We start from the raw sequence: 72,089 nt of genomic DNA on the forward strand, positions 1-72,089 counted from the left end.
TAATCTAGATTGCATAGCAAATTTCAATGACATGAATCCTTGATTTGAGAATTGCTTTAATTGATTGAATTTCATTGTGATTTTCCTTCTTAGACATTCATAGTGAACCCTAGCTTGGCTTATAGGAGATAGCTTTTGGATTCTATTAGTTGCAACTATTGTTTGTCCTTTGCAATGTTTGAATCAATCGAGTCATCCATCGATTAGCATAATAATTGAGCTTGCATGTGGAACCTATATCCCTAGTGTTTTGTATTTTGAATTTCTTTGATTTGTTTAGCTATTTGATACCTTAGTTACAATCCAATTCATCTTACAATCATCGAAGTAGCTTGACCTAGGATATAGCTTTCTCCTACTCATTCCTTTGGGTTCGACCCTTGACTTACCTTATACTCGTATTAGGTTTATTAAGTGAATATAAATTTGTTTGGCTCTAGGGGAGATTAGAAAACGACCTACATTTTCCCTAAGTCAGGACCTAACAGCTCTTCCACTTCAGGAAAAGAGAGAGTAATATCCCTACCAAGTGGAACAGTAGTCGAACAAAATTCCAATCCGGTGATAAAAGAGATGTCGAGGAGAGTGACGGTCATCTCACCCCAAGGAAAATGGAAAGTGTTGGTGGTGTCCCAAAAGAACTCCACCAAAGCCCGCACTAAGAAGCTATTTGAGTCTAGAGATTGAAGCGCCTGCGTAGTCTGAAGCAGAGGAGTCAAACCACATGAATTCCAAAGCGTGCGCAGCTCCGCGTTGTGGCAAAAGTAGGTGTCATAGAGATGCTCAATGTCGCTGTTGCCCAAGCCATGGCAATGAATGTGATCACCAATGATACCACACAGAACGCGCTCCAAAATATGAAAGGTGGGAACAAAGTACAGAGTATGCCTATCTCACTCAGGGAACTCCCCAAGACTAGTGGACGTACCCTCGCCTGCGTCGACAGGCTCGTCCTCTTGGCGAGCCCGGTGAGAGCTTGAGCTGGAACCACAACGTTGAGCCATACTAATTATATTCCAACATAAAGGATGTAAATTAAAAGGTTTTACAGTCTCTAAGGTTCATCTAGTCGCATGATACTGTGTTCGTTAAAAAAACAGAGTACATAATACTAAAATAGAGCATGTTTTCTTATTCAAGCAATAACAGCATTTCAGAGCAAATATTGTGACATATTAAGCACAAAGAGTAAGCAAAAACATTAAGAACAAGCCACATTTTGCTCATGAACTCAGGAAGCCCAACAATGGCAAAACATTCGTTTGTTCACCAAATTGAGCCAAAAAAGTCTCAAAACACTCATAAGGTGATATACAAACATAAACAAGCAATTTTAAGGCAAGAAATTTGATAAACAAAGCAAAACAAGCAAAGACATTTTCGGATTTTTCGAAAATTTGCAAATAAAACACATGAAATTCTTCCAAACTAAGAGAAGTTTGAGCAAAACTTACATTGATCGGCAAACTCAAGATCGAGAACTTTGATTTTCAAAAAGTTTGAGTGAATTTGGTTGAGAAACGAGCAAGAACGACCAAGGTAAAGTTTCGAGCGATTTTCGTTCGAAAATGAGCAGCCGAAACGAGGAAGAAGAAGGAGTTTTATTTCGGAAAACGCGAGAGCTGTGGTGCTGTGACAGAGCTGTCGCGCCGCGATGTACACGTGGCAGCGCGCGTTGGCTCTCCTTCCTTCAGCGATACAACTCTTGGGCCCCATAATTGGCTTATGTGGACTTAAATTAGCATTTTGGGTTCCTTGGTACGCCAGTTAGCCCCTATAAGCGAATTGACATGATTAGTGGTTAGCTCGATTATAATTGCGATAAGTGGTCGGCCTGGTGACGATCATCTCACTTTACTTAAGCTCCTAAGTATAGGCTCATCACAAGCACCGAGGTATTGGTTCACAAGCAAATGCAAGCACCGAAGTACTGGCTCATTAAATCCACAAGTGCACCGAGGTACTGACATAGCAAATTTACAGCAAGCATTCAAGCAAAGTATCAATCACAGTAAACGTTCAAGCAAAGCATTGACAAATTGAAGATCATTACAAGCAATGGTTTTTTTGACGACTTTCACTTAAGTGTAAAAGTTGTCAATAAAAAAATCAAGTCAAGGTATATATGAGATTTTGGAGACAGCTACAAGCAGCGGTCTTCTACGATGACGAGGTATTGCCGTGGTGAGGTAATGCCACAAAATTGGAGAACGCTATAAGTAGAGATCTTTGACGATATCCCAAGGTACAAAGGAGATTATCTATAGCGGTGAGGTACTGCCGTGGCAAGGTATTGCAACAACAACAGAAGATAGCTACAAGCAGCAATCTTCAATGATGTTCTCTAGCTTGTGGAGGATTGTCACAAACAAACTGAAGATGGCTACAAGCAGTCACCTTCGACGGTGTTCCCTAGCTTGTGGAGGGTCATCACAACAAAATGCAACGACAAATCAATTACTCTAGAGACGTGTGCTTGACGGTGCTACAAGGACATGATTGTCGTAAATCATTTGCATAGGTATTGGTTTAGAACCATAATGGATCGACCTATGAAAATACTTTAAGAGATTTAAAAATCGTCATAAGTCCTAACAATAGGGAACATGTCTTTGTTGTTTACAAGGCCTCTCGAAGAGCAAGACTATAAAATGCATGGCCGTGCTCAGATGGATTTTAAGAAATCATCTGCTTAATGAAAGTCGGACTCGGATTTCGAGAAACACTTGTCTGGAAGGAAATAGCCTGACATAGGAAAATCGCACTTGTCCGGAAGGAAATAGCCTGACATAGGAAATTGGCTATACACAAAAATCGCACTTGTCCGGAAGGACAAGTGGGAGATTGATAGGAATGATGTCCTTCGAACAAGTGTATTATTCCGATAGAGGGTTCGGAATTATGAGAAAGCTAATTATTCAGTGAGGTCAAGTGATCGGATGCCTAGTTGGAGGCCGCATGAAATTAGTAATATTAATGTATAATTAATAATACAGCTTAGTCTTGACTGAACCCTTCAGGTCACACCCAAGAAAACTAACGATCTGTCACAATGAATTAATCCGAAAGGAATTAATGAGTCACTGGAGTATTATGAACAAAGAGCGTCGGATTCCGAGCTTAGAGCGTCGAAGCCGAACGTCGAATGTCGAATGTCGAATTGAATTCTAAGAATTAACGAGACGTAACAAATAAGTCAAACAACATATAATAAAGTCAAAATGTGTAGACCTAAACTCGTATCGGCCAAGCCGTATGAGGGCTAGGCTAGTGCTTCCTATCGCAAGCACTAGCCGCAAGCTCAGCAAGCCGCAAGCATGGGCGTGCTGGCCGAGTGCGGGCATCGCTGGCACAAAACTAGCAAGGCCAGCAGCTAGCGCAGCATGCTAGGCCTCGCTAGCAAGTTCTGTGCCCAGCAAGCATGGCTTGTGAAGCCTGCTAGCATGCTCGGCATGGCAGCCAAGCAACGCACAATAACCTAACAACTCGCGTGGGCTTGCGGTGCTTGCTGGCAGGCCAAGGCCGAGCAGCGTGCAAGCTGCTGTGTGGGTTTACGTGTAGCTGTGAGGCCAAACCAAGTCAATGAAGGCCTTCAACGGTTTTCCTTGGTGCCCAAGGATGTTAACAGATCATGCCTCCTTTTAATTGGTGGGTTTGGTGGCTTGGGAACAAGGAGGCCATGTGGTCCTCCTTGTGGTCTTCACCTAACCACTCCCATGTGTGTCCCAAGTGTAGTTTGATTATTTGTCTAGCCATTTAATTTAATTTAGAATTAAATTAATTGCTTATTTTTCTCACACTATCATTTTCTCCCACATGGAAAGATGATTGGAATTTTTTAGAGCCTTTGCCTACAAATACCAAACCTTAGGTGCTGGGATTATTCACTTGAGTTGAACTCAATAACGCATCTCCAAAAGAGAGAAAACCTTTAATTTCATAAAAACGCGAGTAAGTCTATTTTTGGTCTAGCTCGGCTAAACTCCGAGTAGAGACTAGACGGGTCGTGTTACGCGTGGAAATCCATTGGAGGTCTACGCATGTGCGGGACTCGAAGCTTTCCAAGTAAGAGCTCGTCAAGCGAGCGAAGCGTGCATCAAGGGTAAAAAATTTCTTTCTCCTTATCTAGTTAATTATGCTTGTTAGTTATATTAATTGTGAACGGGTCTTGGGGTCGAGTTTTGTTTCCGCGGAAAGTCGGACTTTTTGAAACCCAACAGCGGTATTGGAGCCTTGTTCATTTATATATTTTTGTAACTAATTTTTTAAGGTGTTTAAAATGGATTTAATTTCTGGTTATGGCTGCTAATTTGATTAGTAGCTCGATTTTATTAATTTTAATCTTGTTTTAGTTAGAATTTTGGCTCCCGATCCCATATTTTCACCCAAGCCTATTGAATTTTTGGTGGAAACGACATTCTGGAAAAGATTCAACCTTTTTAGAACTGTGGAAAACGCCAAATTCTGCCCAGAAATACCTGTTTTAAAGGAATTTTCGTTTTGACGAAAATTTTTAAATCTTTTAAACCTTGAATCTTAATGGCATATTAATTGTGATTAAGTGTTTGGTTCTTTCCTTTATGCTTCTGCAATTTTAGACCACTTTTGAGCATGATTACTATGTAGTAATTGGTGCTTAATGGTTGGCTCAAATTTTCACATAATTGCAAATAAATTGCTTTAAGTGTGGAATGTTTGTGTTTTGAGGGTATTAAGTACTAAAGATCTAACCTTTAATTATTTTAGTTGGTTGGAACTTTGTGTTACTAAATTCCATAATTGTTTATTGAACTTTCTTGATTTAATCATTTATTAATTTAATTAGAATCATAAAGTTTCAAACTTGTGATTGAATTTTAATTAATCTTCATATTGGAAGATGTAATTTTTCAAAGATTCACAAGTTAAAGTTGGAATTTTTCATTGAATATTTATGTTCATTATTCCAACTCACTTTTAATTTAATCAAATCTCATGATTAATTTATGTTTGTTAAATTAATAGTGAGAGTAGCCCTTCATTTTGTTGCATTAAGTTGAACCAAATTTTATTTAAAGAATAGTTCTTGGATTAATTTGGTTTATGCACTTGAATGAATTTTATTTAGTTAGACTTGTTTTTAAATTTTCATTTTGCTCAAAATAATAATTCTAAAATTATTTCAGAATTGATTTTAAAATGTCACACGAAAAATCGAGAAATAATCCTGAGGCACTTGCACGCAAACCAAGGCACAATAGCACAAGCATCTCTCGGCCAGCTAAGCTGCTCGAGCAGCCTGCATGTGGCGGCCGAGGATGCATGCTGTGTGCATCGGTGCGTGCAATGCTGCGATGGTGTGTGCATGGAGGTAGCAACTTGGTGTGGTAATGGGTGCTCTTTGTGTGTGGTGTGTTGCTGGGAGGCAGCATGGGGCCCGCACAGCATCAAGCCCGAGTGGCCTTCATGGCCATGACGTCACGAGCACGCCCCGTAGGCAACATTTACGCGCTTTGCGGTGCTGTAGGCTACGGGGTGACGCTTGGCGCAAGCCATGGTATTGCGCGCGAGCCCTCATAAGGCAACCATGCCCTCGGTGTCTAGCACACCAAGCCGAGAGGCTTAATGCTAGGGACTTTGGGGTTTCAGGGCTATGTAATTTTTTTGCATTTTGCCGATTTAATTATTTAATTTATGTTTATTTAATTTAATTAAATTTTTGAGGCTAGGCCTCGATTTTGAGCGGCACTTGCAAATTTTAATTTGGCAAAATTTTAGGTTAACCGGTTTAATTAATCGGATTAATTAATTTGGATGCGGAATTTAGTGGGAGCTTCATAATTTATTTGAACTACTTTGATAGCGCTTAATCACATAATCGGTTAACAACTTTGACTAGTTTTGATTAGGCGCGTTAATCGGATTAACCACCTAAGTTAGTTACTAGTTTACGCATGTTGATGCATTGTTACTTGTTTTTCGTTGTAAAATGCATGGGCCATTCACATATAGAGAATGGATAAATGGAATGTATATTCTGTCACAAGTTTTATGAAATGGCAACTAGTGGGGCCCGATTAGGATAGAAAATACGGACTGCGTTCCGTCATGTATTTTGTAAATCTAAATACGGTATGCGAACCGTTATGTATTTTTGTACCTTAATATTTAGAGTAGTCCTAATATTAGATACTAGTAGTTGCATAATTTTGGCTATGTCTTGAAGACGGAGTTTCTTGGAAGACAAAGCCATGAAGTTGTAAATCAAGACCCTTGAAGACTCAAGGGGTCATGCTAGTTGTCAAATGCATCATTTACTTATGTTTTTTATAGATATTTATGCTTATATATATGAATGATATGTTAGATGCATGTTTAGTATTTTGAATGTTGCGATGATTAATTAAGTTCACTTAAATCAACCAACATAGAAACCCTAGATCCCTAAAGTATTGAGTAAAACTTGCCATTCCAAAATAACACTTACCGAACTTATGTGCATAGTGGTGGGCTATGCCAAAGCTAGGCATCACTATCTCCCTAGGAACATAAGGTATGATGATGGGTTTAAGAAAGAAAGCATCACATACATGTTTATTTTGCTTAGACTCAACGATATGAGTGATGGAGTCCTAACATGTCGTGGCAAAAGAGATAAATTGTCACGAGAGCATTAGATGCAACGATTTATCTAAAAAAGAGTGGCTTGGAGCCATTAGCAAAGAGTTGCTTACCTTAGAGTAATAAGTTTTAAGACAAGGCAAAGCATGCTTAATCACTCATTGATTCTTTGGATCTTGGAATCGCCTGATTCTCGCCATATGGGGACAAATTAAATGCGTGGATAAGACGCCTAATAAGATTGAAAGTTTGCATGTATGCTTTAAATTTCGAACTTATTATGTTATTATCGTAATAAATGGTTATACTTTGCACTTATATTTGAAGAATTCTAAATCAATTTTATTGTTTTTAATGATTGGTAAAGGAAATCTTTGAGAATAGTTCTCAAAGAAAGGAAAGGCAAATCTAAAATACAATTCTCATCAATGACTTTTATGAACTAAGTCCATAAGGACGGTTGGACATCATGCATTTAAAAACTAGGTAGTTTTTATAAACATGAAGTATTGAGTTGTAAACTCAAATTGTCAATCTTGACAACCAACATATCTTTTCGCATCATACACTAATGAGTACAACTCATTGATGTAGTAATTCTAGTACGAATTAAAAGAAAAGATGGAACTTTGTTTTATGGCGCACTAGATGCTTAAATATTCCTAACAAAGTATAAAAGACAAAACACTTAAACAAACGGTTCTTAAAGATTATGACACGAAGTATAATAAGAAATATAGGAAATAAGGAACAAAGAAAAGGAATAAGATTCCATTTCTACTAAAGAGTTCATGTTATTATAGGGTTAACTTTGTAACTCATTATCTTCACAAGTATCGGATACTGCTTGAGTGTTCCACTTTAAAAGTGACCTCAAACCATGGAAGTTAAGCTAAGTTATTGACTTACAAGCTTAGAATGAAGCAAGTGGTGTTTTGGGTGTTTTTTTGGTTCCTCAGCAGAGCTACGTCACCAAGACTGGTCCCACGCGGTCTGTGCCTGCAAAACAGGGGGACTTCGGTTGGTTGGAGCTCTACCTCCGACGATTAAGTAGTTTTGTTCGAAGGGTATAAAAAGTGTAGAAAGGTAAAAGTGAGATCTTCTCGGATTTCGAGATCAGGTGAATTTTCTGATGTAAGAGATGTAGGTAAGATGTAATAAATAAACGTGCCCCTAAAAAAGGGGGCAATCTCCTTATTTATAAGGTCATCGGGAATTGTGCCTCTGCCTAGGTCACAGGAAACCTAGGAATGATGGACTGCGCCGTATTACGACTTTTTCGGGCCGTAAAGGCAGTCTTTTTCCCAACATTCTAGGAGGGACACGTGTCTAAAGATGATTGGTCCATTCTGGACCACTCTGAAGGTGACACGTGTCATCTTCAAATTAGGCCACTTGGCATGGGTATTTTTACCCAAAACATTTTTCCCTTCACAGATGTGAAGTGGCAGGCCATGTGGCATCTTTAACATTTTTCACTCTGTTACTGATTAGGGTAATTTTAGGTTTAACTATTCACATTCTGGGGAAATTGCAAAGATGCCCCTGAATTTTACCCCTCTATAAATATGACCTCTACCCCCCCTATTTTGGACGTTTCTAAAAATTCTAGATAGAGAAAGTCAAGCTTGTCTAGAGAGAGAGAGTGTCCAAGACCTGTATGTGTTATTCACAAACAGTTCCTTTCTTGTCTGTATGCCCAGCCGGTTAACGTGTGCTTGTGCTATATATAAGCAAAATGCTTGATGCCCGCCTGTTACAGCCAGTCAACGCTTGACCCCCTTTAGAGTTCAAATCTTAAGGTACCATCTCTACCCCTTTCAGCTCATTCTTGTTTTTTTCGTTTGCACATTTATATTCAATAATTGGATTCATCACCAACACACACGGCACAACATAGGTCAGTAGTCAGCCGGTCTCCTGGTACGGCTGAGTCTAGGATTGGGGGTGCCGACTCTGGGTGTTTGGAGCAGCCTTGTACCTCCCCAAAACTAACCGTCTCTGTTTCGGTGCAGGACACAATGGCTCGAACTAAACAAATGGCCACCAGACGGCGAAGGAGAGACGATACATTGGAAGTACCGTCTGAAGAAATCATACCGATTGAGGAGGAGGATATGCCGGTTGATATAGAAGATGAATTCCTTTCTGGGATCCTTAGTACTCCAAGAAGCTGATTTTGATGGGAGATATGGGGAAGAGGCCGTCTCCAATGCTGGCTCCCAAGAGGTGGAGCCCGAAGATGTAGACGTGGAAGAGGCCGCCTCTGCCTCTGATAATGAGGCTTCCCAGGAAAGGGACAGGGGTAACACCGCCTTCGAGTCTAACTCTGAGGATAGCAGCAATGACGACCTTCCCCCGCTTGAGGAGAACGAGGAGGAAGAGGGCAAAAAATGGAAAGATATAAACAACCCGGTTGAGATCCACGTTTCAGCTAAAGATAGAGCTGCGATGGAGAAGGGTTTGGACAACTTTAAACTTAAGTGCCCTCTTGGTGGAGGATTCAACATCCGGGTGCCGCCTGAATTTGGCACCATCGCCTGGGAGGATGAACAAAGAAATGTCGACTGCTATTTTGGCTGCTATGAGGCGGCATCCTTAGCCAGTCTTTGATTCCTTCTCCATTACACAATAAAGGCCATCCTGAGAGGAGATGTCCTTGGCGTGTGGTAGTTGACCCCAAACTCCTGGGTTAACATTTTGGGCTACATTGCCACCTGCGAATGGCAAGGGCTTCACCCCGGCTAGGAGGCCTTTGCACATATGCATTATCTCAATTGCAGCCCAAGCGGCTGGAGAGCGTGGTATACTCTGATCACATACCCCAAGTACCAAATGACCTTAGACAAAATGTCTAAGTGGGATAATCGGAAGGAGCGGTTTTATTTGGTGTCTGCCCCCAAACAGCGAGAGAACCACAAATACTGCTGGTACAACAGGAAACTCGACCTGTTGGGTTAAAAGTGTTCCCTCCCCGGACTCCAGATGAGGACTTTAGGAAATCATTGAGCCAGGTTTCTTTGAACTGGTCAATGAACCCCTTTCAACCGAGGAGCTCATATCCGTGCCGAAGAACTGGATACCCAAGCACGAATGGTTGAGAGATGAGGCATTCTTGTCCGCCTGTGGTCTAAGTATTATGTTTGATAGACATACGTTCTACATGCTCTCGGCAATTTTATGCCATCTGTACTGCTTTGGCGTCATTTTGTTTTCCTTTTTATTGCACTAACAGACAGTTTATTTGAAGAAACGGGTAGAAACATGGTTTCTGAGGATAAGACCCCCAAACAGTCCGCAGCACAAATTCGTAAGGATAAGGCGGAAAAACAAAGGGCTGAGATGGTAGCCAAGGGAAGGGCCGCTTGACCATCGGGGGAAAGGTATCAGCTTGAAGGGCTTTGGCCTAGGTCTAGACTTGAGCAAGAAGTTGGGCATTGAGGCGGTGCCTAAGGGAGGCGAGAAACCCAAGGCGGCTCGCAGTTCTGTAGTGGCTGTAGATTACAGCAGCCTGCAGATTGTTGAAGGTATGGCTAGGCCTTTCAAATCCCCATTTAAGCCTCCGTGGCCCATGTGGGTGAAATCGCACTCGCAATAAATGGCTGAAGGTTCATCAGGCAGCTGTTAGCTGATAGGTGCCGCCTATACAACTTACTCACCAAATCTTGCTTAGAATGCAGATTCCCCGCGGTGACAGGATGTGTAACAGTATGCTAGAATAATGCCTGAGGCCATCTCCAAAAAGGAGAAGGACACCGTGTCAGGCATAGAGACATTCAACGTTGAATGGATTCTGGCCCTCCTGTCTGAGGTATGATGGTTCAATTAAATTTCTTTAAATACATTTTCTCTTGCGTCTCTAACACATCGTATGTGTCGTACAGGCTATGCTAAGAGTTGACGGGTTAAAAAGGCCATGGACCCGAAAGAAAAATGAGGTAAAGCGAACTAATAAAGCGGCGAGAGATTCCACAGACGTCGCTCAATACCAAACTACAATAAATGAACTTGAGACTAAAGCGTTCGAACTGATGTAGGTGGATAACATCAAGCGTTTGACGATTGAGCTGGAGACCGCCAAGAAGAAAGCCTCGGACTTTGAGGCTGCGCTAAAAAATGCTCAGGCGGACCTCTAGACTCTTGAGGGGGTTGACAAGGAGAACACTGATCTTCGGGAAGACGTCAAACGCCTCAAGAATGAGATGGCCCAGGCCCAAGCGAACTTCAAAGTAACGCTGGAAGCCTAGCAGAATCAGATTGTTGAAGAGAACCGCGTCTGGGCCTTGGCTTATCAGTATGTTGATGAAGTCATTACTGCAAAAGAGGAGGGCAAGCCGGGTCCTGGATCTTTCGACGCTTGGGCCAACAAAGAGTTCGAGGAACAGCAAGCGCAAGAGGTAGGCGGAGGAGAGAAAGAGCGTGAACAAGAGGGAGAAGCCCAGGTGAACTCTGCTCTACCACCGCTTGAAGAGAAAAGAGGGTATGATCCGACTGTGCCTCATTTATTTAAGCTTGTATTTTTCAATTCGGCTTCTAGCCGTCTGCTTTTACGGCCTCTGTGTCGAGTATTTGAATGTAGTCTCGATAATTTTCGTTTTTGCCCGGATGGTAATCCGGTTAACATTATCTCTCCCGGCCGTTTTGGTCGGATTTTATGAAGTTGCCGACTGAGTTGATCAATTTTGCTTTAATTTTTTCATTTTCAGTTTTTGCGTTTACACTTGAATTTTCGCCTAACTCGTTAATAGCATGCGACAATAGTAAAGCCGGCTGTATTGTGTTCCTGGGCGGCTGTGTGGTTGGTTTCAAAACTTGATTGATTGGATTGGGAACTTTTGCTACTTTAAAGAGTATGAGATGTTTCTAAGTCAATCAATCACTGTAATGATTGCCCCAAATCAAGTACACAGCCATCCAATCTCACATGCGGATAAACCGTTAACATGGGCGGTTTGGATAACTATTTTTCCACCGCCTGAGGTATTTGCAATGCAATTATACTCTATGTCCATTTGCCCTATTGGGGGGACCTGTATAACTTCAGTAAATAATTTAAGTTAGAACTACGCTTGTTACCGGTTGATTTCTTTAAACATCCGGTTCTTGTTAAACTTGGTTGTTCTTTAGATTATTTTGGTCAGACGGCCATGAGTTGGCCAATTAGGTCGTTCAATTTTGGCAGTCTATATGCGTTTATAGAGCAATGTGCCACCCAAATTGGAGATGCTCTCTACGACAATTTCACCCAGATGGGTGTCGCCAGACGCCGTACTCATGTTGGAGCAGACGGATTTATATATTAAATATTATCCGGCCTTTGGCCTCATGTCTCTGCAAGACGTTTGTTTGGCCACTAAGTTTTTTATATTGAGTGCGTTAAAGTGGGCCATCTGTATTTTTCCCAAAAGACACTTCAGATATTCCGTTTCTACATAAAGCAATAAACAAAAGAACTGAAAACTAAAAGCAAATTTCATTAATAGGCTTTTCATTTACAAAAAATTTACAACACTCAGAAGTAATATTTTTGAGGTTTTCTACATTCCAAGTTCTAGACAGCCGCCTACCGTATGGAGTTTCTAGGCGGTAGGTGCCATCTCTTACTTCTTCTTAGATTCGGTAGGGACCTTCCCAATTGGGGGTTAGCTTTCCCTACTCATTGGCCCTACCGGTTGCTTCCATTTTATGTAACACAAAGTCACCCATTTTAAGGGGCCGTTTGTGCACTTTCTTGTTGTAGGCCCGGATCATTCTTAGACGGTAAATCTCAGGATACAAAGCGGCATTGCCCCTGCGTTCCGGGAGTGAGTCCAATGCTAACCGCATGGCCTCCCAGTTTGCCTCTTCATCGTATAGCATGACTCGTAGAGTCAGCTCATAATGCTCAATGGGCAAGACAACTTCAGCACCATAGACCATGAGAAACGAGGTTTCACCATTTCCCCTTTTTCAGTTGTCCGGATGGCCCATAGGACATGAATAAGTTCTTCTACCCATAAACCACCGGCCTTTTCAATTTTCTTTTTAATGTCGTCTGAGATGAGTTTGTTGAAGGCTTCAACTTGGCCATTTGCTTAGGGTCGGCCGATTGATGAAAACAATGTGAGGCCCCTTCATCTCCCAACCAATTCTGGAGCTGAGGCGTCACAAACTGAGGACCGTTGTCAAAAACCATACACATAGGTACCCCAAACCGGGTGATGATGTTCTTCCAAATGAAAGAGATTACATCCTTTGACTTGATGTTTTTGACCGCCTCCACCCACTTGGTGAAGTAATCCATAGCCACGAGAATGTACCGTTTTCCACTTGGTGCAGGTGTATACGGACCCAGGACGTCCATGCCTCATTTAGCAAACGGGACTGTTCTGTGGATTACCGTTAGGTGAGTGGTCGGTTGATGGATGAGCTTGCCAAACCTTTGGCACTTGTCACATTTTTTTAACCATCTCCATGGCGTGTAAATTAAGAGTTGGCCAGAAATAACCTTGCTGCCTGGCCCTGACAGCCAGGGATCTGCCACCTATATGGGAGGCCTAATATCCCGCATGCAATTCTTCGAGAACCTCCTGCCCCTTTTCTGGGGTAACACACTTCAATAGAGGATTTAAGAAGCCTACTTTGAAAAGTTCTCCGTTTTCTCATCTCGAAGTTTGCAGCACGTTTTTTTCATGACATCAACTTCCTGTGGTGAGTCAAGCAGTGTGTCGTCTTGCAAGTATGCCCGGATGCCATCTATCTTAGTAGAGCTTCGGTCAAGTACTCTAATGGGATCATCTTCAATGATTCTTCGTTTTTCCATAACTTCCCAAAAGACCGACCGAGGCGGATCACAGGAGGTGGATGATGCTAGTTTTGAGAATGCATCCGCCTGATTGTTTCCAGAATGAGCACTTGACTCAGATGGAATTCTTCAAGTATCTTAGCTTCCGTTTTGACCTCCTAAAGGTATTTGATTATAGCCGGATGGGTGGCCTCATAGTCACCATGGTATTGACTAACGACCAACTGTGAATCAGGACATGCGTCAATTTTGGTTGCCCCTGCCGCCTTATACATGCGGATATCGGCTAGCAAGGCTTCGTACTCTGCATTGTTATTTGTAGCCTAGAACTTAAACCGTAGTGCATACTCGTACTTGTCCCCCTTAGGAGACTAACAGATTACGCTTGCACCACAACCGTTCATGGTAGATCTCCCGTCTGCATAAACTGTCCAAACTTGATCAGTATTGTTCAGTGCAACCGGGCGTGTCATTTCGATAATGAAGTCGGCGAACGCCTGACCCTTCACTGCCTTTCTTGGTTCAAAAGTGATTTCAAGACTTTGCATTTTAATAGTCCATTTCAGCATTCTACCGGATGACTCCAAGGTTTTCATTGGCCACTTGAGAGGTTGGTCTATATAGACCACAACCGGAAGTAGCCAGGAAGTAAGGTTTCAACTTCTTGACAGCCATGTAAAGAGCATGGAAAAATTTTTCAACCATGGGGTACCGTAGTTCAGCATTTCTCAACACATGGCTAATGAAATAGACAGGGAGCTGAATGTTGTCTCTCTCAGCAAGGAGAACAACACTGAGGGCATGATCTGAGACGGTTAAGTACATGTAAAGTGTTTCTTTGGGCAGAGGGCTAACAAGCCTTGGCAAAGAGTGTAGATGTTCTTTCAATTTCTTAAACGCTGCCTCAACATCACCCCCCCCCATTCAAACTTTGTCTTCTTTCTGATCGCTTGGAAGAAATAGAGGCACTTGTCACCTGACCGGCTGAGGAATCTCCCCAATGCTGCTAGGCAACCGATATGTTTCTAAACTTCCTTTACAGTGAGGGGTGACTTCATGTTAATCACTGCCTGTATCTTCTCCGGGTTGGCCTCTATCCCCCTTTGATTAATTAAAAATCCGAGAAACTTCCCAAAATCAACACCAAATACACACTTTTTGGGATTGAGCATGACCTTGTGCCGCCTGAGTGTGGTGAAAGTTTCTTTGAGAATAGCAAGATGATCCATCTGTTGCTTGGATTCGACTATCAAGTCATCAATGTACGCCTCTACATTCCTCCCAATCTGATTAATGAAGACAATATTAATCATTCGTTGGAAAGTAGCAGGCGGATTCTTTAAGCCAAACGGCATCACAGTATAACAGAATAACTCCTGATCACTGACGAAAGTTGTCCTCTCTTGATCTTTTATCCATAGGGGGATCTGGTGGAAACCTGAGTAGGCATCCTAAAACTCATCAAGGCATGCCCGGCTGTAGAGTTGACCAGGCTGTCGATTTTGGAAATGGGTAATTGTCCTTTGGACATGCCTTGTTCAAGTTAGTGTAATCTACTCACATGCGCCAGGTACTATTCGGCTTCTTTACAAGCACAACGTTTGCAACCCAATCTAGGAAGTTGACCTCGGCAGCTTCGCCTAACTTCTCTCCTCGCCGTGATTTCTTTTCTTTTGCAGGATAGGCTTCTTTTTAGAATCAATGGTGAGTTTGTGGACAGCGAGATCCGGGCTGATGTTAGACATCTCTTCCATTTCAAAGGAAAAAATATCTTTAAATTCCTTCAGTATAAGGTTCAAGTCTGCACCTAACTTTGCAAAAGCAACCTTCCCCACCTTAAGAGTTTACTCAGGACGGCTGTCATCCAAAAGAATATCAATGTGATCACCAGCCGCCTGGGAACGGAGTTCATCAGATCGTTTCCCGATCAGTGATTGATATTTCTTCTCTCTCTTCACCTCCACCAGCTTTTCAGGTTTTCTTTTCTTAGCGGCTGATGGGGCTATATTAGGGTTATTGACATCGTCAAGGTCTATTGGGTCCTTCCCCTGCCCGGCTGCTGCTTCCTTGGGTTTGATGTCTGAGAGATAACACTCCCTAATTGTCTTTTGATCCCCGTTCAGGGAGCCAACAAAGCCATCATCCCTTTCATACTTGATCATCATGAGTGTTGGGATGATGACGACCTTGCACTCGTTTAAAGTGGGACGACCAAGAAGAAGGTTGTAGATGGTCAGCTCTTCAACCACCAAAAATCGGACGACCATATGCAGCTATTTTCCCTTCTCACCCAGCCGAATGGGCAAGTCAATTTGTCCAACTGGGTACACGACTCCTCCCCCAAAACCAACAAGAGGGTGGGACACATCGCGCAGGCTGTCCAGCTTGTACCTTAGCTTGGATAAACACTTGTAACTGATGATATCATAGGAGCTACCCGTGTTTATAAGGATCCGACCAACCAGTTGGTTGGCAACCTTACATTCAATTACAACCGGGTCGTCATGCGGCCGGCGGACCTTACCCCAGTCCCGCTCAGTAATGACGACCTCTGGGAAGGTGCTGCTGGCAGACGCCTACCCCTCATCAACAACACTAACCATCTTTTTCAGATAATCTTTGGTACCTCGAATGGTCGGGCCACCTCCAACGAACCCGCCTACTATGGTGTAGATCAGCTCTTTGTTAGTGTTCGAGCTACTAAAAGGCTGGGCAGTCTTTGAAGACTATCTAGGATTTATCTTGAGAGTCACTTTGGACTTCAAGATGTGTGATTTCAGTACCCCCTTGTCAGCCAGACGGTCCAACATCCGCTTAAGGCTATAGCAGTCGTTGGTGTCATGTCCAACATCCTCATGGAAGTGACAGTATTTATTTTTGTTCCGTGACAGGACAGAACTCTTCATTGGATTTGGATTCTCAATGGTCAACCGGTCCTTTATCTCTATGAGAATGGAGTAGAAGTGTTTACTTTACTCATACCTTGGGACGTACGGTTTAGATTCCTTCTTTTTATTCTAGGTCGGTTGATAAGATTCATCAACCGCCAAAATATCTTTTCTTTTTTTTCTCTCTTCACCGTTTTGAGCCGACTGAGCAGACTGGCTCTCCTTTTGTTTGTCACACTTTTTAGAGTCCGACTGATTGTAGGACCAGGGGTTTGTGGCTTATATAAAGCTCTCCGCCTCCATCAGTGCCTCTTGGAGTGTGAAAACCCTATTCATGACGAGGTCAAACTTAAAGGTTGACCCGTCCTTTAAACCCTTAATGGGTAGGCTACCTCGTCAGACAGTCCTTGAATCTGGATTCTCACCAGATTGAACTGCCTGACGTAGGAGCGAAGGCCTTCTCTCTCTCCCTGTCGGATGGTGCTCAAGTCGAGACTTGTTTTCTTGGTAGGGATATTCATAGAGAAGTTTGAAGCAAACAAGAAGGCAACCCTCTTGAAGCTGTCAATACATCCAGCTGGCAGGTTGCTTAACCATTGCTAGGCTATGCCATTTAAGGTAGCCGAGAAGCATCTGTACCACATGGAATCATCCAACCCCCTGCATGTGCATAAGGTTGGTGTAGGCCATAAGGTGATCCTCTAGGTTGGTGGTACCGTCGTATCCACTAACCAAGACATTTTTAACCTTGGCCGGTTGTGCCGCCTCTGTTATTTCCCTAGTGAACGCAGAGGTTCGTTCACCAAGTCTAAGCAGCCGGAGCTACCAGTCCAAGAGCTGGACATTTTATGCCACCTGTCGTCTAAACAGGGTCGACTGCATGAATGGTGGGACATATTGCCCGTATGGCATCTGAGGCGCATACGGGGCTGACCCGATCATTTGAGGGCCAGAGTGGACAGTCTTTGAAGCTATTTGGGAAGCTCGACGTAGAAGCCGACTCAGACTGCTGCTGGTTTCTCTAATTCTCGATGATATGTCGAGCGTTAGAGAATGATTTTTTGCTGCCATCTGGCTGAACTTGCCGGATGACCTTTCTTGTGCCCTTCTGGGGCAATAGAACTTCGACCAGTCAATTGCAGGCGTGGCCTTCTCCTTTGGTGTGGAGTAGGCTGCTTATCTCTAACTGACTTTCTCCTCTCAGCTTGAGGAGTCTTCTTGGCCGATTGACCGTTGTTAGAGCCAGCCGTCCTTTTGTTGATCAGGTCCTTGATTTCACCCTTGAAACTTGTCATGAATTTCACGAGTTCTTCTCTGGTGACTGGAGCTTGACCCCTTGCCGTCTGGGTTTCCCCAGGCAGTGGTCTTGTAGATTTACTAGGACCAGCTTCATTGTTGCTCCTTTCCAGTTTATCCCTAGGGCAGATGCGCTTAGAGATGAGTGACCCATCAGGGGCAACATGGGTTTTGACTTCACAGTCGTTTTCTGTATCTTTGTTTGAATAGACCTCTTCGTCGACTCTAGGCCGACTAGGTTCAGGTAGCGGTACAGACTCTTGAACCATCTTAGAGGTACTCTCCCCAAAGATGGCGCCAAATGTTTTGGGTGTTTTTTTATCCTTTGTGAGAGTTACGTCACCAAGACTGGTCCCACGCGGTCTGTACCTACAAAACACGAAGACTCCGGTTGGTTGGAGCTCTGCCTCCAAAGATCAAGTTAGTATTGTTCGAAGGGAGTAAAAAGTGCAAAACGGTAAAAGTGAAATCTTCTCGAATTTTGAGATCAGGTGAATTCTCTAAATTAAGAGATGTAGGTAAGATGTAATAAATGAACGTGCCCCTAAAAAAGGGGGGAATCTCCCTATTTATAGGGTCATCGAGAATTGTGCCCCTACCTAGGTTATAGGAAACCTAAGATTGATGGGCTGCGCAGTATTGCGGCTTTCTCGGGTCGTAAAGGCAGTCTTTTTCCCAACATTCTAGGAGGGACATGTGTCGAAAGATGATTGATCTATTCTGTACCTCTCTGAAGCTGACACGTGTCACGTTCTAATTGGGCCACTTGGTATAGGTATTTTTACGCAAAACAAGTGGTGCTTCATCATTTGCAAGGTCGTATTCTTTGTTTAAAGACCTTTTGAAGCTAAGGCTGGAATAAATAATTGTTATTATTATGTTCCATAATTAGTAAGCTATCCGTTTACACATGGAAAGACTCACATTCAAAGTAAAGAGTAATAGTTGCGAATTTATTTGAATGGCATGGTTTTCTAAGTCATGAGTCAAGAATGCTTGATTATACACAAACATTTCCCTAAACATGAAAACTCAGCTCACAAAGTTCAAGTGATGGGCATGATTTTGTGTTACGAACATCTTTAGCAATGTCCCATTGACAAGAACGTACTCAAGGCTATATATAGGCTCTTAATAGTTAATTAATTCGGAATCGTTCTAAGGCAAGAAAGTCTTACTTGTTAAAACCGACAAAGTAAAGAGCTATTATTCTTGATATAGACGATTAACCTCAAAAAGCTAAAGAGGATTTAATTACTTCAACGTTTCACAAGAATTTGAAAGAATATGACTATATTCATCAAATATGAACAAACATGACCTTGGGAAGCTCCAAAGTTCAATGAAGTATAGAATCGACTTGGCAAGATATCAAAAACGTCTAAATTAAATTAAGCGATGTTGCTTGAGCCAAGTGTGACCATCTCAAAGTTATGAATGGAAATTTTCATAAAAGACTCCACAAAGAACATAGTGTGTCTTCATGGACTCGATGCCATTAGAAAATGACTCGAACGATGATGGATTACATCCCTTCCTATAAAACTCTTAAAGATTTGCGCAAATGACTAATGTTACACTAAACAAAATGTCGAAACTAAGAAAGGACACCTTATTCAGTTACGGATAGAAATAACATCTAAACATCTTTTCAAGTATATGTCTAGGGCTCTTAGCCTCAGTGGGAGCTCACTGGCTTATTGGGAGTTAAGTGGCTTAGTGGGAGCTAGGTAGCTCAGTGGGAGCATAATGGCTTAATACAGGCTAAGATAGCTCAAATGAGAGCTAACTGTTTGTTTCACAACAAACTTTTACCCAAAGACAATATACATGTCTCTTTAAGACTACGGGCATCACTTCCACAACAGAATTGAGGACATAGTATGTGTTGCTCTAAGTGATGTCTTTCTGAAAAGTAACACATTTCCAAAACGACAAGTGGGAGGAAAATGAACTCGATGACCATCGAGCTTACCAACAAACTAGAACTGGAATCTCGGAAGACTCAAAAGGGCTTCATGAGAATGATTGATCAAGAATACTCAAAAAGACTTTACAAGTGCCTTAAAAGAGAATTCATTACTCACAAAACATCAGAAATGATAGAGTAAAATCAACAAAATCAAAGGGCTTTAAAAGCACCTTGAAACTCAGTGTTTGATGCAATTACCCCGTATAGGTATAGAATTCACCCAAGGTTTGGATTGAATCCTATAAATTTCTATTAAGTTAGAAATAAACCTAAGACTTACATGCATACTATTTACTATTAGATGGTAAGGGAATAGTGTCTCGTAAATTAGCTACGACAAATCTAAATTCCGAATAATGGTTAGAGGCCATAAAATCCGAAATAGACTCCATGTTTGAAAATCATGTGTAAAACTTGGTTAATTTGCATGAAGTATGAAAGACCCATCGATCGCAAAAGAAGTTTTCAAGGAGAAAACTGACAAATGTGGAAATGTTTATGTATACATAGCTAGATTGGTTGAAAAGGATACAATTAAATACAGGGCGTTGATTTTAATAAAAATCCTGTTCATCAATCGGAATGCTCAAGTCTTTTCGTGATCATTCTAGCAAAATCGCACATATGAAATATGGCAAAATAGATACCAAAACCGCCTTCCTAAAATAGGATTTTGGAAGTGACTATGAAAATAGTCTAAGGGTTTTTAAAATCTAAATAATGCTAGATTTGAAAACAAGCTTAAGAAATCCATTGTGGGATTGAAGGAAGCATTACATAATGGAATTGGAACGTGTTGACTTATGGAGAAACATAGAAATTCTTATAGATAAGAAGTTTAGTAGGAGCAAGAGTCAATATTGTAAGGTCAAACAAGAAGTTTACGAAATCAGTTGAAGCTTACGGAATCTATTGTAAATCAACTATCAAATGCTAAATGCTTAAATTTGAAAGTATTTTCGACAATGGCCTAAGCTAAAGTTGACACTTAGTACATATTGGGAATTAAGATCTATTGTATAGACTTAATAAAATGTTTGAACGAGTAAAGGAATTTACCATGTCAAACATGAATTGAAGGACTTTGAAAGACTTTCGACCCATATGTATATAACTAAGTAACTGTTTGAACTAACTATGAGCTAGGCTAAATACTAAGTCAAACAAGAAAGACTCTAGTAGAGACTTTCAACCGTATCACATAGTAAATAGTTTAGCAAGACTCGGTGAAACTGGATGAGCTAAAAGGTCACATGAATGAAATAAAATTGAGAATGATTATTCAATTTAAACCATCATGTATGCTATGGAGTCGTCACACAATTTACATGTTTAGAGCATGAGAAGAATAAAGTACCAATCAAAATAAATCTAAGTAATGGATCATTACAGTATGATCAAGAACATCCAAAGTACTTGGATAAGTAAAAGGGATGGGCTCTTGACGCATGGAAACACATGTAATTTGAGAATTGATGTCGCAAGCATATCCTTAGGAAGGATCAAGATCCTTAACATGGAAGTCATTTATAAGCACGAGCTAAAATTCGTCGTGGCTTGAGAATGGTAACATGGAAGTGCATCCATGTGTAATGTGCGAAAATTTAAGGTAAATTTCCATGATCACAAGTGACTAGGGTATCCCAAATCACTGTAACCCGTTTGGAATAAAATCCAAGCAAAGCACCATTAGGAAGTCTACTGAAATATATGTTGAGAATATTGTTGTTGCCTTAAAGTCAATAATACGAAAGTTGTTCAATGGAAAGTTTGTTGTTGAACGTTAATGATTGTAGGTTGTCAAGTTGAAGATCCCAGATCATGAAAATGAGTGGGAGACATCACTTGGACAATAAAATCCTAAATCACATATAATCCATAACACTCTCACATTTTATCATCTTATTATGAAAGTGATTGATAATGAAGATGCTAGGATTTGCAAAGTAATCGTAACTAAACTTATGCAATAAGTGAATGACAACATTCACAATTGCATTAAAGAAATAAAGCATATTAAATATGGGTGTGATTTCTATAAATGTTTTATGAAGAGTATTACTCTCAAAACATTTGGAAAAACCATTTATCATAAGATGAAACGTTGAAAAGTTTCATAGTGGAATAAAAATTTTACTAATTAAATTTTGAGAATATTCAAAATAGGGTATCAAGACTAGTCTTGGATAAAGAAACACCTATTAATTGAACATTGAATATTGTAATCGAAAATTATCCCTAATCGAGGTCAATTAAATGATGGATGATTAATGACCACTTGAGATTATTGTGTAGTTTGATTATTGCACCGGTACCTATGCTACAAGGACATGATTGTCATAAATCATTTGCACAAGTATTGGTTTAGAACCACACCAGATCGACCTATGATAATACTTTAAGAGATTTAAAAATCGTCATAAGTAAACCTCTCATTATGGCTATCGAAACCTATTTCCTCGACCATGAGTATTGTGAGTTCTCTTATTTTAGTACTAGTCCGTTTTGATGTTCGTTAAACGTCTGTCGTACATGGGGACTATAACGGCAGCACTTAGTAAGAGAAGCTGACATTACAAGATTGGGAATGTTTCCCTATTAAATATGGAACATGTCTTTGTTGTTTACAAGGCTTCTCGAAGAACGAGACTATGAAATTGCATGCCCGTGCTCAGATAAATTTTTTAGAAATCATCTGCTTATTAACAGTCGAACTCGGTTTTCGAGAAACACTTCTGGACGTAATAAGGATGACGAATAATCTTACCTTATAGTTCATGAATAGACATTAAGTGATATAGGAAATTAGCTATACACAAAAGGCGCACTTTTCCAGAACGACAAGTGGGAGTTTGATAGGAATGATGTCCTTCAAAAAAGTGTATTATTCCGATAGAGGGTTCGGAATTATTAGAAAACTAATTATTCAGTGAGGTCAAGTGATCGGAATGCCTAGTTGGAGGCCGCTTCCGATCAGTAATATTATTGTATAATTAATATTACAGCTTAATCTTGAGTGAACCCTTCGAGTCACACCCAAGAAAACTAACGATCCGTCACGATAAATTAATCCGAAAGGAATAAATGAGTCACTCGAGTATTATGAGCAAAAACGTCAGATTCCAAGCTTAAAGCGTCGAAGCCGAACGTCGAATGTTGAGTTGAATTCTAGGAATTAACGAGACGTAACAAATAAGTCAAACAACATAAAATAAAGTCAAAATGCGTAGCCCTAGACTCGTATCGGCCTAGCCGTACGAGAGCTAGGCTAGTGCGTGTTATCGCAAGCCTAGCGAGCTGCAAGCATGGGCGTGCTGGCAGAGTGCGGGCATCGTTGGCATAAAGCTAGCAAGGCCAGTAGCTAGAGCAGCGTGCTAGGCCTCTCAAGCAAGGTGCCACGCCCAGCAAGCATCGCTTGCGAAGCCTGCTAGCAAGCTCGACATGGCATCCGAGCAACACACAACAACCCAGCAGCTCGCGTGGGCTTGCGGTGTGTGCTGGCAGGCCAAGGTCGAGCAGCGCGCAAGCTGCTGCGTGGGCTTGCGGGTAGTTGTGAGGCCCAACCAAGTTAAGGTGGGCCTTGTCGGTTTTCCTTGGTGCCTAAGGATGTTGACCGGTCATGCCTCCTTATAATTGGTGGGTTTGGTGGCTTAGGGAACAAGGAGACCATGTGGTCCTCCTCGTGGTCCTCACTTAACCACTCCCATGTGTGTGTCAAGTGTAGTTTGATTAATTGCTTATTGTAGACACCTGATTGTGTCTCCTTAAAAACCAAACCTAGTGATGAGTACTTTTCACGTCATTATTTATCGAACGAGGTGAAATGTTAAGGAGTCTCGTGATTCCCCATGTTTTTAATAAAATAGTTCTTTTTGTTTTTGAAAATCTTTCTTTTCATACCTTATTTACAAAAATTGTCCAATCCAGTTTAGTATTGGGCTCGAAAAGAGCTTTCCAACAATATATTATAAGCGCAATTCAGATGAATAATGAGGAAGCTATGGCCAATACTAAAATGGATCTTAAAATGAGTTTTATGGGCGACCCAATGATCAAGTGGAGGGTCTAATAAATATTATTCCTAAAGTCATTAGGATTTACTTTAATTTTCTAGAAGAATCTAGAAGGTTATTTTAAGTTCTAAAGAGATTAGGATTAATAATTATATTTTTATTGGATTTAGAAAAGATAAAGGATTTTAATGAAATAAAACAAGTGTTTTAAGGGATTAAATCAGATTTTAATAAATACGAACTCTAATACCCAATTATATTGGAAAAAGGACTCCGTATAACAATTTTTATCGTACAGCGCTATCGCGTGGTGACAAGCCTATCGCATCGCGACAAACCTATCGCTGTGCAACAGAGCGATCGCGTCGCGATAGCCCTGTCGCGTCACGATGGGAGCAGTTTTACTCCGATTGAAATTCGATCTTTTATGATCGTATACGGTTGTTTTTCTCTATAAATAGGGGCGTTTTTCCCCATTTTCAATCATCAACAATCATCTATATTCTATTCTCTCTCTTTCTAAGCTAGAAGCTTATTCTTTCTCCCTCTTCCTAAGCCTTGCCTTTTCAATCACCATACTTCATCCAGGAGACTTAGACACACCTAGCTAAGCTCGAAGTTGCCTTTGCCCGAGACGTGCAAATCCCTATTTCAATTATTTAAATTAATTGTTTGATTTAATACTTTTATTGAAGTTACTAACGTGTGTATTGTATTGATAGAAAGAGATACGAGGAAACAAAGTAAGTTGTTTTATTGCTATATATCTTTAGAAAGCATGCTTTGATTATCTTAATTCCTAGTATCATGTTAGGATGCTTTTAATGCTTTCTAGTATCATGATTAGTTTGCTTCCTATTTCTTATATCATGTATGTCTCTAGTATCATGATAGGGCTAAAGCTTTGATCTTTATTGTTTAGTGACATGCTAGGATTTATTATTAATCTTGTTAGTATCATGCCTAGGATCTTGCTAATATTATTATGCTTTATTGAGATTATTATTATGATGATGAAGATTTGTTGTATCATAATTATTATGTTGCTTGATATATTACTGTTATTGCTTGATCACGCCCTCTCTTGCATGTTTAAAGGGAATTTGTACTTGAAATCACGCTTAATAATATAATTAATAATTTTATTTAGGCTAATATGATTTTAAATCAAGTGATCGCCAATAATAGATTTGTTTGTGCATTAATATTCAACCAACATAGACTAAACATGTTTAGGATTAATATATTATTGTATGTTATTTAGAAAGCGCACATGAATATGAGAAGAATAAAGTAGAGGCCTATTTAGGGCAGGTTCAATCTCTTTTAGGTTGGATTTGTACCTTCATCCCCGAATATTCAATCATGGTTTAGGACCACTATGGAGTTAAAGATCTCATGCATGGATCGTGAAGGGATGTAACCTTCACCCTGTGAACAATTTACAAATTCCTAAAACTTGTTGGCGACTCTTTTGCTCTAGCTTCCTTCCCTTTGGACGCCACCATGCTTAAGTGTATGATCACAGTGGGGCTCAAGTGTGGGATTCTTGAAATATTCCCTACACTTATTTTTCTCACACTATCATTTTCTCCCATATGGAAAGATGATTGGAATTTTTGGGAGCCTTTGCCTATAAATACCAAACCTTATGAGTTAGGATTATTAACTTGAGTTGAACTCAATAAGGCATATCCAAAACAGAGAAAACCTTTAAGTTCATAAAAACTCGAGTAAGTTTATTTTTGGTCTAGCTCGGCTAAACTCCGAGTAGAGACCGGACGGGTCGTGTTGCGGGTGGATTTCCGTTGGAGGTCTACGCACGTGCGGGACTCGAAGCTTTCCAAGTAAGAGCTTGTCAAGCGAGCGAAGTGTGCATCAAGGGTAATATTGTCTTTCTCCTTATCTTGTTAAATATGCTTGTTAGTTATATTAATTGTGAGCAGGTCTTGGGATTTGGTTTTGTTTCCGCGGAAAGTCGAACTTTCCGAAACCCAACAGAAAAGGAGGTTGGACGGTGGCAGTGAGGGTTGCTGAAGATGGAGCGGTGGTTGGAAGGTGCGTGGCAGTGAGGTGGCTACGGATAAATGGGTGGTTGGACGGTGGTTGGGCCCTACTAACAGAAATAGTAACAGTATAAGCCATCTGGTACTAAAATATATATTTTTGGGATTTGGGTGGGAGTAAAGTAAAATAAAATATTAAATAGGTAGCAAATGTAACATAAGGTTCTTTTGCTAGTAGCAAATGTCAAATTTTTCACATTATTATAGAATGTGTTTTTGTTTACTGATGATATAGTTTAGTTAAATTATCACAACTTAACTTGGATAAAATGAGTAAGTTTTACTTGATAAGGATTTTATAGAAGAAAAATGTTATATATATATTAAGAAAAATAAGAACTAGGAACTAACCTAGGCCCTTAGATCATGTTAATCGGATGGCTCACATGCTTCCCGTGTCATCAATGGCGTTTTTGTAATATTTTAACTTTATAAAGTAGTTTCTAGTTTCATTTCTCAAAAGTAAATGAAAATTTAGTAAAGGTAAACGAAATCAGTCTTAAAGTAAATGAAATTGCCTTAAAAGTTAAAAAAACTAGAAAAAAGTTTGAAAACAGCGAAATTACGAGAATGTCATTAATGAGAGCGGATGTAATGTGAGCCATTAGATGGTGTGCGATCAATGGCTGAGATTAGTTCCTAGTTCCTATTATTCACCTTGGTTCTTACATGCTCATATATATATATATATATATATATATATATATATATATATATATATATATATATATATATATATATATATATATAAGATAAAAAAAATAACATATTTTGCAAGGAAAATATATAATATTAGTTATACTGATTTGCACGTGAATTTGTCGTGCATTTCTAAATTAATACCAAAAGATATATTTTTTTTGGGTGTTTAGAGAGGCACAACCACAAGGGAGAATGATGAGAATTGATCCTAAAATCGCTTGGAACCGGATGAAGAGCTCTAACCACTTGAGCTATCTTTCAGTCCCTCATTAAATTCTCATAGATTATAATTATTGGCTCGAAATATGCATAAAAAAATGTCAATCATGTCCAGAGATTGTTACTACTAAGAACAAAATTTTTATTTTAATGTTTTTATTTTTCTTGATTTTTATTTTCTCTGAAAATTGTATCATTTTTTTTTTCAATTTATAGTATTAAATTTTTATCACTTTAGAAATTTCATTTTTTAAAAAGTGATTGATTGAATATCTTGTTTTTTTTTTTTCTCTAATTTTCCTATTATAAATTGATTGAAATCTATAATTGAAATAATATAAACATAAACATTAATTGACTCTAAGGGGGTAATTTAGGTACTTCAATCCACCTACAGTCCCTCCCTCCATTAAAAAACCAAATAACTTCGTCGCTTGAGCCACATAATCATTTATATGGATGCTTTTACAGCAACCATCTGAAAAATGACTATTGGTGCACATATTAAACTACGTGTCTTGTTGTGATTGCCTTATTTCTTTTTGAATTAATTTGTAATTTCAAAAATAATTCTAATTCGTTTTTCTTAATTTTTATAGACCTTTCATAATTTCAAAAATGTTCTAAAATATTTGTGGATGCCCATTGTATTCTTGTAATCTTTGAAATATTTTAGGTTTAGGGTTCAGTGTTTTTTAAGAAAACTTAGTTATTGTATATGTATGTATATATACTCAATTGAATAATATACTGATTTATTCTCTTCCCAATTTCTTTCCTATTTTATTTATTTCACAACACTTTATCATTACTATAGCTTTATTTGTACTATATCAATATATCATAATCAAGTAGCGCGGTCAATGGTTCACCACGCGGTAATTGTCAGTTTAGTCTACGCAACATGCATTGAGATAAGTATTTATAGTTTTATTTGCTTATTTACTAACAATCTAAAAGATGATTTATTGATTTCAATATTTTTGATATGTCAAATTTAGAATGCTTTTATTTGGAGCAAATTCATGTTGTGTATATGATTGATGTTGTTAAAATTAGTGATATTTATTTGGTTGTACTTGACAATCCAAGTTGATTGATAATAAATCGTTAGGTGGGTTTATTGCTGGGCCTTTATATTTAGCTTATTCAATAGCACATGATTTTTTATTTCTATAACTGATACGTTCATATTCAATGATTTGTTAAGTCAGGGGATTGTGATATTACTAAAAAAGAATGGAGGTTGTGTCCTTTAGACGCCGAGTACTCTAATTCTTTATGATTATTCCGAGTAGTTAATGTTTACTCATTTGTGGATATGCGACATTGCTTAGACGGGCTATTTTTCATGCTCTATATAGTATATACTATTCTAATTTAAATTGGTAATGGAAAATATGTTATTATATATGCACTCTTGCAAGTATAGTAATAGTTTGCAATCTTATACGTAATATGATGGAATGTTTAAAATCCTTTAATTATTTCTTCATTGTTATTGTATTGTAACATTTATTTGGATTTTTCTTATTTTTGGTGATCGTTTGTCTTATAGACTTTGCTTTATTTGCACATGATTTTGTCTAACATATTTGATCTTCCTCCGATCCCTAATTAGTGGATAATTAATAAGAGATAAAGGCATCCTATAAGTGTTTAAAGAAGGATGAGGATTATATAGTGAGTTCTTGAAGACTTAGCCTTTTATATTTCTCAAAAATGGAACGTCGAGTTGAAATTGTTATTTTTCATAGTGCTTGACTTCTTGAATTATTTACCTATCAAGGATCAACATTCGGTTTTTATTTTAATTTTATTTATATATATCTATTAAATAATCCTCCTATACTAGTGAGTTTGTGTCAGTTCATGCTCCACTTTTAGCTAAACTCTTTTGTCTTTGGGTTAGTTATTCCTAATAATGCTACTTTGTTAGGCAACCTTTGGATCCTCCACTATTCTCAAATTAGTTTTCTTAAAAATTTTGAATCAAAGTTGTTAAGGAAATATAATTTTTGAAGAGTTCTTTAACAATCCGCATTTTAATCTCAAATATGATCCCCGATGAAAGGTCATTTTTGGTTAGTTTTGGCTTAATTTTTTATAGCATTCTCAGGACATAAGAGGCATTTTTTGATAAGTGTCGTTTATGGTACTCATTTGATTAGTATTTAGGTAGTTTTTACCTTCTTTTCATAACTTTCTTTCTTAATAAATGCTTAGTTTTATGCATTTTCTCCTTAGTTTCCCTTTCTCTCTTATTTAGTGTTTTTATGGTTTTTTTTAGTGTTTTCTCCATTATTTCTCCTCTTTTTGTGGTTGTTGGTATTGTACGAGGTTCGGGTCTTCATATTGGTGGCTTACTAAGTTGGAAGATACCTTTGGAGCAAGCTTATAGCATTAGGAAAGCTCAAGATTATGAAAGTGGAATGCTCCAAGTTCTACCTCTTCCGCTCTCAAGCCGCGCTCTCATGAAACTATGGTGCTGAACCCACCGTGAAGTCCATTAGAATCTGTCATGCTTAGTGACTATCATGAAGATATTTCGTGCACACACGAAGAATCATTTGCGAGCGCATGAGGCTACGAAGAAGTAAAAAAAACCTGGAAGAACCCGGGCGCGCAACTCCGTGACGAGGGGAAAAATAGGTTGTTGACTAATCCTTCCTAAGCCAAACAAAATTTAAAATACTTAACAAACCTAAATACAAGTATAGAGTTAAGTCAAGGGTCGAACCCAAAGGAAAAGTTATGTTCAAGTGTTTCCAATTAACGCCTAAGCTAAGTGTCGAAGTCAAGAGTAAAGAGATAACACCAACAACCACTAAAGCAAAGTATCAAACAAATAAAACATTAGGAAATGGGGATCAACAAGTAACCATGAAAATTGCAACAACTTGGGAAAACCATGCTAATCAATGGTATTGAAGACTAAAGATAAGAGCTATCAATTGGAATCAAAGATCTATCTCCTAATCGTTAAGCTAGGTGCCCCTACGAATAGTAAATTAGAAGAATCACAATCCAAACCAATCGACAATTGCTATTCCTAAATCAATGGGTCGTATAAATAGAAATCACAATGCAATCTAGCATAATTCTCAAGGCCTAATCAAATTACACACATGAAAACTTACATTAATCACTTTAATCTCAACAATCAATCAACATAATTCACAAATCAATCACAATCAATCAATCATAGAATTTTCACCCAATCCATAGCCAAACAACTACTGAAGCATCATCATCTAATCAAAAAATAACTAAGAAATCAAGAATCAACAAAATATCAAGAGCAACTACACTAATCAAGAATCAAACATCAAAATCAAACCAAACAAACATGAAGATGAGATAGGGTTAGGAATGCTCATTTATAATAGAGAAGATCTTCAACACAATTGTCACCCTTGTATTATCAATCTCCCAAATCACCATTGAAATCTCTCACTTTCTCTCTCTAAATCTACTCCTAAACTAACCCTAAAACTAGAGAGAGAAACTCTTAACTAAGCTAAAATTATGATCAAAATTATGTCTAAAACTTCTCACAAAAATCGGTTGTCAAACAGGATTTATAAGAGGCGTGGAAACGAAATCGAGCGAAGCCAGAAAATAGGGTGGAGCACCTGCGCGGGCAAGGGTGTGCGCCCACGCATGCACCATGCGCGCTTGCGCACAGGGGCTGCGCGCTCGCGCTCTTCTAGGTTTCTTCGACTTCTTCGCCGCTTCGTGCGCTCACAAATGGGTCTCGTGGGAACCAATTGATATTAGTTAGGGATTGCAGTTTCTAAGGGCCTCCACAGTGGGTTCAACACCATCTTTCATGAGAGCACGGCTTGAGAGCGCAAGAGCTAGAACTTGGAGCATCCACTTCCTTGCATATTGAGGTTTCCAAATGCTATGAGCTTACTCCAAAAGTATTTTCTAACTTAGAAAACCACAAATATCTAGACACGAACCTCGTACAATAACTACAACCACAAAAAGAGGAGAAATAAAGGAGAAAACACAAGAAAAACCATAAAAACACAAAACAAGAGAGAAAAGAGAAATAAAGAGAAAAATGCATTAAACTAAGCATTTATTAAGAAAGAAAGCTATGAAAAGAAGGTAAAAATAACCTAAATACTCATCAAATGAGTGCCATAATTGGCACTCATCAAATTCCCCCAAGCAAAACCAAAACAGGTAAGGGAAAAATGATGAGCTTATTCAAACAAACAAAAGAAAAAGAGAAGAGACAAGAATATACACTAATTCACTTTCGTAGGAATCACGATTGTTTTTAGCTACAACAAGCCCTTATAATCCCAAAGTCGCCAATGAGGACGAGTGAGATCTCGTGAGGGTTTCCTAAGAGGTTAACCCACAACTCTCTCAAACCAAGCAAACAAGGCAAAGAACGAAAAAGAAACCAAAAGAAAAGAAAGGAAAATAAATTTTCATGAATGGACTTCTATAAATGAACAAGCATGAATGACTGCAATTCTTTCTAAACAAATAAAGGAGTGCACGTTTCAAGATATCCAAGGTTAATTGAAACATAATATATGCTAAGCATAGAGAACTAACAGGAGACAATTCACCTTCATCTCAAACAATCTTACCGCATTCTCCCAACTAGTTTCAAATCCACCTTTAATGAGCATCTCAATGATTCCTCGAAGGAACCAGAAAAGAAAAGATTTTTAGGCTACTCGACATCTTGACTATGCAAACCGCTCCATAGGCTTAACTCACATCTCCCTCCACCGACTTGTGACTCAACCAAAAAGGCCAAAAGGTCTTGTAAAGGGTTGTAATTTAAGGCGAAAAGGGTGAAGGTAGGCTTAAATTTGAAATTTGGTGGTATACCTATATTGTGAAGCAAATATTGGCCAAATCTTAACACCAAAGCCAAGTAATCACCAAACAAAACCACCAACAGCCCCAAGCTTATTCAAAGCCAAAATCACACACATATATACAAATAGCGTAATAACGCTTCCCCCCAAGCTTGAACAAAGCATTGTCCTCAATGCTTAAAATAGGGAGAAAGACACTTAAATCAAAATATTTTTGAGCTTTTCATTTTTCTCGTTTTTTTTTTCACTTTTGCCAATTTGAATTTGGTTTGAATTTTCTCATTTTTTTCATTTTTCTATTTTTCACATTATTGCATTGTCTTCGCCTCTTTTAGCTATGGACGACTTTTTTCAACTAGGCATTTGCCTTTATTTACCAAATATACACAAAACAAACTTGCTTACATTATAAGAACCAATATTCAAGCTCATCCACCACAATCTCCAACAATAATGATCAATTGCTTCACAAAAACAAAGAATGGAAACAAGAATGAAACAAAAGGCTCAAAAGCTAAATATATGGCTTGAAAAGAAGGTTTATGGCTCAAATGGTTAGAAAGTACGCAAATGGAAACCCAAAATAAAGAAAAGAAAACTATCCTAGAAAAGTAAAAATCACCACCCTGAAGAGATGCCTTTGTCCTTCCTAAATGGTTCGGTCGCGATCTCGAGAGATAAGAGTCAAGTTCTAGATAAAGCATGCAATAGTCAAGGATCCATGTGCCGCTCATGCAAGATGTGTAAAAGGCTAGAAAAGAATGAAACCTCACATGGTTGTAGCAATAACTCACTATTAGTTTCAAATTCACCAAAGGGAGCAACATCTTCTTACCACAAACAAGTAGATTCTGGCTTCAAGGTCCCAAAAGTTCTAAAAACACTACCTTAGCATACTCTGTCCTAGAATTAACCAAACATACTCTCAAACTGTGCACACCATTACCATTTAAGAAGAAAAGCATTCAACTATACAAGTACAAAAGTATTATGTCTAAAGCAAGAACAAAACAAAACACAATGCAAATTTTCCTTAAAATAAACAAAACTCTTTTTGGAGTTTTTCAAAATAAAAGAACATTGAAATGTATATACAAATGTGCATAGAATATATGAATCAAAACCCTACCAAACATGATAGAATACCCTCCCCCAAGCTTGAATGAGACAACGTGCTCAAACATAAATCAAGTAATCCATGGGAGGGGAAGAGAAAGAGATTAATCCAACAAACCAACACATGTCTAACAAGTAACCAACCATTAGAGGAAGAGCAAGGAAAGATATTACCGGATTTAGTTGGGTGTAAATACCCACAAATGACCCAATTTAGCTTTCCAAAGCTATGCCTTGTATGCCACATGCTAGGAAAGAGGAGTCAAACTTCCATGATTCTTGATTCAAACCAATGCACCAAAGTATATCAAGTTATGTGCCTAGCTAAAGGCACACAAACATTTCCATGAGAGAAAATCTATTCTAAAAAGTAAAGAAAATGAAAGCAATAAAACACAGGTTATTTCCCAAGAAAGGCTTGCTTAAGGGCCAAGCTTGACCGCTCTAGTAAATTTTTTTGCAACAAACGCAAGAGCTTGTCAAATGCACTACTACACATTTCATATGAAATTAGGTAGGCAAATGATAGAAGAAGGGCATGCAACAAGATTAGTGCAAGCAAAACAAATTGAAGAAGGAGTTCCCATGAAGGAGAAGAATCAAAAGAAAATTCAAGAAAATAAGAAAAAGAAGAAGAAGAATAGAAAGGAAAACTTTCTTCACAAAAATCTTTTTGGGTGGAAAAATCACCCTTTTCCTCAATAATCAAAGAGTGCGAAGCTTGAATATCACAAATAGAAGACGGGTCCCTAATTGGCTCTTTAACAAAGGAAGAGAGGGACATAGGAATGTAGGGGATATGGTTAAATCTCCTTGAAAAAGGGACATGCAAAGAGGGAATAGGGGCTATGGTCTTACAAATGAACTCTTTTTCACTACCATGCCTCGAATCACCAATAAGAGCATGGAAATCAATCATAGAATCCTCAAAAGAAGAACACTCATAATATCCATCTCCCTCAACCATCCAACTTCCAAGAGGAACTACATAATCCCCTCCATCACAACAATGAAAAACAACTCCCTCAACATCCTTAAAGCCCAAAGTCTCAAAACAATGCATGAAAAACAACTCCCTCAACATCCTTGAAAAAGTCACCCTTGTATTATCAATATCTCAAATCACCATTGAAATCTCTCACTTTCTCTCTCTAAATCTACTTCTAAACTAACCCTAAAACTAGAGAAGAAACTCTCAACTAAGCTAAAATTATGATCAAAATTATGTCTAAAACTTCTCACAAAAATCGGTTGTCAAAAGGTATTTATAAGAGGCACAAAAACGAAATCGAGCGAAGTCGGAAAACAGGGAAGAGGGCCCGCGTAGACAAGGGTGCGCGCCCGCGCACGCACCATGCACGCCTGTGCACAGGGGCTGCGCGCCCGCGCTCTTCTGGGTTTCTTCGACTTATTCGCCGCTTTGTGCGCTCGCAAATGGGTCTCGTGAGCACTAATTGTTACATGTTGGGGATGGCTGTTTCTAAGGGTCTCCACAGTGGGTTCAACACCATCTTTCATGAGAGCACGGCTTGAGAGTGCAAGAGCTATAACTTGGAGCATCCACTTCCTTGCATCTTAAGGTTTCCCAATGTTATGAGCTTACTCCAAAAGCATCTTCCAACTTAGAAAACCACAAATATCGAGACCCAAACCTTGTACAATACCTACAACCACAAAAAGAGGAGAAATAAATGAGAAAACACAAGAAAAACCGTAAAAACACAAAATAAGAGAGAAAAGGGAAATAAAGAGAAAAACTCATAAAACTAAGCATTTATTAAGAAATAAATCTATGAAAAGAAGGTAAAAACAACCTAAATACTCTGCACTCCATGCGAGGGCGCGCCACCTCTAGTTTTCGGATTCTCTCGGTTTCGTTTTCACTCCTCTTATAAATTCCTATTCAACCGATTTTTGTAAAGAGTTTTTTACACATTATTTTCATCAGAATTTTAGCTTAGTTGAGAGTTTCTATCTCTAGTTTTAGGGTTAGTTTAGGAGTAGATTTAGAGAGAGAAAGTGAGAGATTTCAATGGTGATTTGAGAGATTCAAGATTTAAAGTAACAATTGTATTGAAGATCTCCATGATTTATCAATGAGGATTTCTTAATCTATCTCATTTTATTACTTTGTTTAATTCCATGTTTGTTTGATTTGATTTGATGTTTGATTCTTGATTAGTGTAATTGTTCTTCATATTTTGTTGATTCTTGATTTCTTTAGTTGCTTGTTGATTAGATGATGATTCTAGAGTAGTTGTTTTGGTAGGGATTGGGTGAAACTTGTATGATTGATTAATTGTGATAAATTTGTGAATTATGTTGATTGATTGTTGAGATTAAAGTGATAAATGTAAGTTTACATGTGCATAGTGTGATTAGGCTTTGAGAATTATGCTAGATTTCATTGTCATTTCTAATGATACGGACCATTGATTTAGGAATTGCAATTATTGATTGGTTTAGAATTTGTTTCTCCTAGTTTGTTATTCATAAATACCAGTAGCTTAAAGATTAGGAGATAGCTCTTTGATTCCAATTGATTGCTTTTATCATTAGTCTTCACAACCAATGATTGGCATGTTCTTCCTAAGTTGTTGTAATTGTCGTGATTACTTGTTGATCCCCATTCCCTAGTGTTTTATTTTTTCGGTTCTTTGATTTGGTTGTTGGTAGTGTTTCCTCTTCACCTTTGACTTCGACTTAATTGGTAGGGATTGGGTGAAACTTGTATGACTTAAATGGTAGTGTTATTAGTTGAAGCTAATAACATGTATAGTTGAATGCTTTTCTTCTTAATTGGTAACGGTATGCATGGTTTGAGAATATGCCTGGTTGACTCTAGGATAGAGTATGCTAAGGTAGTTGTTTAGAAATTTTGGCACCTTGAAGCCCTAGTCTACTTGTTTGTGGTAAGAAGGTGTTGCTTCCTATAGTGGATTTGAAGCTAATAGTGAGTTTTTGCTACAACCATGTGAGGTTTCATTCTTCTATCCTTCTACATATTTTGCATGAGCGGCACATGGATCCCTGACTATTGCTTACTTTATCTAGAACTTGACTTTTATCTCCCGAGATCGCGATTGAACCATTTAGGAAAGACAAAGGCATCTTTTCAGGGTGGTAATTTTTCTTTTTCTAGGATAGATTTTATCTCTTTGATTTTGGGTTTACATTTTCCTCCTTGCTAACCATTGAGCCTTATATTTTCTTTTCAAGCCATATTATTTTCTTTTGAGCCATTTGTTTCACTTTTTATCATTCTTTGTTTTTGTGAAGCAATTGGTCCTTATATTGTATGAGAATATGGTGTATGAGTTTAATATTTGGTTCTTATGATGAAAGCAACTTTGTGTTGTGAATTTTGTGTGAATAAAGGAAAATGCTCCGTTTAAGCTTGGGGGGGAAGCGTTCTTACGCTTTTTGTATATATGTTTCTGATTTTGGCTTTGAATAAGCTTGGGGGTGTTGGTGTTTTTGTTTGGTGATTGCTTGATTATGGTGTTGAGGATTGATCACCTTTTGCTTCACAAATTAGGTATACCACCAAATTTCAAATTTTAGCCTACCTTTACCCTTTTTGCCCATACAATACAACCCTTTTCAAGACGTTTTGACCTTTTTGGTTGAGTCACAAGTCGAGGGAGGGAGATGTGAGTCAAGATTATGAAGCGGTTTGCATATTCAAAATGTCGAGTAGCCTTAATATCTCTTCTATTCCAATTCCTTCGAGGAATCATTGAGATGCTCACTAGAGGTGGATTTGAAACTAGTGGGGAGAACACGGTAAGATTGATTGGGATGAAGGTGAATTGTGTCTTATTTGTTTTCTATGCTTAGCATATTTTACGTTTCAATCAACCTTGGATATCTTGAAACGTGCTCTCCCTTATTTGCTTAGAATGAATTGCATTCATTTGTGCTTGTTTATTTGCAAAAGTCCGTTCATGAACATATGTTTTCTTTTCTTTTGTTTTCTTTTTCATGCTTTGCCCTGTTTGTTTGGTTTGAGAGATTGAGGGTTAACCTCTTAGGAAACCCTTACGAGACCTCACTTGTCCTCATTGGAGACCTTAGGGTTTTAACGACTTATTGTAGCTAAACACAACCGTGATTCCTACAAAAGTGAGTTAGTGTATATTATCGTCTCCTCTCTTCTCTTGTTTGTTTGAGTAAGCTCATCATTTCCCTTTGCTCCTTTTTTGTTTTTCTCGAGGACGAGCAAAAGTTAAGCTTGGGGGTATTTGATGAGTGCCATTTATGGCACTCATTTGATGAGTATTTAAGTTGTTTTTAACTTCTTTTCATAGCTTTTTTTCTTAATAAATGCTTAGTTTTATGCATTTTCTCCTTACTTTCCCTTTTCTCTCTTATTTTGTGTTTTTATGGTTTTTCTAGTGTTTTCTCCTTTATTTCTCCTCCTTTTATGGTTGTAGGTATTGTACGAGGTTTGAGTCTTGATATTGGTGGCTTACTAAGTTTGAAGATACCTGTGGAGCAAGCTTATGGAAAGCTCAAGATGTAAGAAAGTGGCATGTTACAAGTTCTACCTCTTGAGTTCTCAAGCCGCGCTCTCATGAAACCGCGGTGTTGAACCCACCGTCAAGTCCATTTGAATCTGCTATAAAAAAATTACACACAAAGACTCATTTGCGAGCTCACGAGGCTATGAAGAAGTCGAACAAACCCGAAAGTGCGCGGGCGCACAGCTCCGTGCGAAGGTTTGCCACCTTAGGTTTCCGAATTCTCTCGGTTTTATTTTTTAGCCTCTTATAAATTCCTATTCAACCGATTTTTATAAAGAGTTTTTTAGGCATTATTTTCATCAGAATGTTAGCTTAGTTGAGAGTTTCTCTCTCTAGTTTTAGGGTTAGTTTAGGTGTAGATTTAGAGAGAAAAAGGGAGAGATTTCAATGGATATTTGAGAGATTGAAGATTCAAAGTGACAATTGTATTGAAGATCTTCATGATCAATCAATGAGGATTCTTAACTCTATCTCATTTTATTACTATGTTTAATTTCATGTTTTTTTGATTTGATTTTGATGTTTGATTCTTGATTAGTGTAATTGTTCTTCATATTTTGTTGATTCTGGATTTCTTTAGTTATTTGTTGATTAGATAATGATTCTTGAGTGGTTACTTTGCTAGGGTTTGGGTGAAAATTGCTTGATTGATTAACTGTGATTAATTTAAGAGTTATGTTGATTGAATGTTGAGATTAAAATATTAATGTAAGTTTGCATGTGTGTAGTTTGATTAGTGTAGACACCTAAAAATGTCTCCCTAAAACCAAACTCGATGATGAACAACTTTTCACCACCGTTATTGGTCGGATTGAGTATTTAATCTTTGGAGTGCTTAAATCCATATTCAATCCAAACATTTTACAAACCAACCCAATTCCTAACCCATTTTGCCCAAACCATAACTTACTTTCCACATTTTGTGTCTACATCACAAAACTGAAAGAAATTGATAAGTCTTTCAAAAAGCTTTCCAACGATATATCATAAGCCAAATTCCGATTTAAAACACCTTAAACACTGCATCACGGTACAAGTTGACGTGTCACGGTGCCTTGTACCGTGACACGGTACTCTTCACTGTGTCACGGTGCTTTCCCGTGTCTATTCCGCTTTTTTTCTCACGCGCTAAAATGAATTTGGACGCATTTTTTGCAGAATTGTACACCACAACACGGTGTGCTATACCGTGCCACGGTGGACATCACTGTGTCACGGTTCCCAATTAGGGTTTTTCCGTGGCTCTTATCTCTTCAATGGTTTCGTGGAATCCCCTATTCATTACCTTTATAAATACCCCCCTCATTTCTGCAGTTCGGGGTAAAAAACCACTCTGTTCATATCTTATACATCAAAACCTTCTCTCTTCTCTCTCTCTTGCTCTAGCCTATATACTATACTCCTTATTCTTCCATACATCCCTTAAGCACTCCAAGGAGTTTATACTTGACCCGAGGTTCCGTCCTTAAACCAAGGAATGAACGGTAGAATTAACTGGGGGTTTGGACCAAATCAACTCTACTTTTTAATTTAATAGTTTCAATTTGATTTATATTTTTATCAAAGTTACTAACAATTTATTAATGATGTAGTAATTTAAAAGAGCGCGCAAAATATGAGTAATTAATTAACTTAATTACTTATTTTATTTTAAAATATTGCTAGTATCATGATTAGGTTTATTATTATTTGATTTGACTAATGATATTATGGTTAAATTGCTTCCAATATTAATGTTTTTTCTATTGTTATTATGATCACCATATTGCATGTGTAAAGGGAATATGAAATTGAAAATCACGCTTAATAAAATAATTTGGATGACCGGTTTAGGTTCCTTTTTAATCTTGTTATTTAATCAAAGTGATCACAATATTTTAGAATTATATGTTGCATTAATATTCAACCAATTTAGCATAATAATAGTTTGGAGCGAATTGAATATTTTGTTAGTATGCCTTTGAGATCGCAGGAATCGCTTTTCACAATAAGAATCGAGTAGAGGCCAATACGGGCGAATGTAACTCCATGACTCACTTCGTACCATCATCCCCAATCCTCCTTTCGCGGTTCCAAACCATATGGAGTTAGTAATCTCATTGATTATGAAAGGGGTGTAACCTTCACGGGTCAATCGTTGTTTCCTATCGTTGTCCCTTTATTCGTGGTTGCCTTTTATGATCCATGAACGGTTTACAAGTTCCTGAAAAACTTGTTGGCGACTCCGTACATTATTTGTCCCTAATCGTATAAGTGAATTCCCACTTCCTATGAGTTCCAAGCATATTCACACATGCTTAACGTAGGTGCACTTCAAACGACGCCTAAAATTAGGCCTTGAGAATTATGCTAGATTGCATTGTGATTTCTAATGATACAGACCATTGATTAAGAAATTGCAATTTTCGATTGGTTTAGATTGTGATTCTCCTAGTTTGTTATTTGTGAAGACCACTAGCTTAACGATTAGGAGATAGCTCTTTGATTCTAATTGACAAGTTTTATCATTAGTCATCACAACCATTGATTGGCATTTTCTTCACAAGTTGATGCAATTGTCATGATTACTTGTTGATCCCCATTCCCTAGTGTTTTGTTTGTTTGGTGTTTTAATTTGGTAGTTGGTAGTGTTACCTCTTCACCTTCGATTTCAACCTAGCTTAGGCGCACAATTGAGAGTTCTTAAACATAACCGTTCCTAGTGGTTCGACCCTTGACTTACCTCTATACTCGTATTAAGGTTTGTTAAGTGATTATAAAGTTTGTTTGGCTTAGGGAAGATTAGTCAATGACCTAGTTTTCCCCCTATCATATTTTCAACGGTTGGATTGTCACTAGCTGCTCAAATTAATGAGTTATGTTGACATCTTGAGGCCCTAATTGTATAATGAGGACTTACTCATGTTACTTGATTTAATTCAAAGGTGGTTCATTCTAAACCATGTCTTTTATTAATATTGTATAGCATGTGGTTTAATTGCTAGTAATCACTTAATAAATATGTGTTCGTTCTTGTGATCTTTGACAAAGAAATGTTGGGTGCATGTCACATGTGTCTACAAAATATTTGTTGAAATAATTGTTAGAAATTAAGACTTATACAACATTATAGTCCGTGTTAGGATATTCTATCTTAACTTCTTGTATTATGTATGGCTAATTGGCTATGGATTATAATTTGGTTCTTACAACTTTTTTTAGTAGTATATATAGTAGTATGTGCTTTACTATAACCCTCACCAGGCCAAATAACATGATGCTTCTGATGTAGTGGTAATCTAGGTCGTTGAAAACTAAAGCACCACCAATCAAACAATTAAGAAAGTCAAACTTATTCCTAGTATAGGACAAGTCCGAGTCGAACCACGAGGAATGAGAGGGAAAATGTTATAGCCTATGGTCAAGCTACTTCGAAGAATAAAAGGTGAAGTGAATTGAATTGTAACTAAGGTTTCAATCAACTAATCAAGTCAAGAAAAATCAATATGCTAAACACTAGGGATTAAGGTTCCACATGCAAGCTCAATGACTATGCTAATCGATGAAGAACTCAATTGATTCAAATGTTGCAAAGGACAAACAATAGTTGCAATTAATAGAATTCAAGAGCTATTTCCTATAAGTCAAGCTAGGGTTCACTATGAATAACTAACAAGGAAAATCACAATAAAATTCAACCAATTAAAGAAATTCTCAAATCAAGGGTTCAAGTCATTGAAATTTGCTATGCAATCTAGATTAATCATCTAGGTTGATCGCTCCTAATCAAATTAATCACATGCACAACTATGTCAACCAATTTAATTGCAACAATTCAATCAACCAAGAATCATCAACTAGCAAAAATCATCAATCAAGCATGCTTCCCCTTCTCCCTAGCTACTAATCTACTCACAAATCATAATGGAATTGAAAAACAAAGCAAATTGATTTACAAACATCATCATTTCAAGTTTAATCAAAGAGAAAATCAAATTCAACAAAATCTCAAACCAAAGATCAACAATCAAATCATACATTCAAGAATTAAAGGAAAGAGCAAGCAAAAGTAAATTCAAAGAAAGAAATTCTCACCAATTAATTTCATTGATTGAAGAAGAAATCCAAGCTCAAAGATGTAATTTGAAGTAAAAAACAAGTAATCTAAAGTTTCTCTATCTACTTTCTCTCTCTAGTAAATCTGGAAATAAGTCTCAAGTACATATGAAATCGTCATCCCCCCAAAAAAGGAAAAGTCAAGGGGTATTTATAATAAATCGAGCGAAGAGGTTCAAAGCAGGGCCGTGAGCACGCACCACCAGCCGTGCGCACACACAGCAGGGTCTGCGCGCACGCACAAAGGGGCCTGCGCGCGCGCACCCCTGCTGTGGTGTTACAGCGTGAACGGCTCCTCTTGCTCGCTCGTAGATCCTTGTGAAAAGCTATGCTCTTAGTGCTCTCGTGCATCCCTATTGTCGGAGCTCTCGTGATGATGCCCGCGAGAAAGGCAGCCCTTGATCTTCAAATATTTGCGCTTTCATGACCTAGAATTAATGAGGGCGCAACCATGAAAGCGCAACAAATAAGACTTTGAAACTTCACTAACATAAATTCAAGTAAAGTAAGAGAGAAAGCAAAATGAAATAGAAACTAAACTAAAATAGCTAAATAAGAACCAAAATCATGAAAAACTCGTAAAAGCGAACGAAAACCAAATTGAGTTATAAAGACGGAAAATAAAAGAAAACTAGAAAGATTATATGAAAATAAAGCAAGAAAATATAGGGAAAGGAATTAAAAGCTACTCTATTGAGCGCCATAAATGACGCTCATCAGCTTCTTCGTGAGTCGCGATCCATTTGTCATTGTAGTTGAAGAGAACTTATGTGTAGTGTTTCATTTATTATTTCTCATATTTTCTAGTGATATATGTATATTTGTTTTTAAATACTAGCACAAACAAGTTGACATGTAATATTAGTTTTTGGATTGGAATATCTCTATATTTTCATCATATATCAAAGTGTAGATAATGCATATTTTTTTTTACAAGTTTGCAAAATATGTGATATGCATGAAACCTGTTTAATAATGTCGTTTTGACAAATGTATATTGGTGTAACTAATTATTATTTAAATGCTCTCGTCTTAATTAATTTGTTGGATGCTCATATATTCCTTTGATTTAATTTTATTATAATAGAATGTGTACATATGAGCACGATTAATATTTGTTACATACTAGTCATGTTGCCGCGATAGCCCAATTTTGATTAAATGCGTGTGAAAATTGTTGATGGATCGGATAATGATGTTAATAATTAAAACGTGTTTTATATTACAAATATTGGAATATCTAAAAATGCAAATTTATTTTCAAATATAATGTTTGTGCTATGAAATAATATAAGTGGATGACTATTATCCCATAAAATATATATATCTAGAATATTCAAGAGTTGGGTATTTGATCTTACCGAGGAAACCCTAGATAATATATATGTATATATATCCCACTATCCCACACTAAATGGAATAATATACACAAAAAAATCCACTCATATATCACTATCTATTTTTCTCTATATCTAACACATTTTCAGCACCATAGCCAACTAATAAGCAAACGTACGAAGAAATTCACCCATATTAAGATTAGCCACTTAACAACTCCTCTGCTAGAAAAGGTATCTGTAGGCGTTGTTTGAAGTGCGCCTACGTTAAGCATGTGTGAATATGCTTGGCACTCATAAGAAGTGGGAATTGACATAATACGATTAGGGACAAGGAAAGTAGGGAGCCGCCAACAAGTTTTTAAGGAACTAGTAAACCGTTCACGGATAATAAAAGGCAACCACGATAAGGGACAACGAAAGGCAACAACGATTAACCCATGAAGGTTACACCCCATTCATAATCCATGAGATTACTAACTCCATATGGTTTGGAACCACGAAAAGAGGATCAGGGATGATGGTACGAAGTGAGTCATGGAGTCACCTTTGCCCGTATTGGCCTCTACTCGATTCTTATAGTGAAAAGTATTCCCTGCGATCTCAAAGGCATGCAAATAAAGATTCAATTTGCTCCAAACTATTATTATGCTAAAATAGTTGAATATTAATGCACACTCATTATTCTAAAATATTTGTGATCACTTTAATTAAATAACAAGTTTAAAAAGGAACCTAAACCGGTCGTTCAAATTATCTAATTAGGCGTGATTTCCGATTACAAATTCCCTTTAACATGCAAAATGGTGATCAATAATATAACAGAATAAACATTAATATTGGAAGCAATTCAACCATAATAACGTTAGTCAAATCAAATATAAATTAACCAAATCATGATACTAGCAATGTAAAAATAAACTAAGTAACTAAATTAATTAATTACTCACGTTACACGCGTTCCTTAAAATTGCTACATCATGAATAAATTGTTAGTAACTTTAATAAAAATATAAATTAAATGGAAATTAAGTTAAATAAATGTATAGTTGATTTGGTCCAAACCCTCAGTTATTTGTACCTTTCACGCTCAATTTAAGGACGGAATCTCGGGTTAAGTATGAACTCTTTGGAGTGCTTAGGGGAAAATATTATGAAAGAATAGGGTGGCTAGTGTCTAGGCTAAAGAGGGAGAAGAGAATGATTTTTGGTGTAAGGAGAGAGAGAATGATTTTTGGTTCCCCGAACTACAGAAACGAGGATCATATTTATAGGGAAAATGAGTAGAGGGAACACACGGAACCCTAAAAAGATAAAACCCTAATTTGGGTGTTGTGACACATCAGGGGTTTGCCGCGACACGGTAAAATATGCCGCGACACGGCAAAATAACTGCCCTAAAAAGATAAAATGCGTTCAGGTCTTACGCGTCAAAACATGGGAAAATCCCGTGTCACGCCATATGTACCGTGACACGGCAGAAGCTGCCGTGGCGCAGCAACTTCCACCGTGGTACGGCACGTTGCACCATGTCACGGTGCACTGCTTTTCACGAAATGCGTCCAAATTCATAAACGTGTGAGAAAAACGAGGAAAATACACAAAAAAGCACCGTGACACGGTGTAGAGTACCGTGTCACGGCAATATGAACCGTGCCACGTCATCTTTTGCCGTGTCACGGCATTTTAGCTGTTGCGCGGTAAATCTAGTTTTTTACGCGTTTTTAAAACTACGATAACTTTTGATTCGTAACTCGGAATAAGGTATATAATATATCATTGGAAATCTTATCAAGTCTACTTTTTAACCCAATTAGAATAAGGTCAAAATATTATGTAGACTTTAAGATATGACCGTTTTAGTGAAAGGGTGTCAGTTTTGGGTCGAGTTTAGTATTTTGCTCATATCTTCTTCATTTTAAATCGGAATTGGGCTTATGATATATTGTTGGAAAGCTTATTTCAAAGTCTATCCAGCCAAATAATAATTTGATCAAAATTATAGGGTCGCAAATTTAGTTTCTCTCTGTTTTATGATGTTGACACGAAAAGTCAATAGTGAAAGGAATGGTGTCCTTCGAACAAGTGTATTATTCCGATAGAGGGTTCGGAATTATTAGAAAGCTAATTATTCAGTGAGGTCAAGTGATCGGAATGCCTGGGTGGAGGCCGCTTTCGATCAGTAATATTAATGTAAAATTAATATTACAGCTTAATCTTGACTAAACCCTTCGGGTCACGCCCAAGCAACTAACGAACCGATGCGATGAATTAATTCGGAAGGAATTAATGAGTCGCCCGAGTATTGTGAATAATGACATCGGATTCCGAGCTTAGAGCATCGGAATCGAATCTTAAAAGTAGAGCCAAAATTTAGGAATTGGCGAGACGGAAAAATGCTTCAAGTAACAAGTAAAAGCCCTAGCCGCGCGAAAGGCTAGGGAAGCGCGCCAAACAGAAGTGCGCCACGTGGCAGCGCACGTGGCAACCACCAAGGTGGCAGCACGCCAAGGTGGTGACGTGTCACGTTGGAAGCCACTAAGTGGCAACGCTCGACGTGGCAGCGTGCCATGTGGCAACGGGCCGCGGACCCGGGTGGCGGGTGATGGACGCAGGCCAAAAGGTGGCAGCCCTACCGAATCCAACTTGGGGCTCAAGGATGGGTGCCAGATGGTTAGATCACAATGCATGTGAGTTTCCTTGGGGAGCAAGTGGGGAAATGGTCCTCACCTAACCATGTGACACTTGTTACTTTGTTATTCCTTGGTTTATTCAACTAAGGATTGAATTCAACATTCTTTCTATGTGGGATCTTTTTGTGAAAAAGTCCCACATTGAAAGATGAGTGGAATTCACAAGGAAGCACTCCTTATAAATAGCAAAGTCATATCTTGGGATTGTTCACTTGAGTAAGGTGTTGAAAAAGGCATTTTCATTGAGAAAACCTTTGAACACATATAATTACTCGGGTTTAGGTCGGGCTTATCTAACTCCTAAGAATTGGACCATTTTCGGTGCTCGGGTTGCGGGTAGACTTCGTTGAAGGTCCTTGTGCGAGCGAGGCTTAGGGCTTTCGAAGTAAGAGCTCTTATAGTGAGCGAAGCATGCGCCAAAGTTATTAATCTCTCTCTTAATCTTGTTGTTTAAGTTAATTATGCTTTATGGTTATAATTATTGTGAGTGCGGTCTTAGCTCGGGTTTTCTTTCGCGGTGAGTCGGACTCATCGAAACCCAACAGTAGTATCGAAGCCTTGCTCATTTATTTTTATAATCATATTTTTTAAGGTGTTTTTATGGCTTAATTTTTCTGGTTTTAAGTTGCTATTTAGATTAGTAGCTCGTTTTTATTAATTTTAAGCCCGTATTAAAGCTGTATTCAGCCTAGAACCCAGATATTTGCCCAAAAATAGTGAAATTTGGGTAGAAAAGGTGTTCTGAAAATGGTTTTCCCCTTTTAGAACTGTGTTTTTGGTCAAAAAACGACCAGAAATGCCTTTTTCGAGGGATTTTTCGTTTTGACAAAAAAATTTAAGTCTTTCTAACCTTGAATCTTAATGGCATATTTATGGTGGTTATGTATTTGGTTCTTTCCTTAATTTATATGCAATTTTGAACCTCTTTAAGCATGGTTACTTGGTAGTAATTTGTGCTTGAAAGTTTGGCTTTTATTTTCACATAATTTCAAATCCATTGCATTAAAGTGTGAAAAATTTGTTCTTTGATGCTTCTAAGTACTAAAGATTCAATCTTTAATTGTTTTAAGTGATTGAAATTTTGAGTTACTAAATTCCATGAATTTTTTGGTTGAACTTTTGATTTAATCATGTATTAAGTTGATTGGAATCATAAAGTTTGTATCTTGTGATAGAAATTTGATTTATCTTCATGTTGGAAGATATAATTTTTTTTTCTAGGATTCACAAGTGTAAAAGTTGAAATCTTTATTTGAACTTTTGTGTTCATATTTCCAACTCCCTTTTATTTTGTCAAAATCTCATGATTAATTTAAATTAATTAAATTAATAGTGAGCGGTTGCCCTTATTTATTTTAATTGCACCAAGTTAAACCAATTTTATTAAAGAATGGTTCTTGGAAATAATTTTGGTTATGTACACCTTGATGAATTTTTATTTAAGTTGGACTTGTAATAATTTTTCATTTTTGGTTCATTTTATTAATTCTAAAATTAATTTGGAATTAATTATTTATTCAAGCAAAATTTGGGTTAAAAACTCGGGGATATTGCACGGAAATCGAGGGAAAAGCATCCCTTGGCGAGCCGGGCTGCACAACAGCCCGCATGTGGCCGCCAAGGGGCTGCCTCGAGGAGGTCAGGCCCTGTGCGTGGCTCGGCTATTGTGGTGCTAGGCATGCTATATATGTATGTATGCATGTTAGTGCTTGATAGGGATTAGTGTGTGTGGACATTGATTGCGAAGCAATGTGGTGCAATGAGCACTCCAAGTCTTGGTGCTAGGCACTTAGATATTTTGGACTACGCATTTTTGTGATCTTTTGCAGTTTTAATTATTTTAATTAATTATTTTGGTTTTAATTATTAAAATTTTGAGGCTAGGTCTCGGTTTTGAGCGGCATTGGAAAAATTTAATTTTTACAAAATTTTGGGTTTACCAACTTAATTAATTAGATTAATTAAGATGGATGTGGAATTTAGTGGGAGCTTCAATTATTAATTGCTCTAAATTACATAATCAATTAAACAACTTTTACTAGTTTTGATTAGGTATGTTAATTGGATTAACAACCTAAATTAGTTACTAGTTTACGCGTTTATCGTTGTATCCGTGATGTATTTTTTGTAAATCTAAATACATGGGCCATTCACATATAGGATTGTTACCTGTTTTATCGTTGTAAAATACATGGGCCATTCACATATAGTGAATGGATGAATGGAATGTATATTCTCTCACAGGTTTTATAAAATGGCAACTAATGGGGCCCGATTAGGATAGAAAATACGGACTGCGATCCGTGATGTATTTTTTGTAAATCTAAATACGATCTGCGAACCGTTGAGTATTTTTGTACCTAAATATTTAGATTATTCCTAATCATAGATACTAGTATTTGCATAATTATGGTCATGTCTTGAGGACGGAATTTCTTGGAAGACGAAGCCATGAAGTTGCAAAAGCCGTCCCTTGAAGACTTTATTTATGTTTTCGATATATATATTTATGATTTTATATGTATGTGATTCATATGTTAGATGCATGTTTAGGATTTCGAATATTGGGATGATTAATTAAGTTCACTTAAATCAACCAACATAGAAACCCTAGGTCCCTAAAATATTGAGTAAAACTTGTCATTCCAAAGCAACACTTATCGACCTATTGAGAGTAGTGATTGGCTACGCCAAAGCAATGCATCACTATTATTCCCTAAGATACGTAAAGTATGATGATGGGTTTGCCAAAGCAAGACATCACATATATGTTGGTTTTGGTTATACTCAACGATATGAGTGATGGAGTCCTAACATGTCGTGAAAAAATGGATAAGTTGTTGAGAGAGCATTAGATGCGACGATTTATCCAACTAAGAGTGGCTTAGAGCAATTAGTAAAAAGTTGCTTACCTTAGAAGATTGAGTGTTAAGACAAGCCAAAGCATTCTTAACCACTCATTGTTTCTTTGGATCTTGGAATTGCCTTATTCTTGCCAAATGGGGACAAATTTAATGCGTGGATAAGACGTTTAATAAGATTGAAAATTTGCATGAATGCTTTTAAATTTCAAACTTATTATGTTATTTTCTTGATAAATGGTTATACATTGCACTTATATTTGTAGAATTCCAAATCAAACTATATTGTTTTTCGTGATTGGTAAAGGAAATCTTTGAGAATAGTTCTCAAAGAAAGGAAAGGAATTTCTAAAATACAATTCTCATAAATAATTTTTATAACTCCAAAAGGACGGTTGGACATCATGTATTCAAAATACTAGGTAGTTTTGATAAACATGAAGTATTGAGTTGGAAACTAAAAAATTGTCAATGCTTGACAACCAACATATCTTTTCGCCTTATACGCTAGTGAGTACAACCCATTGATGTATTAATTCAAGTAGAATTAAAGGAAAAGATTAAACTTTGTTATACGGAGCGCAAGATGCTTAGTCATGCCTAACAAAGTATAAAAGTCAAAGACTCTTAAAGAAATGGTTCTTAAAGATTATGAGATGAAGTATGATAAGAAATATACGAAACAAGGAACAAAGAAAAAGAATCAGATTCCATTTCAACTAGAGAGTTCATGTTAACTTAGCAAGTCATTATCTTCACAAGTATCAGATACTATTTGAGTATTACACTTTGAAAGTGACCTCAAACTATTGAAGATAAGCTAAGTTATTGACTTACAAGCTTAGACTGAAGCAAGAAGAGCTACATCAATTATAAGGTTGTATGCTTTGTTTAAAGACCTTTTAAGCTAAGGCTGGAACAAATAAATGGTTATTGCGTTCCATAATCAGCAAACAATCTGTTAACACACGGAAAGACTCACATTCAAAGTAAAGAGCAATAGTTGCAAATTTATTTGAATTGCATGGTTGTCTAAACCATGAGTCAAGAATGCTTGATTATAAACAAACATTTCCCTAACATGAAAACTCATAAAGTTCAAATCACAGACATGATTTGTGTTTCGGACATCTTTAGCAATGTCACATTAACAAGAACGTACTCAAGGCTATATAGGCTCATGACAGTTGATCGATTCGGAATCGTTCTAAGACAAGCAAGTCTTACTTGTTAAAAACTGACAAAGTAAAGAGTTATTGTTCTTGGTATAGACAATAGACTCCGAAACCTAAAGAGGATTCAATTACTTCAACGTTTCACGAAGAATTTGAAAGAATATGGCTATATTCATCAAATGTGAACAAACTTGACCTTGAATAGTTCAAGAGTTCAATGAAGTACGGAATCAACTTGGCAAGATATCAAAACGTCTAGATTAGATCGAGCAATGTTTGCTTGAGCCAAGCGTGACCATCACAATGTTATGAAATTGAAATTTCCATAAATATATCCACAAAGAACATAGTGTGTCTTTACGGAGACCTCGATGCCATTTAAAAATGACTCGGACAATGATGGATCACATCCCTTCCTATAAAGTTCTTAAAGGTTTTCACAAATGACTAATGTTACACTAAATAAAATGTCGAAGCTAAGAAAAGACACCATATTCAATTATGGATAGAATTAACTTCTAAACGTCTTTTCAAGTATATGTCTAAAACTCTTAGCCTCAGTGGGAGCTCACTAGCTTAGTGGGAGCTAAGTGACTCAGTGGGAGCTCACCGACTTAGCAAGAGCTAGGTGGTTCGGTGGGAGTTTAATGGCTCATTAAAGGCTATGATAACTCAAGTGGGAGCTAACCATTTGTTTCACAACGAACTTTTACCCAAAGACAATATACATGTCTCTTTGTAAGCATTCAAGTGAGACTACGAGCATTACCTCCACAACCTAAATGAGAACATAATTTTTTTGCTCTAAGTGGTGTCTTTCGGGAAAGTAACACATTTCCAAAACAACAAGTGGGAGGAAAATGAACTTGATGACTATCGAGCTTAACAACAAACTAGAATTGAGAATATCGGAAGAATCCAAAGGTATTCATGAGAATGATTGATCAAGAATACTCAAACGGACTTTACAAGTGCCTTAAAAGAGAATTCATTACTCACAAAACTACTGATAAGTTGGAGTAAGATCAACATAATCAAAGGATTTTGGAAGCGCCTTAAAACTCAGTGTTTGATGCAATAACCCCGTATAGGTATAGAATTCACCAAAGTTTTGGATTAAATCCTATAAATTTTCTATTAAGTTAGAAATAAATCTAAGACTTACAAGCATACTATTTACTATTAGATAGTAAGGGAATAATTCCTTGTAAGATAGCTACGACAAATCCAAATTCCAAATAATGGTTAGAGGCCAAAAGATCCAAAATAGACTCCATGTTTGAAAATCATGTTTAAAAATTGATTAATTTGCATGAGGGGTGAAAGACCCATCGATTGCAAATAAGTTTTCAAGGAAAAAACTAACAAATGTGAAAGTGTATATGCATACATAGCTAGATTGGTTGAAAAGGATATAATTAAATTCACGGAGTTGATTTTAATAAAAACCTATTCACCAATCAGAAAGCTCAAGTCTTTTCGGGGTTATTCTAGCAAAATTGCATGTATGAAATATGGCAAAATAGATACCAAAACTGCCTTCCTAAAATAGGATTTTGGAAGTGACCATTAAAATAAGCTAAGGGTTTTGAAAATCTAAATAATGCTAGATTTGAAAGCAAGCTCAAGAAATCCATTATGGGATTGATGGAAACATTGCATAAAGGAATTGGAACGTGTTTTCTCATGAAGTTAATAAATGGATTGAATTATGAAGAAACATAGAAATTCTTATGAAAAATAAGTTTAGTGGGAGCAACAGTCAATCTTGTAGGGTCCAACAAGAAGTTTACGAAATCTGTTATAAATTAACTATCAAATGCTAAATGCTTATATTTGAAAGTGTTTTCGACAATAGACCAAGCAAAAGACGATACTTAGTACATATTGGGTATTAAGATCTATTGTATAGACTTAATAAAATGTTTGAACGTGTAAAGGAATTTACCGTGTTAAACATGAATTGAAGGACTTTGAAAGACTTTCGACCCGTATGTATAAAACTAAGTAAATGTTTGAACTAAGTATGAGTTAGGCTAAATACTAAGTCAAACAAGAAAGACTCTGGTAGAGACTTTCAACCATATCACATAGCAAACAGTTTAACAAGACTCAGTGAAACTAGATGAGCTAAAATGTAATGTGGGTGGAAAAAGATTGATAATCATTCTATAATTAAATCCATCATGTACACTACGATGTGGAATCGTCACACGACTTACTTGCTTAGAGCAAGTGAAGTATGTATATAGTACCAATCAACCTGAATCTATGTAATATATCGTTAGATTATGGCTAAGAACATCCAAAGTACTTGGATAAATAACATGATGAGTTCTTGACTTGTGGAAACAAATACAATTTGAGAATTGATTTTGCAAGCACAAACCTTAACAAGGATTAGATCCTTAACAAGGAAGTCATTTATAAGCACGAGCTAACAATAAGTCGTGGCTTGAGAATGGTAACATGGACGTGCATATATGTGTAATGTGCGGGAATTTAAGGTAAATTTCCATGATCACAAGTGATTAGGGTATTCCAAATCATTGTGAGCCGTTTGGAGTAAAACCCAAGCAAAGCATCATCAGGAAGTCTACTAAAATATATGTTGAGAATATTGCTGCCTTAAAGGCAATAATAAAGAAGATGTTTTATGGAAAGTTCGTTGTTGAATGTTAATGATTGTAGGTTGTAAAGTTGAAGATCTCAATCATGAAAATGAGTGGGAGCCATCACTTGGATAATAAATCCTAAATCACATATAATCCATGACACTCTCAAATTTTATCAGCTTATTATGAAAATGACCAGTAATGAAGATGCTAAGATTAGCAAAGTAATTATAACTAAACCTATGCAATAAGTGAACGACAACATTCACAATTTCACGAAAGAAATCAAGCATATTAGATATGGGTGTGATTTCTATAAATGTTTTATAAAGAGTGTTACTCTTAAAACATTTAGAAAAACCATTTATCATAAGATAAACCATTCTGGTTTTGGAGTAATTTAAAATTTCATGCAATTTTATCACTCCGTTTGCTATTTAATTATGGTTTAGGATTAAATAATAAGTCCATTCAATTTTGAGAATATTCAAAATAGGGTATCAAGACCAGTCTTGATAAGGAAACACCTAAGTGAACATTGAATATTATAATCGAGAATTATCCCTAGTCGAGGTCATTTAAACGATGGACGATTAATGACCACTTGAGATTAGTGTGTATTTTGATTTATAGCACTGTTTTTTGTGCTACAAGTGTTGGGGTTTGGTGAGTCCGACTCACCGCGGAAACAAACCCAAAACCAAGACCGCACTCGCAATAAATAAAACCATAAACATAATTAAATTAATCACAAGATTAAGATAAGCTAATTACCCTTGACGCGTGCTTCGCTCCAAATGAGCTCTTACTTGAAAGCTTCAAGTCCCGCTCGCACGGAGACCTCCAACGAAGTCCACCCGCACCAACAAAACCGACTAGGTCCAATGTCTTGGAGTTAGCAAGACCCGACAAACAAAACCCGAGTAATAAAATTGAGTTCAAAGGTTTTCACTAATTGTGATGCCTTTTCCAACTCTTACTCAAGCATCTTTCCCAATGCCCATACTTGGGTATTTATAGGAAATGATGGGAGTATCATTTACTCTCCCATCAATGTGGGATAGTATGATTTTTCCATTTTATTTTAAAGCTAAAATAAAATCAATAATCAAGCTAGTAATAAATCAACAAGTGGCAAGCTCATGTGAGTGGTTAGGTGAGGACCATTTGGAGAAGGGGGGGACCAAACTTGCTCCCCACTCCCTCTCCCATAACCAGCCACCTCACTCCCCACACACTCAAGGACCACAAGCCACATGGCACCCACCCTTGGGCACCAAGGCAGCCAAGGTGGGCTGCCATGTGCTGTTGTCCGTGGTAGCCACGCCCAGCAAGCCCAGCAAGCCCAGCACTTGCATGCGGGCTGCTGCTGCTGCTGGCCAGCACGCCCAGCATGCTTGTGCGGGCTGCTGCTGCTGGCCTTGTGCCTTGGCCAGCGCTGCTAGGCAGCAAGCAATGGCCCAGCCATGCTGCTGCTAGCTGTTGCGGGCTGGCGTGCCTAGCGTGCTAGCTCCAGCAGCTTGTTGCGGCATGGCTTGCTAGCCATTAAGCGCACAAGGCTGCGCCTAGCATGCTAGCACGCACTAGGCAGCGCCTAGCCTTGCGATGCTAGCATGAGTGCGCTAGCACGCACCAGCCAGCCTAGGCTCGGCTTGGTGCGCATGCTAGCCACCATGCTAGGCCATACGCCCTTAGCACTCGGTTTGCTAGGGCATTCCGATGCTAGGGGTATTTTGGTCTTTTGTTGATTTATTACTATTTCTCGTCTCGTCTTTCTCTATTTTTCGACTCGACTTCCGACGCTCGGTTTCGACGCTCTAAGCTCAAATTTCCGACGTCTAAATAAATATTACTCGGTCGACTCATTAATTCCTTCCGAATTAATTCGTCGTTTCGGTTTGTTGAATGCTTGGGTGTGACTGGAAGGGTTCAGTCAAGATTAAGCTGTAACATTAATTATCCATTAATACTACTGATCGGAAGCGGCCTCCACCCAGGCATTCCGATCACTTGACCTTACTGAATATATTAGCTTTCTAATAATTCTGAACCCGCTAACGGAATAGTACACTTGTTCGAAGGACACCATTCCTTTCAACAAGGACATGATTGTCATAAATCATTTGCACAGGTATTGGTTTAGAACCATACTGGATCGACCTATGAGAATACTTTAAGAGATTAAAAATCGTAATAAGTATACTTCTCATTATGGCTATCAGAATCTATTTCCTCGACCATGAGTATTGTGAGTTCTCTTGTTTAAGTACTAGTCCGCTTTGATGTTGTCAAACGTCTACCGTAAAAGGGGATTATAACGACAACACTGGGGCGGCTAGGTCCTCTCAGTAAGAGAAGCTACATTACAAGACTTGGAATGTCCCCCTAGTAAAATAGGGAAGATGTCTTTGTTGTTTACAAGGCCTCTCGAAGAGCGAGACTGTAAAATGCTTGGCCGTGCTCTGATGGATTTTAGAAATCATCTGTTTATTGACAGTCGGACTCGGGATCGAGAAACACTTCTGGACATAATAAGGATGAAGAATAAATCTTAACTTACAGTTCATGAAGAGACATTAAGTGACATAGGAAAAAGGCTATACACTAAAAGCGCACTTGTCCGGAAGGACAAGTGAGATATTGAAAGGAATGGTGTCCTTCGAACAAGTGTATTATTCCGATAGAGGGTTCGAAATTATTAGAAAGCTAATTAATCAGTAAGGTCAAGTGATCGGAATGCCTAGGTGGAGGTCGCTTCTGATCAGTAATATTAATGTAAAATTAATATTATAGCTTAATCATGACTGAACCCTTCAGGTCACACCCAAGCAACTAACGAACTGATGCGCTGAATTAATTCGGAAGGAATTAATGAGTCGCCCGAGTATTGTGAACAAAGACATCGGATTCCGAGCTTAGAGCGTCAGAACCGAATCTTAAAAGTCGAGCCAAAATTTAAGAATTGGCGAGACGGAAAAATGCTTCAAGTAACAACTATAAACCCTAGCCGCGCGAATGGCAAGGGAAGCGCGCCAAATGGAAGTGCGCCACGTGGCAACACACGTGGAAGCCACCATGGTGGCGGTGTGCCACGTTGGAAGCCACCAAGTGGCAACGCTCGACATGGCAGCGTGACATGTGGCAATGGGCCGCGGACCGGGGTGGCGGGTGATGGACGCGGGCCAAAAGGTGGCAGCCCAACCGAATCCCATTTGGGGCTCAAGGATGGGTGCCACATGGTTAGATCACAATGCATGTGAGTTGCCTTGGGGAGCAAGTGAGGAAGTGGTCCTCACCTAACCATGTAACACTTGTTACTTTGTTATTCTTTGGTTTATTCAACTAAGGATTGAATTCAACATTCTTTCTATGTGGGATCTTTTTGTGAAAAAGTCCCACATTGAAAGATGAGTGGAATTCATAAGGAAGCACTCCTTATAAATAGCAAAGTCATATCTTGGGATTGTTCACTTGAGTAAGGTGTTGAAAAAGGCATCTCCATTGAGAAAACCTTTGAACACATATAATTACTCGGGTTTAGGCCAGGCTTAGCTAACTCCTAAGCATTGGACCATTATCGGTGCTCGGGTTACGGGTGTATTTCGTTGGAGGTCCTCGTGCGAGCGAGGCTTAGAGCTTTCGAAGTAAGAGCTCTTATAGTGAGCGAAGCACGTGCCAAATGGTATTAATCTCTCTCTTAATCTTGTTGTTTAAGTTAATTATGCTTTATGGTTATAATTATTGTGAGTGTGGTCTTGCCTCGGGTTTTCTTCCGCGGTGAGTCGGACTCATCGAAACCCAACAGATAGATGATATAATCGCTGACTTCTTCGCCTTGAGAGGTGGCAACGACCGACAATTTTCCATGCTTTAGGAAAAACTTGTCTGATGATGAGATTGCAAGTCTATGTGTATCGAGAACCTTGCGCCGTGAATCGTCTTCACTTGGGAGATGATCAGTAAAATGATGATGGTTCTCTTGTCCCCGAACGTGGGCTGTACTTGGTTCTCTTGTCCCCGAACGTGGGCTATAGATGGTTCGCTTGTCCCCGAACGTGGGCTGTAGATGGTTCGCTTGTCCCCGAACGTGGGCTGTAGATGGTTCGCTTGTCCCCGAACGTCAGCTATAGATGGTTCGCTTGTCCCCGAACGTCAGCTATAGATGGTTCGCTTGTCCCCGAACGTGGGCTATAGATGGTTCGCTTGTCCTCGAACGTGGGCTATAGATGTATCGCTTGTCCCAGAACGTGGGCTGTAAATGAGACCTGCAAATGAAAATTGCCAAGGGACAAGAAAAATCATCATGTGACATGATAGATGAATGAACTTAGGTCATGGAGCTAAGCATCATATATGGTGTAAAGAAACGATCTTGAACGTCACTCAAGTGTGGAAGCTAAGCACGTATACAGATGAAGTGATCATTGCATAATGAACGTTGCTTAGGTCAAGGAGTTAAGAAAGATATGCTTTGTATGATTACAAATCATTGATATATAAATGTTGCTCAACACATTATGCGATGCGTGAAACAATGAATATTGCTCAGGTCAGGAAGCTAAGCAAGTATATAATGTTTCTTCTAATGAATGTTGTCTTGAAAGATGGTGAAGCATGCGCGGTAGGGAAACAAGATTTCATGATAAAGGGTTCCTAAGGGAAAGATGATATGGTTATGTATGTGTGAAAGAAGTGTGTGAAAGGTGAGGCTGCAAAGGCTATTGTGATGGAAAGAGATGTGAGAAGAGTCGAAATGGTGACCCTTTAGGCTAGGTAGGCTAAATGATGTGGGTTCAAGCCCCCAAGTCTAGCTCTAAATAGATAGGGTCATAGGGATACGCATTGGATATTCTTCGACTCGATCATGCATATGAATGTGGTCGCACCTCAATGTGAGGTTGCCTACGTATCCGTTAGGAATCAGGCCGAACGTAGCTCTAATCTAACTTTGCACAAGTGTATGTACACCTCAAAGAAGTCTTTCGTGGGTTGTAATGTGGTTAAGCTAATAGGTGAAGAAGAAAGGGTAAAAAGGCACAAGACCAAAGAAAAGCCCCTAAGATATGCAATTGTGTGTTAGACTTTGCAAGTTTTAATTTCAACATTTTTTTTTGGATTTCTTTTCTCTTTTTTTTTTATTATTTTGAATCAATATAGGCAATCTCGGATCATGCGGTCCATCACTCACTTAGCATTCATGTTTCTCAGGCACGGTACTAAGCACTCGATGAGAGATGCTATTCGAGACGTGTTCGTATCTAAGACATTGGAACACTTGCCTTTAGACATTGCTTTTTATTTACTTATTCTTTTTTTTTTATTTGAACTTGCTTTCTGAATGTTACAAAAATTCCACACCTTCCTATCCCAGGGTTAGGTGAATATGGGTTGAAGAAATGAAGGCCAAACGTTAGACGAGGCTAAAAATGGTTTGTGTCAAGAAATTGAGTGTATGTTTGAATGGTTAGTGGAAAAACGGGTTGCAAAGGTGCCTCAAATCATTGGTGTACCTTGTGTTCGGTTTGGAAATTGATTTTTATTTTTTTTTGTGAAAATGATTGAGATGTAAAGAATACTCAATTTATTGATGAAAATGGTGAATAAGCTAACAAAATTATCAAATTACAGAAAGGGAATCTATGCTAGACTTGAATTAGGGAAAGGGAAGCTAAAAAAAAGAAGAAATCATGAAATATCGCGCGAAGGGCTCGCTGTGCGCCTTGTCTTCATTGCTGCTTGTCACTTCTTACCACCTGGAGGGACATGAAGTTTGTTGGCATCTACTAAGTCTTAAATGGCATCCTTCGAATTCCAGCATTGTTATGTAGAGTGACCCCTTCCTTGATGGTACTTGCAATGAGCATTGGGATTCCATTTGATGCTCCTTTCTTCAGGTTTTGGCTCTGGAAATGGCCAAATAGGTGTGATCAAGCCTTGAATGTAAAGGCGATCAAAGGCAGCATCATAAGTCAATCCTAACACTAGGTTAAAAAAGGAGATTGGCACCAAGCTAAGGCCACCGATTTTTAAAAACCGGTGGGGAAAATAGGGGAAAAATAGGCGGGATTTTGAGGGGTGGTTTTTGCTACTGGTTCAAACCGAACCGGTGGGAAAAACCATTTTCCCCACCGGTTCAGTTCAATGGCTTTTCATTTAAAAAAAAAAACACTCCTATTTATACCCTAACCCTACTCATTTGCCTCCTTCACCCGTCTCTCTCCTCTCCCTCTTTCTCCTCCCTCTCCTCTCTTACTCCGTCCTCTTCTTTTTTTCTAATCACCCTAATAACTGCATATGCTCTCTGGCCTCACCACCACCACCATCACGAAGACCACTCTGTCTCCTTCTCCTTCTCTTTCATCTCCTTCTCCTGTTCTTCTCTTTCGTTTGCATTGAGGTTAGGGTTTTAATTCGATTTTGATTTTTCTTTGTGTTTTTTTTAAACAATTGATTTTTCTTATTTTGATTTTCTAGTTTAGATTTTTCTGATTTTTTTTTCGGGAATTTCTGGGTTTATTTTAATCGATTTTTTTTATTTTAATTCAATTTTTCTGTGTTTAATTAATCGATTTTTGGATTTTAATTCGATTTTTCTGGGTTAATTTTGAGTTTAATTAATTGATTTTTTTGGGTACATGCATGCGTTTTTTGGATTTATATTTTGAGTTTTCTTGTTTTTTGGGTTTATGTTTTGAGTTTTCTGGGTTTTTTTTTATGCGATTTTTATTTTTCTGGTTTTTTTTTTCCGGGGATTTCTGAATTTCGATTTTGATTTTTCTGGTTTTAAATACTCTGGGTTTTTTTTCGCATTTTTTTTTGGAGTTTTAATAATTTCTAGGTTTTTTTTTTCAGGGTTTTAATAATTTCTGGGTTTTTTTATTTTTTATTTATTTTTTTTTTTATGCAGGTGTTAATTGATGCAACAAGATTAAAGACTTTGATTTTGGTGGATTGTTTTTGATGTTGTATTTTATTTTATTTTATTTTATTTTTTTGTATTGTACAATAACAATTTAACGTTTGTATTGTAATTCATTGTAATATTTTAATGTTTTTTTTGTATTGTACAAAACTAATTACTTGTTGAATATAATGTGAGAAATTGCGCTTTTGTTATATTTATTGTGATGTTTGGTTTGTATTTTACATGGTTTTTTTATATTATTTTTATTATAATTGTAGAAAAAAAAATTTATATACATGTCATTGCCACCGGTTAACCGGTGGCATTTATGTATTAAAAAAAAAAAAAGCGGGTACTATCATTGCCACCGGTTAACCGGTGGCGATACTTGTTTTGGCCACCGGTTAACCGGTGGCGATACTTGTTTTTGCCACAGGTTTTGAACCGGTGGCTTTTTAATTGAGTATTGCCACCCCCCATAAATTTAGCGGTTCAAAATCGGTGGCTTATGGGGGGTTTGAACTGGTGCCTAATTCGTATTTTCTACTAGTGTAAAGGAGTGTAAGTTCTCCTTTTCTTGGGCAATGGAGCATCAAGAGCTAACACTTCATTGAGATCGACTTGTCTTATATTGTTGGTAGTATTGTCGTGCTTAAAAGACGAAAAAGAAGGAAGGTCGTTCTTCTTGTTTTTCCAAGTGTTGTTATTGTTACTACTAGCAGTCTTTATTAGCTCGTCCTCGATGTTGATGTCGATGTCATATACAACTTCGAAAGTGTTTATTGGAAGAAATTTGAGATGTTCCCTATACTTGTGAGTCAGATTTTGAATGAAAAGGCAAATCATCTCTCTTTCTTTGGGAGGATATACCAAGAGTGAAGTCGTTTCCCTCCACCTTACTACACAAATTCACCTTTGTGCCACGAGTTAAATCGTCATCAAATTCTATATTCCACTATGGTCAAGTTTATTTGGTGTCAAAAGGGTACCATGGTTAAGAGTTTGGACACGTTAGCAAGGAAGCCTCCCTTGAGGGTGTATGACAACGGGCGGCTCCGCGAGTTCGTGATGAAATCGAACTCGACTCCATGGTTTGGGTGGATTTAATAACTCGAATGAACCCTTATTGCCATGAGCGTTTTTTGGTTGATAGGACTTAAATCCCCCGGGGCTAAGACATATGTAGAACACACACGTTTTTTCAGAAAAATTGAAGGAAGCTAACTTTGATAAGAGAAATAGGCCACTGGAAGGATTTCAAGACTGTTGCAACACGGAACAATCTACTGTGTCACGGTGCTGGACACCGCGTCACGGTGCCCTGCGCCGTGACACGGCAAGCTCTGCCGTGGCGCGGCAGTCAGGAAATCTGACTAGTGCCCCTATTTTCTTCGTTCACGACCAGGTTATCCAATTTTTCCTACGGGACAGACCTGAAATACGACGTTAAAACGTTTATGCATATGCAAAAATGCCAATTTAATCACAGGAATATTTTCAAGAATCTTTCAAATCTCATCCACTCATTTGAATTAAATACCGATCAATCAAATCGATAAATAACCAAGAATCCTCCTTAGTGGAGTCGCCAAATTGTAGGCGTCGTTTGAAGTGCTTTTACGTTAAGCATATGTGAATGTGCTTGGAACTCATAGGAAGTGAGAATTGACATAATACGATTAGGGACAAGGAAAGTAGGGAGCCGCCAACAAGTTTTTACGGAACTTATAAACCGTTCACGGATCATAAAAGGCAACCACGAATAAAGGGACAACGATAGGAAACAATGATTGACCCATGAAGGTTACAACCCATTCATAATCCATGAGATTACTAACTCCATATGGTTCGAAACCACGAAAGGAGGATCGGGGATGATGGTACGAAGTGAGTCATGGAGTCACATTCGCCCGTATTGGCCTCTACTCGATTCTTATAGTGAAAAGTATTCCCTGCGATCTCAAAGGCATGCAAACAAAGATTCATTTTGCTCCAAACTATTATTATCCTAAATTTGTTGAATATAAATGCACACTCAAACTATTAATATACTCCATTCATCTTTTGCCGCGTCACTGCATTTTAGCTGCTGCGCGGTAATTCCAATTTTTTACGCGTTTTTAAAACAATGATAACTTTTGATCCGTAAATTTGAATAAGGCATATAATATATTATTGGAAATATTATCAAGTCTACTTTCCAACCCAATTAAAATCAACTCAAAATATTTTGTAGTTTTTAAGATATGACCGTTTTAGTGAAAGGGTGTCGGTTTTGGGCTGAGTTTAGTATTTTGCTCATATCTTCTTCATTTAAAATCGGAATTGGGCTTATGATATATTTTTGGAAAGCTTATTTCAAGGCCTATCCAACCAAATAATAATTGGATCAAAATTATAAGGCCACAAAATCAGTTTCTCTCAGTTTTGTGATGTGGACACGAAAAGTGAAAAATAAGTTATGGTTTAGGGAAATGAGCTAGGAATTGAGTTGGTTTATGAAATGTATTGAATCAAAAAATGGATTAAGCACCCAAAGATTGTTCATCATCGGGTTTGGTTTTGGGGAGACATTTCTACGTGTCTACAGTATCCCATAATTTTGTTCTTTTTACCCAATTTATGAATTTTGAAGCTATAATTATAAATATGATTGTCGCACGTTCGTTGATTATCGGCAATGTTTTGGTACAAGTAGGGTTGTCAAACGAGTCGTGTTGTGTCGGGTTCATGTTCGTGTCAATATTAAACGAGTTGATAAACCCTTGACCCAAACCTAACTCATTTATTAAACGGGTTGAAAATTCTTGACCCAAACCTAACCCGCTTATTTAACGGGTTACCCGGATAAATTTTTACCCACTTACTTTATAAATTCATAGAAGAGAATATAGAACATTATAAAATGAATTAGTAGTAAAATTTTTCCTTCGAAACCTAAAATTTTACCCACTAAAAGTTTTTACTATAATATATATACACTACATTATACAATTAGGAAGGTTAGTAAGATTGGCATAAAAAAATCAATTATCTTAACTAATTCAATAGACAAGTTAAGCATGTCCGATTCAAGTTAACGGGTAGACGTTCAACTTATTAATATAATTGGGTTATGCGTGTCGGTGGGTTGAAGATATCAACCCAAACCTAACCCATCTATTTTCGTGTCGGGTTCGTGTCGACCCAATTACTTAAACGAATTGAGAATTCTCGGCCCAGAGCCACTTATTTCGTGTCGTGTTCGTGTCGAGTTATCGTGTCGTGTCACCTTTTGACAACACTAGGTACAAGGTATTCATTGAACTTGATGAAAACTCAACAGACTTTGAACAACTCATTTTTTCTTCTTCACAAAGAGTTTTTGTAGGGTATACTGGTTGTGAGAATGGGTTGGATTAACTCACAATTTACATAATTTGAGGAAAGGATTCTGGTGAGACTTACAGATTTTGAAATGTGATTTAGCATTGGGATAATTAACATTGGAATTGAATAAATGAAGAAAACAAAGAGTTTGTTTCATTTCTCTAAATTTGTTCTTAATTCTCTCATTTACTAAACTTTTAATTTTTTTTGTTTTTTAAAATAGGAGAATTATTAAATATTTGTACATCGTTCTTATATTGAATTTACTTATACAATGTACCTTACCTCGAATTTATTATTGTACAATGTATCTTATAAAGAAATATATTGTACAATATATCTTATAGCCAAAGATTTTTTTTATTTTTATTTTTATTTATTTATTTATTTTATTTTTATTTTTTTTATACATGAGTTTATCGTACAAAGTCTACAAACTCACAATCATATATCATCCTTTTTTTTAAAAAAAAAAAATTGTATAACTTACTTATGAGAATAAATTAACAACTTTTTATATTTATACTTATCAAATTGGATAAATTTGTTTTTTCTTGACGTGTAGTTTTTTCTACTTTTTTTTTATCACTTAGATTATTTTTGTGATCACGGGATGATACTATGTATAGTATCTTACAAAGAAATTTATTTTTATTTTTTAATAGGAAATAAAACACTTTTTGTATAAAAAAAGGAAATAAAAACACAAATAAATATCATTGATACTAATTTTAAAAAAAAAATTAATAAACACTTTTTTCACAACTTCACAACTTATAAACGTAAAATGTCGCTCAAATGCCCTTTTATGTTCAGCGATCACAACTTCACAAGTATACCATGTCTATTAAATTGATCATACATATATTTTAGGGTTTAGGATTTAGGGTTAAGCATTGATAAACAAGTATAGGGTTTAGGGTTTCAACATTAACTAACAAGTATAGGGTTTAGGATTTAAGGTTTAGGGTTAACAGTTTCAACATTGATACGTATATCATATAATAAAGAACCAATCATATAATAAAGTACCAAATGTATATATATATATATATATATATATATATATATATATATATATATATATATATATATATATATATAGCCTTATTTAAAAAATATATATATATATACAGTCTAAATAATAGAACAATAATAACAAATTTAAATAAATAAAATATTAAAAATATACACAATCTATAAACAAATACAAACTTATAATAATATATACTTATAATAATATATAAATATTGTATAATTTTTTTCCTGTGAATATCCAAGCGTTGCTCGGGCTATATATATATTTAAAGGGGAGTTTTTTCCTGACTTTTTAGTGAGCTACGTAAGATTTTATTTTCTTAGCACGCCATGTAGGATTATAAATTTTAGTTATAGCCAATTAAATAAGAGATTATTAATTGGAAAAATAGTCAAAAGTAATACAAACTTTGAGCGATCAGCTAAAAACAAGTCAATCATTTAATTATTTCTAAATAATACAATCTTTGAGGGATATCCGCTTTAAACAAGTTATTTTACCTACAACTTTTTAAGCCGGTTAATATTTTTTTATTTATCTTATAAAGTTGTTTAATAGTTTAAAAAAAATAATAAAATGTCTCGTGTTCCATATAACTTGTTAACCTGTTCATAAGACAACTAATCGGTTTTAACTTGTTTAAAGAGGATACCCCTTAAAGTTTGTATTATTAAAAAATAACTAAAAGTTTGACTTGTTTTTGGCGGATTGCTCAAAGTTTGTATTATTTTTGACAACTTTTCCTTATTAATTTCTTTTAGAATTAAATAATTCAAATGCCACGTAAGCAAAATTGGCCAATGAGATTTTTAAGTTTAAATTACTTAAATATCAAATATTATCTTTTGACATAAGAAATTTAATCTAAATATATAAGTAATATTACAAATTTTAGCACATAAGTACAAAAAAAAATTTGTTTTAAAAAATTCAAACAAACAGTGCATCGCACGGGCTTCATCTAGTGATATCATATAATATACCACCAAAAGATATGACTTACGAATATGATTTATTTTTTATTTTTGTTATGATTACTTACAAATATGATCTTAACTAAATAGTTATGTACATATATTTTGAACTTTACAAATATGAGCCTTTTAATGTACCAAATTGAATAAATGTTTTGGTACAGGGTACTGAAGGTAGTTTAAGTTTTATGTAATTTTTTGTTATTAAATATATCATTTTAGTAATTTAGTTTTTTTTTTAAAATAATTTAGTTGATTTATTTTATAATTTGAAGCTTTGATAATTTGTAACCTCTAAATAGCCTTTCTCAAAAAATTAAAATGTGAAGCATTACAGAAAATCCCAAATTTCTTAAAAGCTTATCATTTGTGGAGGAATAAAAATAGCTTCATTGAAATAAAATCTCAATCTGCTGGATTTCGAAACACAAAAAATTTCAATCTACCCACTAGGCCATTGCACCACTCATGCACCCACAATTAAAGGAAAAAAATACATAAAAATATCTCATTACAAAATTCTCAATTAGTGCAATTCTATTAGTAGCTTAAGATTTTCTCTTCCATAGCTTAAGCATTGCAACTACGTCAGCTTTAAAGTTTGGATAGTCTTTTCCACTACATTTACCAAAAAAAAAACAAATAAATTGCGTATAGTTTTGATTTGTAAAGCCACCATAGTTTAAAAAAAATGTATTTTGTATCTTACATTTTCAATCCTAACATCTGAACATATTTGAAGTCGATGGTTGAAACAACATTGATTGACCTTACATCTACACAACAACAGCAATAAAAAAAATTAAAAAAAAATAATTATGGTATATGGGGTATTATAATATACATTTGGAAACATCCATATGGACATGGTTGATTAAACTGATTTTCAAAAAAAAAAAAAAAAAAAAAGAAGGCTACCATAATATAAAATTTATACGATAGGTTGAAGAATAAATCATGTTACGTAAAAAAATATATAACAATTTAGATAGATGTACATATCTGGGGATATATTTGGAATCCATTAGGAACATCGGAAGCATTTGAGGATTGCTTTGCTCTTTTTGATGGGCGATCATGGTCATTAGCGTAACCTTTACGCTTTGTTGGCCCTCTTTTCTTTCCTCTTTTATCTATTGGGTCAATCACGGGAACCATATCGTTGTTGGTGTGAACAACTTCAAGATTCTTGACCTTGAGTTACAACAACATATTTAGGGATTCGACTACCATATACTTTGTCAATATTAGTCAAACATGAATAGAGACATGAGTCAATGGTTATCCTCCATGATGGATTGTGATTTCACACTTAATTCGGAAAATATACCACATCATAAAACTTTTCATTCATCATTGCCAATGTTGAAATAGGTTCAAATATATTATACAAATTCTCATACCTCTTCATCTCCTTAAGGTTTTTCTTGAGTAAGGAATAATAAGGAACCGGAATCTTAAGATGCAATCTAGGCAAGTCCTTTCTTCATCGATCCAAAATATATCGTTTAGGTACATGTTTAGGGTAAAAATAACCCAGGTACGTGGCCCAATCTCATAGTGACACGTGGCCCAATAAACAGGCGACACGTGGCCCTATGAGAGTGAGACACGTGTCCACTTGTCATGGTGACACCTGTCAGCCATCTCTAAATGCCCCAATGCTGCAAACAGAAAGAGAAAAGGGCCCTGATGACCTCAGGCCCAAATCCCGAGAAAACCTTGAAAACCGTAAAACGGCGCCCCCCACGACACGTGGCGACCTCTGATTGCGCAGCCAATCATGTCACGAAATTCTAGGGCATAAACCCTAGAGGGGTACATGTTCCCACCCCTATAAATACCCCAATCATTTATGATGGGAGGGGGGATGGTGACATAACATAAACATAGAGAATTAAAGAGCTCCAACTTCTCTCTACTTTCTCTCTCTAGCCTTTTCCGTTTCCGTTCACTAACTTGAGCGTCGGAGGCGAATATTCCGAACACCGGAATATTCGTTATTTTGCAGGTGTCCGAGTCTTTGTCAGCAGAGCGTGACCAGTATCCGAGGGAATCACAAAAAACCCCGAAACATTTGGCGCCGTCTGTGGGGATACTCGTCCGTTATGGCAATAGATGGTCAGACACCTAATTCTGGACCTCGTCCAGGCGAGGATGGATATGTAGAGGACATACGTACTACCATACACTCAAGCAATCCTTTGATTGCCTCATTTGAAGAGGCCGAACAACTTCCTGTCACCCCAGCTACCCTAATGGCCGAGCTGACTAAGCTCCGCAAGGAGTTGGCGGCTACCCAGCAAAAGGGGAGAGGAGGCACTTCCAAGAAAGCCAACAACAAGACCAATGCAACCGATGCTGGTAACACCCCATTCCGTCGTCCGCACGGAAGGTCTCCCCGAGTCCCACGGACCAACTTCTCTAGCCTGCTGGCGAAAACAAAGTCGGCTGGGGGGAGGGGCAGACAACCAAAAAGAGTTGAGACTGAGCCGTCACAACGTTTCAAAGACGCAAGGGATTACATTCGGCACAGGCAAAGGGAGAGGGCCACATACTCTGACACGGCCTCTACCCCAACCATGCCGGAGGAAGTCTCCAACCAATCTTTCTCCCAATACACCAACACGGCTGCTTCCAGCAAGAGTCATACTATTACTCCCCGTCCAATTCAGTCATTGCAATATCAGCCCCCTCAAGTACTCAATGGGTTGATACAACCAACTCCCCAAGTTTTTGGGCAATATGGGTCGTATGGTCAGATGTTCGGCCAGACTCCTTACCTGGCTGGAACGTCCGCTCAGCCTCAGCCTATCGATTGGAAAATGCGTTTGTTGAATTTGGGAGATAAGCCGCCTCTGTTTTCGCAAGATATACTAGCATCCCCTCTACCAGCAAAAGTGAAGAGTGTACTAGTGGGTGCCTATGATGGTACGGGCAACCCAGAAGAGCATGTTACCTCGTACAGGAACTTGATGTACTTGCAAAGTGTAGATGATGCTACATGGTGTAGATGCTTCCCGGCCACTATCAAAGGGGTGGCCCAGGACTGGTTTAACAGCCTCCCAGCCGGATGCATCAATTGCTTTACCACCCTCAGTTTGTTGTTTGTGGGAAACTTCTCATACAACATCCCACCAAGAAAGACAAGTCTCAACTTGGCTACAATTGTCCAAGGAAAGAATGAAGGACTACGCTCGTACGTCCAAAGGTTTAACCAAGAAAAAGCCCAAATTCATAATCTTCCGGAAGAAATGGCTTACTCAGAATTTCTCCGGGGATTAAGGCATAATGGTTTTAAGTTTGATTTGGTAAGAAAAAAGATTCGGTCATACGCAGGTGTATTGCGGGAAGCCGAAGCCTATATTGAGGCCGCGGATTTTTGTTCGCTCACCAAATCAGAACAGCCGGCCAAGGGGGCTGAGAAGAAACAATCTTCTCAGCAAGACTCGGCCGGTCGAAAGAAAGAAGGGAACAAAAGAAAAGAAATCTGGGTAGCTGATGACAAGCAACCCAAGTCAAAGAAAAGCAAGACATACGAGCCTCAGTATGAGTTTAACAAGGATGGTTACTCTATTTTGATGGAGATAAAAGACAAGTTTGAGTTTGAAAAGCCTCAGCCTTTGAGAGGCTCGGCCCAGTATAGAAACAAAAACAAGTATTGTCATTACCACAAGGATGTGGGTCATGACACGAACGAGTGTATCAACTTGAAGAGGCTGTTGGATAAGTTGGCCGACAAGGGTCTGCTGAAACCCTATGTGACCAAGTCCAAATTCACCTTCAAGCGGACAGACAACACGTCCGAGAAAAAGTAACAAAGTGAAAAGAAGAATGACAAGGAAGATGATGGGAATAGCACTGATTCAGGTTTTGTGGCCGTCATATCAGGAGGCTTTGCTTCAGGCGGCCCTACCATGAAAGGAATCAAGCAGGACGCGCGAAACCTGTCAAATGTGATGCAAACGGACGTTGTTAAAGCCGAGCCATTTCCTGAAGTGATCATAAGTGAGGCTGACCGTGGGGAGGTCAGAGCTTTGCACAATGATCCCATGGTCTTTGTAATGAAAATAGCAAATTTGAAGGTGGGACGGATATTGATTGATACGGGCAGTTCGGCCGATATCATAAGTCTCTCTGCCTTGAGGAATTTAAGCTTCCCAGAAGATGCTCTTCAAGATATAACTCATCCCTTAGTAGGATTTGGGGGGAATATCATTCATCCAGTCGGACGGATGGACCTTCCCGTCCGTTTCGGGCAGAAGGGGGAAGGAAGAGACATGGTCGTCCGGTTCCTTGTGGTAAAAGAGTTGACTGGGTACAACGTAATCCTTGGCCGCCCTACTCTCAATGCAGCCAAGGCGGTCATAGTGCCCCATTTGATGTTGCTGAAGTTTGAAAGGTCGGACGAAAAAATTGGAACAATTCAAGGAAGTCAGAAAATGGCCAAGGAATGTAATCAGCTGGCCGTGAAGCCAACAGCACGCGGCCCAAAGTTGTCCGAGATTAAGGAAGAAGGAACCTCACTCCCAGCATACCAGGTCGGCCAGAAGCGTAAGGCGACCAGGGCAGAGGAAGCCTAGCAACTAATGACTGTCGGCCAGCTAGATGAGTTGAGGCCCCAGCCGGCCGGCAGCCACCAGGATATAGTGCTTGACTCCAACCACCCAGAACGGACAGTTAGTGTCGGCACTATAGCCTTGGAATTGCTTGGGGATGAGTTAGTACAACTGTTAAGAGAATTCAAAGATGTGTTTGCATTTGAAGTTGGTGAAATGCCAGGAATAAGTCCTGACCTGGCCGTGCACAAGTTGGCCGTGAATCCTTTGATAAAGCCTGTCCGCCAGAAGAAGAGAAATCACGGAGAAGAGAGGAATCAGGCGGCCGCAGCAGAGGTAAAAAAGCTGCTGGACGCCGGTTTCATTCGGCAATGCTTTTACCCAGATTGGGTGGCCAATGTAGTTCTTGTGAAAAAGCCGAATGGGACTTAGAGGATGTACGTGGATTACACGGACTTGAACAAGGCGTGTCCTAAGGATAGCTTCCCCTTGCCTAAGATCGACCGTTTGGTTGACTCTACGGCCGGACACGCGCTTATGAGCTTCATGGACGCATACTCCGGATTCCATCAAATTCCTTTGTGGGAAGAACATCAAGAGAAAACAGCGTTTGTGACCGAGCAGGGGTTGTACTGTTACAAGGTTATGCCATTCGGCCTCAAGAATGCTCCTGCTACATTTCAGAGGCTTGTTAATACGGTCTTTAGAGATCAGCTCGGCCGGAACATGGAGGCATATATTGATGACATGATTGTCAAGTCAAAAGAGCCGGCCGACCATCTCAAGGATCTACGAGAAACGTTCGCCGAACTCAGGCGGCATAAGATGATGCTAAATCCAAAGAAGTGTGTATTTGGTGTTGAGTCCGGCAAGTTTCTCGGATTTTTGATTGATCAACGTGGAATCGAGGCCAACCCTGAAAAAATTCAAGCCGTCCTTGACATGAAGTCTCCAAGAACAACCAAGGAAGTGCAAAGACTGACCGGCTGTTTAGCAGCCCTTGGAAGATTTTTGTTAAGATCAGGGGATAAGTGCCGTTACTTTTTTCAAACCATTAAGAAGAAAGCCGTGTTCGAGTGGACAGAGGAGGCCGAGGAAGCATTCGTACAGTTGAAAAATCACTTGCATACATTGCCTCGCCTCGTCAGTCCGCTCAAGAATGAGAAGCTATATATCTATCTTGCCATCTCCGAACACTCTCTAAGTGCCGTCCTTCTTGCTGAAAGGGACGGCCATCAGGTCCCGGTGTATTTTATCAGTCATGTACTTCACAATGCTGAGCTGAAGTACCCCCCAATTGAAAAATTTGGCCTGGCCTTGTACATGGCATCAAAGAAGCTGCGGCCATACTTTTTAGCACATTCAATTGTGGTCTATACAGACCAACCCTTGAAGAAGCCGTTCTCAACATTAGAGGCAAGTGGCCGCATGCTCAAGTGGGCCTTAGAGCTCAGAGGTTTTGACCTTGTTTTTGAACCAAGGAAGGCAATCAAGGGCAAGCCTTTGCGGATTTTTTGGCTGAAATGACACGGCCTGATCTTCAGCCGGCCGGGGACCAAGTCTGGAAAGTGTTTGTGGATGGTAGTGCAACAGCGACCGGGTGTGGCGCTGGTATTATATGTGAATCTTCTGAGGGAGACAAGTATGAGTACGCGTTGAGGTTTCAGTTCCAAGCGTCAAACAATGAAGCTGAGTACGAAGCATTGTTGGCCGGCCTAAGGATGTGTAAAGCGGCCGGGGCAACCAAAATTGAAGTATGCTCGGACTCCCGGCTAATAGTCCATCAGGTCAATGGTGGCTTTGAGGCCAGGGAGCCGGCCATGATGAAGTACATGCAGCTAGTTAAAAATGAGGCCGAAGGCCTAGAGCTTTTTTCTCTCAAGCAAGTTCCCCGTTCAGAGAATCATCAAGCGGATGCCCTCTCCAAATTGGCTTCCTCGGCGTCATGTGATACTCCAAGATCAGTGTTTTTGGAAGTAAAGGAAAAAAGGAGCATTGATGCCGAGCCCGTTCAGATAATAGATAGAAGTTCAACCTGGATGGACGGAATTGCTTCCTACTTAAGGGATGGAATATTTCCGGACGATCCGAAAGAGAGTTGGCTATTGAAGAGGAAGACGGCCTGGTTTGAGATGAAAGATGGGGAGCTATTCAAAAGAGCCTTTGTGAAGCCTTACCTTAAATGTATAACTCCTGAAAGAGGGCATGATGTGTTGGATGACCTTCATCAGGGGCATTGTGGTTCGCATATTGGAGGCCGAGCCTTAGCTGAAAAGGCGACACAGTTGGGATATTACTGGCCGAGCCTGAAGTCGGACACCATGAAAATGGTGAAAAAATGTGACAAGTGCCAGAGATTTTCAACCCTTATTCATCGTCCAGCAAATAGTCTATCAGCCATCAGTAGTCCGCTTCCCTTTGCCAAATGGGGCATGGACATTTTGGGACCGTATACTCCTGCATCCGGCCAGAGACGGTATGTATTAGTGGCAGTAGACTACTTCACTAAATGGGTTGAAGCTGAGGCCGTCCGGGGCATTAAATGGACGGATGTGTCAGCCTTCATTTGGAAAAGCATAATCACTCGGTAAGGGGTGCCTCAATCAATGGTGTTCGACAATGGACCCCAGTTTGAGACGCGTCAACTTAAGGAATGGTTGGGAGACCAAGGCATTACCCATTGCTTTGCCTCGGTCGGCCGACCACAAGCCAATGGTCAAGTTGAGGCCTATAACAAGTTGATTTCAAATGGGATCAAGCGCAAGCTTGAAAAGGTAGGCGGCCTATGGGTAGACGAGCTGGTCAATGTGCTATGGTCCATACGGACAACAACAAAGAGTTCTACAGGGGAGACTCCATTCTTTTTGGTCTATGGAGCTGAGGCTGTACTCCCAATTGAAATGTACGAGCCCACTTTGCGGGTAATGCTTTATGATGAATCGGCCAATTGGGAGGCCATGAAGACCACCCTAGATTTACTTCCAGAAGCTAGGGGCAATGCGGCGCTTAGGCATGAAATTTATCGCTTAAGGATGACAAGGGCATATAACCGCCGAGTGTCTAAGCGGCCGCTCAAAATGGGGGATCTAGTGTTGAGAAAAATGGAAGCTGTTGGCCGTGCCAATGAGGACGGCAAGTTGACTCCAAACTAGGAGGGACCGTACAGAATCAGGGAAGAAGTCCGAGACGGCACATATCGCCTTGAGGCAATTGATGGCCGTCAGATCCCACGGACATGAAATACTGATAACTTGAAGAAGTATCATGTTTGAGTGTTGTTTCTTTAAGTACTTAGCTAAAAAGCTGTTTATACAGCTAGATCTACTGACCGAGCCTTGTAATTAAAGCCGTATGACCACAACAATGTACTTTTGACAAAAATTAATGAAAAGTCAGGCATTGTTGAATTATTTGTTGTTTTTATGATTAAAGG

Source organism: Chenopodium album, chromosome 12, assembly GCF_948465745.1.
Source record: "Chenopodium album chromosome 12, dcCheAlbu1.1, whole genome shotgun sequence".
Taxonomy (NCBI): domain Eukaryota; kingdom Viridiplantae; phylum Streptophyta; class Magnoliopsida; order Caryophyllales; family Amaranthaceae; genus Chenopodium; species Chenopodium album.